General features: G+C 42.3%; 1 protein-coding gene across 4 annotated transcripts; it reads left to right on the top strand.

Moving 5' to 3' along the window:
- Positions 1 to 8739: 8739 nt before the first annotated feature.
- Positions 8740 to 31452, top strand: HERPUD2 (HERPUD family member 2). 4 transcript variants are annotated; one of them, XM_075418667.1, is made up of 8 exons: positions 8741 to 9283; positions 15991 to 16068; positions 19328 to 19441; positions 21524 to 21681; positions 27388 to 27510; positions 27824 to 28147; positions 29394 to 29508; positions 29845 to 31452. In XM_075418667.1, the coding sequence occupies exons 1-8, from the start codon at positions 9137 to 9139 to the stop codon at positions 30004 to 30006; spliced, it is 1221 nt and encodes a 406-aa protein (XP_075274782.1). In that variant the 5' UTR covers positions 8741 to 9136; the 3' UTR covers positions 30007 to 31452. The 4 variants fall into 4 exon arrangements, with proteins under 4 accessions (XP_075274785.1, XP_075274782.1, XP_075274784.1 ...); XM_075418670.1 differs by lacking the exon at positions 19328 to 19441 and having other exon boundaries at positions 8740 to 9283; XM_075418669.1 differs by lacking the exon at positions 15991 to 16068.
- Positions 31453 to 60948: the final 29496 nt, after the last annotated feature.

Raw genomic sequence — 60948 nt, 5'->3', positions numbered from 1 at the left:
TTAACAGCTCATTCGTAACTTGCTGACTCTCCTATTACTCATTGCTTTGACATCTGGTTAGGTAGCTGCGTGTATAAGCACTCTGAAGCATGTGCTCTGTATTTTCCCAAGCATAAGATGGCATCACATCTTGCAGGTGACATGCGAGGGCTCCATTCCCACGTCTTTGCTGCTGTGTTGGGCTAAGAGAAAATCGTAATCACAACACATTTCCACCAAAGAATGACACAAGACTCGCTGAGGTCTGTGGCTCTCCCATTCCCTTTTTGACACCTTACGCTGGTGTTTGCTGGACACTGATCACTTTGTAGAAGTCCGAGAAACCCTCTGGACACCAAAAAAACGTTGATGACGCAACCTTGCAAAATAAAGGGATGGGAATCTTTGACCCCGGAATTATTCAGCATGTTTTTAAGAGCTGTTTGTAGATTCTGTGATGATGCAGGTGTTTGAAAACGGAGCCTGACACGCAATACCCTGCGTGTTACGTGACTTGAGAGCTCACGTGTCCTAAGACCGTGGAATCTTGCAGGAAGTCCATGTCTTGCCACAGACCCTCATTAAAATGAACTAATGAATAACATTTCAAGTTCATACAACTATAATGAAAGATGTAAAAATGGAAATGGAATGAAAGTGGATGAAATACTGCTTTTAAAGACAGTTTATATTACAATAACACCTAGATCCTACATGGATGTCAAGAAGCTCCCTTTTACCAAAAGGCTTTTGTAATCCTTAAGGGAAAATTAAGTGTTAGTTAATAATCACATAAGGCTCAGCAGGAACAGTGTCTGTGTCAGCAAACTGCAAAAAATACCTGTCATACTTGGTGCACAAGTAGCTGGCTGAGCAGTCCAAAAGGCACTCACAAAAACATGGTCAGGGAGCAGACTATGTGTAAATACGAAAACAGAATTCCACTGTTCTGAAATGACTGGAGGGATCATGACTGACCAGAGCAACCAAGTCTGCACAAGAAGCCTCACGACAGCTTATAGAATATGGTTTTCCCAAATGGTGAATGAAGTCCTGTGATCCTCCCTGGGTTTAGGAGGAGCCGTGAAACCTGCCGCGCTGCTGTGAAAGCTCTAAATGCTCTGTAGGTAGAAGGCTGATCATGTACAGGTGTACGGTTCCTACCCTTGCTGGAACTGGAGCACCCAGATTTACACGCCTATGACTCCTCTTTGAAGTGTCACTATGGGGAAATTGGGCTTTTCGTCCTCTTGCAACCACTTCAGCATGGCTCAAAATAAATTTTAACTATGTTTAATCCCTCCTGCTTACATAACATATAGGCTGAAATCACCCTTTGCAATATGTAGAACAACCAAAAGCCAAGGCATCAAGAACTACAGGCAAAATACCATTCCTAGCTTATTTTATTGTATCTTGATATTGCAAATGAGATGTTACTAGAGATCCTCCGAACACGGTGTAAAGCTCCATGCATGTGAGCAATAAGCATTTGAGACTTTAAACTAAGACTCAAGACTCTCTTTATGATATTCAAGAACTTGTAAAAACAGTCTTTAAATGAGTGTCATATTTAATGGACAGAGAAAAATATGCTATTATAAAATCTTATAGCTGCAAGGATATCATTTCAGGCTGAGAAGGCTATATTTTCCAGAGTACAGATGTCAGGCTTATACCTAAAAAGACAAACAAGCATAGAGAAGCATTTGGAAACAAAATATTTGCAAGTATTTGGAAGCAAAACCTAAACCAGATTGTTTCCACTCAAAAATAAATGAGAGTGTCATCACAGCAGACATAAGACAACGGCTCAGACAGGAGAAATTATAAATATACAGAATATATGTATTTCCAGAAAAACTGGATCTTTTTTTCTGTAAATACTTCTGCACATGAGTGGATGCATTGAGTTTCCTGGGGCTGCTCATGTGTAAAGTTGCTAGAGCCTGTAAGTCTCCAGTCATGTGCACTGACATCTGCAAAACTGTAGGACTGAAACTTCAAAACCATTAAATTCTTCTGAAGAGCAATAGTTTTCTATGGATTGGATAATACTTAGCAAGCATTTGGTCATTTCTGTTATAAATAATAATAAGCTGTATATGTAAAGCTATAAAGCAGAGGCTGAGAAAAGATTAAACATTTCATAATCATTAGACTGGTAGTTTTAAAAGCTTTTCCTCTTTCCCCTCATGAAGGCACATTCTCGGCTTTGCATGCTCTCCCAACAATTTGTGAATTATTTCTGTGGCTATTTTCAACCTGTGTAGCATTGACACACAGGGCGTATAGTAGGGGGGAGGGAGAGAGAAATGCTGAGGGCAGCGCTGGGAGGGATGCTGCCAGGAGGCAATGGCTACACCAGAGCTGCAAGCAGAGAGGAGCCGCCTTGCTAATTCCATGCATTTTCATCACTGCACTTCCCCTACCCTATTCCCACCCAGATACTTCTGCCATAACCCCAATCCTAACTCCACTCTTTGTGCCTCAGCTGCCACTGGAAGAAGGCAGCAGTGCTGGGCCATGCCGTGCCCGGAGCATCGCGAAGAAGGCTTGGAACTAGCAGTGCTGCTCTGCGCTGCCCTTGCCATTTCCTCATGCCGTGTCTTGGGAGCTGAGGAGGAACTTAGAGACAAACAGTATTGTAGTGGTTAGTGGAAGAGGAATCCTTTTGGTAATAAAAAGCTGGGTATTACATATCTTAATTCTTTCCATGCATGTCCTTTCTTGCCCTCACCCCCTAAATTTTGTTCAAACAGAAAAACAGGAATTTGGCCTCACGTCTGGGATTTCTGGATAGCTAGCAACCTGCCTGGATGTGCAACAGTGCAGATCAAATGATGGCTGTCCTGATAACTGGCCAGCGTGCATACACAGATCAACTGCCCTTCAAGTGAATATAAATCTGAGGTATCTGGAGCATGTCACGCTTACTGCGCAGGTGCTAGTTATCTGAGTATGTGCCGGGAGATGCCTGCATCTGTGTTGTCCTGAGCTGATATTAGAGATGCTGGTACAAACTTTACGCAAGATAAGATAAAATGCTTTTAAAATATCTGGCAGAGCCCTTGTAATGTAAATCAGCAACCTATCAGGTTTCAGAAGAACTTTTGCTTTGAGCATGAAAAATTCTAGCTACCTTCAAGTCGCTTGTTTTCTTTCCCAAGTTTTTAATCCTGAACATAGTCATAGAAAAATTTGGACTATAGGAAGGAGTGATCTTTCCAATGACAATAAATTTTACATTGCCACTGAGCTAGCTGAGTCCATCACTGCTTCCTGGAGGTGGCAGGGATGATACCCTTATAGGCAATGCCTCAGTTTAGTTTGTATGTTCTAGAGAATGAAACAGGCACCGTTTCAGACTGCACTTTGGGCAGTTCTTAGGTGGGGGAGAAGTTACTCCACTCCCCCTGTAAGCTGTGCCCTTCCCTAACCGAATTCTTCCTGACGCTGCCCCCAACACTGGGGCTTGGCAGTATCTCGAGATAGTAAGTTCCATGGGCTAATAATACTCTGTTGTAAAAAGAGCTAAGAAAAAGGGTCGTGTTGGTTTTAACTTTGTTTCCTCTTAGTTTAATATCGCTTTGTTCTCAAATTATGAGAGATCCCTTAGGATTTATTATTTCTGCACTTATAGGCCCCAGAACTCTGGGGCACCACGCACTGTGCCAGGATGTAATGCCTAAATAAGCCCTTATTCTGCAGACAGTTATGCACTTACCTCATTTTGTACATGTCTGCAAAGCACAACGAGCTAGTTACTCCGTCTACAGCAAGGCACTGCGAAGAATGGTCTCTGCCCTGAAGGGCTTCTAACCTCAAAAGAAAGTCAAGCAAGTAGCAGAAAACAAGGAAACATTTAGAGCGGGGAATAATATTTCAGGTCTCAGTGTCACTTTATCATATATTACCCTATCAGTGTCTGTGTAGGAACTGGCTGCAGTTTCTTTCATGTGAGCAGACTGCTAGGTCTCTTAATGTTAATGGGGCATCACATGAATAAAAAATGCTGCGGATGAAAGCAAAGGCTGGATCACAGCACTGATCTCCTCAGTAGCCTCTCGTGGGGAATAAGGCCAAAGGCTTTTTGAAAGTTAAAAATCAATTACCTTAGTAGATTTTCTTTTATACACTGATCTGCAAAAATATCTTCCTTTGTAGCAATGCTGATTTGTCTCCAGTTTTTCTTGGTAGTGACTTAGAGTTATATGAAATTTAAAAAGACAACGAATTTGGTAACTGGAAATAGTATTTTTTACAAAGACAAACGCTCTTCTAAAAAAAAAATCATGATGATACCTGTTTTTTCTAGATTTCCCATGGTTATTTTAGAAATTTGTTTTAAAGTAAATATTTGAAATTGTGTTTCATCAGCATTCCTCAACAAAAAAAGTTAAAGACATTTTAACAATGGGTTTGATAATTCTCCTAATGTCTAAAATGGATGAGAAATTATTGAAAAAATAGGTCCAGTTTGAACCCATGCTTAGGAAGAACAGCACACACAAAAATTCCCAAATAAAACTTCAAGCTACGTCTATAAGCAAAAAAGCCATTCTATACAACCATCGTCCATGTCTGTGATCAAATCAGAGATCTGATCTGAGACCATAAAACGCAGCGGTCTAGTTCTTCCATACGGCGGTTTTACAGGATAAAGAAGGGTCCGTTTAAGTTCTGTCCCAGCAAGCTACCGCTCACCCAAAACCTTTCCATCCCTGCAGCTGTTTAACCAGCATATTTACTGTTTTATTTTCCTTGAAACAATAAGATACGATGACATCCTCTTACCTGTATATCTCTTTTGAATCACCTCACATGTAAGAGGGCAAATATATGGATAACTGCTACTCCTCTTCAGTCTTGAAGCTATCATCAGAGCAAAAATATTTGCAGATGAATCACATTTCCATTTACCCATTTCAAGAAGTTATTTGTCACCAGCTGGACTACCACAGCTAGTAACATTGCACCCAATACAATGTGTTTTCAGGATTTGTCAGTAAAACCATCTTCACGGCCCCATAAGAAACCAGATAATTGGTCTTGCAGGATTTTGATCCAGAAGTTAAACGTTGAAACTGCAGAGCCCAGCTGAAGCCAGTGGAAGTCCAATTCCATATCGCAGTCCGTCCACCAGCCACCTATGGCAGACTAGTGGGGGCCTTCAACTGTCACGTTCTTTACAGGCGATTTGCAAGCGAAAGTGAGTAGTTCTGTATTTGTCTCTCAGCCTGCTCCCTTTGAGTGCTCTGGTGGCTAGAAAGGTGAAAGCTGCTTAGCTTTCTCGCTTGTAAGGTCTCTCTTTTTCTTAATATTCCCGTTGTTCTTGAAACCTTCAGTACTGTAACATCCGAGACTGCTGCCCCTTGTGAAGTTTGACAGAAATTGGCTGCTGGCTCAAAGGTTAGAGGGAGGATCAACTGGTACATACAGAAAACATTAGCATAGAAGTACTGACAAACAACTGAGAAGCCCATTATTATATTTAAATATACATGCATTTCAGCTTGTTTGCTTACAGAAATATCAGGACTGACAGATTGTATACCTCTTGTAGTCAAACCTGCTTGTCAGTGTTGCTAATACAGCAACAAAAAGACTTCCAGAGCCATTTTTGCTCATGGAAATCCATTACGGAAATTCCTATAGTACTGTTGGGAACTAGCAAAATTTTCTAGTACCAAAGAGATGATATGCACTTCCAGAGCGAGAAAACCCATGTGAACGTGACCTTTCCCTTAGTTTTCTTCAGGAGTAAACCTCTCCGGCTTCATGTATACAGCTGAAAGGAGCACAAACAGAACAAACCCACTCTTTCCTCCTTGTACATCAAGTTTTCCAGATCACGCAATGAAATGTAAATTCTGTGAATTAGAACAGAAAATCCTGGCAGGGTCTGAAATACCGATTTTCTCCAACCCGTTTGTTCTGAAGGAGGAATGTGGGAATCCTTGTCATCTTTTCATGGTAAGGCAGAGTTTTTTAAAAGTCTTGGAGAAAACTGATGTTTCTGAGCATACAGATTCTCAAGTTCTTTCTGGTTGTCATCCCACATACAGGTCAGTAATTTCACATGACCCCTACTATTAGTATAAATAGCAGAAGCAGCTGAATTTGTTAGTTACAACCCAGCTTGTGACTGCTATGATTTTGCTTGGTGTTACAGCGCCTAGGCTGAGCCCTGCCGGTTCGTGCAGAGGAATGAAAGAAAAAGGTGATACAGAGTTTTTAAATGACAAACTCACTATCCTACCAGAAAATAAATAAATACACAAATACATAAAATTTTAAAAATAATCAAGAAATAGAGAAGACATTTTGCTGGCAGTAACTTGAGATTTTGAGCTATTCCAGCTTGATAAACGGGTATCAGCACAGATTAATCATACAATGTATCTTCTGTGCCTGACTTTGTTAAAAGCCTAGAAAGGTAGGATCTTACATGCCCTGATAGTCTAATGGCTGTGTAAGCAGCCTCAACTCTCAAATCAGGTACCTGTTTTAGCTACTTCAAGAGTCAGAGGATGATCCCTCAGTCTTTCATTACATATTAATGGATGAATTGTTTTATTGAAAAAAATGAATAAAGTTTTGGCATTCTTCAAGATGATTTGCCGTAATTTTTCCTCTGAACTACAGAAATGTCACAGACAACACAAGAATGGCAAAAAGATTTGTCAAGGTACGTCGAGTCAGACAAGTACTAAGAACAATGACACCATTTCTCACATGTGAAAATATCAAATGGCCTCTCGGTGTGACACTTTATAATACTTCACAATATATATTCATAAAATGTTTTCTGGAACATAAATGAATGTCACACTACTTTTACCAGGTTTTGAGTTTTAGTCACAAAACGAGATCGCCGCGAGTGCAACCCTGACCTGCGAGGGCCTGTGCACCGTACAGGGACCTGCTCGCAGAGCTGGCACAACACACGGCTCCTAAAACGACCTCACAGAAGAGATCTTCTTGTTCTCCAGCTGTGACTCAGGAGACTTCTTGGTCATCCCAAGTCTGAAGTGGGTGTATTATAGAAATACTATGTGTATGCAGATGGTCAAATTGTCAAACCAGAAAACTGTAACCACCCTGAAGGCAAAGTTTAAAACTTAGCATTTGCCTTGATTTTTGTTTAATAATCCTTGTGAGTGCATGTCTAGCTGATCCATTTCGTTGCATCACCCTATGTACAAATATTTGACTACTGCTTGGAAATTCTATTCCATTCTTGGAAATTCTTGGCAATTCGAAGTTGCATGCCCTGGTAATGACAGCATGTTCAGAATTTCAAGTGCAAATAATTGTTCTTATATAACAAGGGAGGGAGCTGGGAAACCGATATGCGTATGTCAAACATTACGTTTTAAGGTGTTGTCAAGTACCAGTTGTCCACATTTACAATTTGATAAGGACAATAAGTGTGGTAGAAACACAGAGGTCCCACGCTCCACCTCGAACATGAGGTATGCGAAAGAACGGTTGTAGAGGAAAACAATTAGAAGTCAATAGACACAACAATTACGAGCATTTTCTCTGCTTTTGCTAAGTCTCACATTCGCTTTTGTATGCATTCAGGTTTTACTTCACAGGAATAACTAGGTCCTAGGTGCTAATGATATTCCTTCAGGCTCTTCTTTTTATCTTTCCCTTCAGACCCTGGAGTTCCTCAGGTTCCTCTCTTTATCAGCAAATTTTTTGTACCTCACCCCTTGTTCATACTGCAGAGCTTAGTGAAAGGTCTGATTCTTCGGCATTAAAGCGACACTATCTACCTGAAAAATCAAGCCTGTCTGGACCTCTTGTGCCGTCTGTACTTACATACTGCATTTGAAGACTAAAGCAAACAGAAGGAAAGCATTGTTTCTTTTTTTTTTTTCAAGAGACAATTTAAAGCATTTTTATAACCAATTTATTGTTTTTATCAAGTCAACGAGGCCAACTTTTACAGCAGAAATCTTTAGTGCAAGTATCATGAACTGAACTTTCCCCTTATTCACTGTCATTTTATCTGTCAAACTCAAAGGTTATCCTTTTAAAGCATTTTCTTCTCAAAAACTGAAAATCGCATAAGATGATCAGAAGTTTACAATGCTAACCTGGGACTTCAGAAACTTGGTTTGTGATTTCAGACAGGTCTCTTGTGCGATGTATGGCAAATCTCCTCCTGTGCCTCCATTCTGGCTACAAAACAGTGTTTCCTGACCTTACAAGGATAAATACACTAAGGTGTTTGCACACCACAAGTGACAAAGTTTTAATTCCACTGTTACTAAGTATTCCACTGTTACTAAGTAACCTACTTAGTAACAGTGGAATTAAAACTCAGTCAAGGTTAAATAAGTGTTACTTAAGCAACTATTTAACTTCAATCGAGACCGTCTTGTGAACCTGACACAAGTTGCCGGACAGCCCCCTTCCTGCACCACGGGCCCCCGTCTAGGGCCACAAACCTGAGGCCTGGCGAGACCGAGGGCCTGCGTGTCCTCCAGCCCGCTCCTCGCTTCCGCCCCCCCCCCCCCCCCCCCCAAAGCATCATTTCAAAACGCCCCGCATCGGCCCTGCCAACACAGTTTTTCCCCCTCCCTTTCTTCGCCACACCGGAGGAGCTCTCCCGCTCCCTGAGGAAGCACCAGCCCAGCCTCACGCACCGCCCGCCGCCATCTTGCCTCACGCCCGCCTTTTCCCCCGCCCAGGAGCCCGAACGCAGCGCGCCCGGGGCTGGGCGGAGGGAGGCGGGCCGCCGCTGCGCTTCCGGTCTCCATTTTCCGCGAACGACAGCGGGCCGGAGGCCGAGGCGGTGCCGCCGGCGGAGGGGCCCAGCCCGGGCGGGCGCGCTGCCGGTACCGGGCTCTCCCGTTCCTTCTCCGCGGGCGGGGTGGGAGGGCGCGGTCCCGTCGCTGTGCTTACCGGCGGGCTGGCTGTGTGTGACGTGCTGAAACCCTCGGTTGGCGGGCAGACCCCGGCCGGTGCCGCCGCCCTGCCCGCGGTGTGAGCGCCAGCGCGGGGATGGACTCCCCCGGCCGCCCCGGGACGTTCGCCCCCGGCCGCTGAACCCGCCCGGAGCGCCCGGCTTCGTCTCCCCGGGGAGAGAGGAGGGGGGGTGTGTGTGTGTGTGTGAGGGCCGGCCGCCCCTGCCAGCAGCATGGACCAGAGCGTCGCGGATCACCCGGTGACCCTCATCATCAAGGCCCCCAACCAGAAGTACACCGACCAGACCATTACCTGCTTCCTGGAGTGGACCGTGGGCAAGCTGAAATCTCACCTCTCCAGAGTCTACCCCAGCAAGCCGGTGAGTTGTCGGCCAGCCCTCTTTCCGCGTCTTGTCGGTGAGGCGGGCGCTGCGGTGGCTTCTGGGCAGCCGGTCCGGACTGCCCTGGGAGGCAGACACGGCAGGGCCCGGCTGCCGAGCAGCTGCCCGGGTAAAGGCAGTGTCTGGCGCTCGGCTCTCAGGAAAGTTAGCAACGTAAATAGCTGCACTTTTAGACGGTTTAAGAAGATCGCAGGATGGCATCCTGAAAGGTGGTGCTGCTGAAGACACGCTTATTAATGCTCCAGTTAAGCTTTCTAGGAGCTGGAATTCAGATAGCTCAATTTAAGACTAATTTCTGTAAATATAAGAGCTCTGTCTAAAGTCGTTGCTGTACTTAAGAGCAATACAGCTAAAGTTACTACGATCTAGTGAATTCACCGAGGTACAGAGCAAATAGATGTTTGTTCACAATATTACTTGCAACATGCAATTGAACGACCTCCACAATTATTTCCTTCTGTTTTCCTTTTTTGAAAACCCATTTTTTTTCTTTTTTAGGATGTGCTGAAAACTCTGCTATCAGATGTTCTGCAATCTTGTATGGCAGTTGTGACAGGATAATATGGTTTATTTCTAAATTCTTTGAAGTTCTAAATTTGGCAATTAAAAAGAGGCTATGAAAAACCATACAGATAATAATATAAAGATAATACTGTACCTGTTAAAGTGGCAGACATACAAAACACTCTATTTGAAAACCTGTATAAAGGGAGTGACTTTGCCTCCACATTGCAGCAGCATGTGGGGCCTAGACATTGCTGTAGAAAACATTAGACAAAGGTTGTGTTTATCTTGTAAATGATTAGTATTAGCCTAGTTCAATAGAAGAATTATTGGTATTGTTGATTTCTGGTTTTTTTTTGGGGGGAGGAAGGCAAAACTGTGTCTCAAAGGGGATTTCTGCCTTTTGAAGAAAGCGGAAGAAAAGCACTGAACAACTTGGGCTGTGTCACTGGTACATTGAGATCTGTTAAGCAGTATTGGAGAGTTTGTGGATTTAGTTATTCCTGTAATTCTCCGCTTAGAGAGCCTGTCTGCTGTGAAAGAAACAAGTATGTGACTTCAGTTCATTGATGCTTCTTCCTCCTCACTAGAATCTCCTCCTGTGACGTACTTGTGTTTAAACACTAGTTTTCTGACTCATCCTATGATCTTGCTAAATTTGGCTTCTAGGAAGAATTCTTAATGAACTAGGGTTTTTTATATTGCGCTGTAGGTTTTAACCAATGGTATATTCCATTTCAGTTTCGTCTAAGATCACTCTTCTGTTGAAAAGTGGTTCCTCAGCATGCATTTCCTTATTAAATGACTAGTTGAGAATCCCCAGAATTGTTCTGGGTTAAAGAACAGGAAGTTTCCTTACTGAAAATTATCCCAGTAATTCCAATTTAATTTGGATTTACTGTACTTGAAATTAAACTAGTAACTGAACACAGTATTTTTGGTAGAACCTTTCAAATTAAAGTAATAACATAGGAAGGGAGAAAGGTGTTTAATAGGATGTCTCTTATGTATAGCAACATTGAAAAGTGTATTTTTGGCTTAATGTGTTTTTGACATGAAGTGTTACTGCTTTTTTCAAATTCATTTAAATCTTGTGCTTTTAGGAGCTCTCCCCACCTTTTTTTTTTTTTTTTTTATCTTTTAAACCAGATCAGTGTCAAAAACTTACTGATCAAATTTCCACATTCCCTGAATGTTGTAGGACCTAGAAATAACTTCTATTACAATGCTATTTTAAGAGTGCCAGAGTACATCAGAACACAGATGCTCTGTACAGGTATTACAGTGTTCTTGAAGTTAAGGGTGTAAAATAGAAATCGATTGCTATCACTGCTATACATAGCCTTTCAAGTTTTCACATGTGACTTACACCTCATCCTCCTATACACATCTGTAAACTAGTCAGTAAACTGATGGTAGCTGTAAATGTAATTAAATTTACAACTTATTAACAGTATATCTTCAGAAAATGAGACGCTTAGAACAGGCTAGCAAGAAGTTAGGCCTTGAGACAGTGGTGTTTGATTTTTCCAGATTAATTTGTTGAAATGACCTAGCTTAGTATGTACAAATTCCAAGAGTATGCAGACTTAAATTGGTTTAGTTGTTGTTACTGTATACTATACAATGGTATGGGTCTATACTAAGGTTCACATTTGTTGATATTTTTTTTTTCCCCTGACTGGACTAAGTTTTCATAGCTAGAGTACTGCAGTTACAGTGTCCCTAAATGGAATGTTTATTTAAGAAGAGCAAACTTGGAAAATCAACCTGTATGTCTCAATCTGGCAGATCTTACATTCAGTGCATTAACCGCTGCATCAATTACACCCATAAACTTTAATTTAAAACTGCTGTTTCTCATTTTCTGTAGTACCTGTCATCTAGCATATACTTTGCCCACAGTTCTAACCAGGTGTGGTTGTTTGGATTTTTATTTCCTGTGGAAGAATGGGAGAGGGGCTGAGTGACCAGAATAGTGGATGTCTCGTAGCTGAAACAGGATAGCTCGGAGCTTGTCTGTGTTTCTAAAGGAAGTTGCTGCATTAGCTTAGGTTTAGTGGTTTCGGTAACGTGCTGGACGTAGCTAACTTGGGCTAAGCATTGCAGAAGGAGTCTTGCGTGAAAAATGGAAAAAAAACCCAAAACCCACTAGCTGATGAATTCTTAGTTTCAAATACATACCTTTTGCATTGTCTTCTGAAAACTGTATTCCACCTCACTCTAAACTTTAGGTTCTGGAATAGTTTTACCTGATGCTATGTGCTTGCTTCTGGGAATGGGGCCTCTCTAATCATATGATTTTTTTAAAGTCTCTTTTTCCATCACGGTTCAGTGTTTAAGCTAGCAGTGAGCATGCTGTTCATTGACGCAGGGGGTGTGGTAGTGGACCTCCTCTGGCAGAGGATGAGTTGAATGCCTTTTCTGTTTCCTTTGGCGTATATGTGAATTACTGTGTTTTCATATTTCTTGCCTCTTCTTCCATCTGCATTAAAAAAACCAAAAAAAACCACCAAACAACAAACCCACATTTCAGAATTCCAGGATGGCTTTCACCCTGAGAATTGCAAGTGATAATCCTGTACTGCGTGGTTGGGAACTTAAGTTACACAGAGAGGAGTATGGGGTTTAAGACCTCATCTTCATAGAATCAGAGAATCTTAGAATGGTTTGGATTGGAAGGGACCTTAAAGATCATCTAGTTCCAACCCCCCTGCCATGAGCAGGGACATCTTCCACCAGACCAGGTTGCTCAGAGCTCCATCCACCCTGGCCTTGAACACTTCCAGGGAGGGGGCAGCCACAGCTTCTCTGGGCAACCTGTTCAAGTGCCTCACCACCCTCATGGTGAAGAATTTCTTCCTAATATCTAATCTAAATCTGACCTCTTCTAGTTTACAGCCATTCCCCCTTCTCCTATCACTACGCACCCTTGTGAAAAGTCCCTCTCCATCCTTCCTGTAGGCCCCTTCAGGTACTGGAAGGCTGCTCTAAGGTCACCCCGGAGCCTTCTCTTCTCCAAGCTGAACAGCCCCAACTCCTTCAGCCTGTCCTCATAGGAGAGGTGTTCCAGCCCTCGGATCATCTTCGTGGCCCTCCTCTGGACCCGCTCCAACACATCATGTCTTTCTTCTGTTGGGGGCTCCAGAGCTGGACGCAGGACTCCAGGTGGGGTCTCACAAGAGCGGAGTAAAGGGGCAGAATCACCTCCCTCGACCTGCTGGCCACGCTGCTCTTGATGCAGCCCAGGATACAGTTGGCCTTCTGGGCTGCAAGCGCACATTGCCATCTCATGTTGAGCTTCTCATTCACCAGTACCCCCAAGTCCTTCTCCTCAGGGCTGCTCTCGACCCACTCTCTGCCCAGCCTGTACTTGCGTTTGGGATTGCCCCGACCAACATGCAGGACCTTGCACTTGGCCTTGTTGAGTCTCTAGCTTATTATGATTAATAATATTCAACAGATGTGTAAGCCTTTCTTTTGTGGTTTTGTAAGGGGCTGAAATGCATTACTGAAGGCTGTGTAATAGTCAGCTTTGAGGGGCCATTTTAATCTAGCAGTTCCTTCTCTGTAAAGTATTCATATTTAAAAAAAAAAGTGTACTCCTTGTATTTTGTTTGAGAAGGTACTTAGTTAGATGGGGTTGGGGGGAAGTTCAAATACAAGGTACTGAAGAGAAGAATCTGATTTTGACTGTGTAGAAAGCTGTATTATGAATGGGACAGGAAAAACAGCACTCCATTGCTGTGTTGGATGATGGTACAAAGATCTAGAGTTTGGGTTTTTTTTTTTTGTTGTGTTTTACTTGTTTTGTTTCAACTGCTTATCTGGTCTAATTTCCAGGTTACCTATCTCAGGACCCAGAAACAAGGTTTCTGAGACTTTTCTTCTGTGTCCCTTCATCATTCCAAAGCGACAAGTTTCAAATTTGCAGGAAATCAAGGTTTTCTGTAATCTTGATGCATGATGCAGATTCTGTTTTTTCTAAGAAGGCCTTTCCCAAATACAAGATGCAGCTAAGCTTGTATTCTGTTAGCAGCCTGTTCCTGCTTGAAAGGAGCAACCAAAATGGTATAGTTCAGAAGAACTTAGTCTGACATAAGACAGCTATTTTTTGTTGTTGTTTTAAATGTGAGTAGAAGTAGTACAGCATTGATGTTCAATGTGTTGCGGTATTTTAGCCATTAGAGATGCAAATAACTAGTTCCCTGTGTTGTTGGACTTACAAAAATAGTGTATTATGTCACTAATGAAATATAGAAAAATGCAGAAGAATATAGAAAATGATTCTTCAACAGAAGTGATAAATAGTTCTGTGCTGTATGTGGTAGGTTATGCACTCATTTTTTAAAGATGTGTTTAATCATGAATAGCTGGCATGAATTTGGGGAAAAAAGTTCAAGCAACAGCTTCTCAGATTTAATGTGTACTTTTATAATTATTTGCTTAGAGTATCTATAATTTTTTTATAATGATTAGATTTTTTTCAGGGACAAAAGTTCTGCTAAGTTATTGGGAATCTGTAAAAGGCAATTGGAAGGAAAAAAAAAAAATCCCAAGACCTCTGTGAAAGCTTTCTCTAACTGCACAGATGTGTATCTAGGGTGTTTGTGTCAGTATTAGCATGAATAAGATTGCAGAGTGGGCAACAAAGGGATGGGAGAGAAAGAGGAGAGATGGTGTAAGACTAACTGTTTGGATCATGGGGAAATTCTTTAACAGGCCTCTGTAGCAGGGCCTGTTGTGACAGGACAAGGGGCAGTGGTCTTAAACTAAAAGAGGATAGATTTAGACTGGATGTAAGGAAGAAATTTTTTACAGTGAGGGTGGTGAAACACTGCAAGAGGTTGCCCAGAGAGGTGGTAGATGCCCCATCCCTGGAAACATTCCAGGTCAGGTTGGACAGGGCTCTGGGCAACCTGATCTAGGTGAAGATGCCCCTGCTCACCATGGGGGGGTTGGACTAGCTGACCTTTCAAGGTGCCTTCCAACCCAAACCATTCCATGAAATTCTTAAAATATTTCATGCTGATAATGCATGTCTGTTCCACTGTTGTTAGGCTAGATTTCTTCATTTTGGCATTTGGTTGTATTAGTGCTTTCTTTCAAGTGATAATCATTGTTGTATTAATTTAGGATGCAAGCAGTAGGTAAACTGATGTAACAGTTGAATTCTCTGTAAAATGCTTTCATCATGCGTGAATATTTAGGAGCGTTTTTCAGGAAAAAGCGCTGTTTATTTGCATAGTTATAGCATATTAGTGACCTGCTAATATTAAGACTATTGAAAACTCAGTTTCTGACAGCATAAACTGAATTGAGTGGTGTCGGGGTTTTTGTTTGTTTTCTTTAACCAAGTAAGCTGTGTATTGCTTTAGTGTACTGGAGGTCTTAGTGTAGATAGGTACCCCAAATAATTTCCTTTTAAAAGGAAATTCATCATTTTGTCTTCTGTGTAGAGTAGTTAAAAGTTATTACCTTATGACTAGGATATCCTTTGTTTTTTTTTAAATAATCTTTGTTTGCATTACACTTTCACAGTTCAAGATACCTTAGGAAGAACAGGCATAAAAGCTTACCAAAATTTGAAGGCTACCTTAAAAAAAAAAACCACCCTTTGGCTGCTTCATGCTTTTTAATGCTTTCCTCCTTGTTTTGTCTCGTGATTTTTTTTTTTTTTATTATTATTATTTTTTATTGAGGGGGCAGAGAAAGTGGGGATGCGAGCTGGGAAATTTCATGTCAAAAAAAGATTGACATTTGTGCCCTTCTGGATATTTTAGTTATCATTCCATCATTCTATTTTGTTTTGTTTTGTTTTTTCCTTTGCTCCAGCTACTCTTCCATTTACTTTTTCAGCAAGTGGCTGGGAATGGGAGCAAGCTAAAAAGCAAATCTTCTTTAAAAGAAAGGGATTTTTTAAAATATGTGATAGTGTTTTTGAGCAGCATTTGCCAGTTAAGTGTTGTTAGTTGTTATGGCACTCTTGCTGAGTGCATAATGACAGAATTCTTTTTCAGAATTAGTTTGAGAGTTGGACTTGTGAAGCCTCTGGAATGTTTTTAAGGCTATCTGTTGGTGGTTGGAGTTATACGGGGTTTTCTCATCTGCAAATGTTATCTCCAGCTGTATATCTGTACAGCAGGAAAAAGCTAAATTCCTTTCTTTGTCCCATCTCCTAGTCTACAAAGGATCAGAGACTGGTGTATTCTGGCAGACTGCTTCCTGATCATCTGCAGCTGAAAGATGTTCTCAGAAAAGTAAGCTTTATATCAACACCATATGATATTTGATCAAAACCCCTTTTTGGGAAATGGAAATTTAGATATGTATTGTTTAGCTTCAAATTTTCATTGTTGTATTGAGAGATGTAACCATATAATGTTGATATTTTCAGATATCCCTTGTATGTAGGATTGTGATACGTGTGGCTTGAGGCATGTTTCCAATTAGTGGGAGAGCAAGTAGGCTGTGTAAGTCCCAAACAAGTGATATGTAGTGTAGAGCGACTTCTTTGGATAGTTCACACTATGACCTAAATGGAATTATTTAAGATTTGTGTTTGTTTGGGACATTATTTCATTATTTGTATGTACTTAAATCCAAGAACTTATATTAAAAATGGCACTTGTGTAAGCAGATTAAAAATAATATATTTACATGCAAAACGAGAATTGTAAATTTTTGAGTAGTTTTGCTCGGAAAGCTTTTTATTGTCTTGGTTTTATTTGTCAGCTGTTCCTGATGATGTTTGAAAGTTCATGTGGGTTTTTTTTTCTTTTTATTCTGCTGGTTCATCTTGGGGAAAAAATTGTTTTACTAACCTAACTTTGGATTATCCAATCACTATTTAAATTAAATCCAAATCCTGAATATGCTTGAGATCTGATGTAGGTAATCTTGAAATACATGCACTTCGTTCTCAAAATACTTCAAATAGTTTGTATTGGTGCTACCAAGTAATAGGGACTTCCTTAAGTTAGTAAAGTTTTTAAAAATGTGTAGAATAAGATGATATTTAGAGCAGATGATCAAGAACTTTGTTTCAGTGGTAACAGAAAACATAATGCATGATGCTAAGTAGTCTTTAAACTTCTTGTAAACAGATCAGGATCCATCAACAGAAATATTTAGAAAATAGGTCATTAAACAATGATACAGTTTTTAATCCTTTGAAATAGGTAAACTCTGTAATACAGTACCTGGGTGTTGGTAATGATACTTATTTTGTAGTGTGTTAAAGAAGAAAACAATGTATGGACTGTAAGAGTGGGTTACACTTCAGTATGGAGGAAAGTCTCTGAAGGACAGTAATGCTTCAGTGAAAGTGGGAAACTGAACTTCTGTACTAAGTGCAGAGGAGTCTTGAGTATTGCTTGAGCAGGCTAACACTGTTTTAACTTTATAATCTTCATTCTGAAATATTTAATTGTTCACCAAAAAAATGATTTTTACTAAAATGAAATTTACTATGTATAGGTTTACTAGAAAACTGGAGCTGGACTATTGCCAACAGTATGTGTCCTCTAACACTTAAAAGTTCATGAAAATGGTTATGCAACTTACCTCAAAACTTAGTTTTTCTTGTGAAGGACGAAATGAAATCAGAATCCCTTAAATTCACTTGGCCTGCTTACAGCAGGCTAGTTTTAGGAAACACAATTTCAGACCTTGCTTATGTGCTGGAGGAGAAACTTTGCCCAAGTAATGTCTTGCTTCACTCTACAGGGGCTGTATTTGACTTCAGAGGTGTTTTAGTAGCTAAAGGCCGTGGGTTTAGTTAAATAAACTTAGTGAATTCAGAAACATACTCATCAGTCTTAATCGCACAGTTAATTATTTGAGTTGGAGGAAGAGAAGTTTTTTGTGCTTAAGCTTTTAAGAGCTTTTGGAAGAAAAGGTATGATTACTGTTAATCTCATTCTCTGGCGTATTCTTCCTACTTGGTCAGCTATAAATTCCTAATATTATCTGAGGATTTACTAAATTTCTCAATTTAGCTTTGTGATACTTGCTCTTTGATACTGAGCAGTGTCATTTTGCTGATATAAGATACCTTGAGGATGGAAGTTGTGGCACTCTTCAAGCATAGTGATGTCCGACGTTATGTATAAATAGAAATACATTACAATAAACTGCCACTCTGAATAAAGCTGTACACTGTAAGCTTACAAGTAGTATGTCTAACTTCCTTTGCCCTTCTGAGTGGCAGAAGTTCTTACCTAGAAAGAAGGTAACTAATTAGGTTAAAGGCTTTTGACATGGTGAGAATGCTGATCACCTGCATTCAGTGCTCTCTGATCATTGCTTACTATCACCAAACAGTAAGAAATTACATTTAACGTAATAGTGAGGCTATGCTTGGGATTAGAAGCTGACACATGTGGAGGAGTTTAAATGAATGTGGGATGTAGATAGCCTATGCTAGCAGTAATGCACAATGGTGTATAATGCAGTTATCCAGTTTTCTTTATTCCTAAAGATTAAAGCTTAAAAATGAGTGACTATGCATTTTAACATTTTTTTTAAATAGTTTAAGAAACCCCTTTAAACCTGGTATTTCTAAATGTCATCTCATTAAAAACAGCAACTTGACAGCACCACACTGATTCCAGAAGAGGACAGAGAGGTGTTTTTGTTGCTTTTCTTGTTTAAAATTTGTTTACTTTGGAAGCTGTAGTGTGCAATTTAAATACACAGTCATAGCTGTTCTAGTTGCTGTGGCGTGTGAGCTTTGGCCATGCTGATATAATGGGGTGGTTTTGTTTGGCACAGTGAAATAGCTTCAGATTTAAGTTGTTACAGCATCTGTGTTGCGGAGGGGAGCATATTCGTGAAGAACTGGCGTGAGCTGATTATTTGCATGCTGACATGGCTTGAAGTGGCGCCACTCATTCGCTTCTTCACTTTCAGATATTTGGGAATACTCAAGTCCCATCCAGTGCTTTGAATAGCATTCCCTGGGTGTCAGAGGCTCTTCAGCTGGGCGTCTGCAGGTTAGGCTTAGGCTGGAGTGAGGTGGAGGCAATGGCTGGTACATTTGTCTTACCTTGGTCTGCGTGTGGAATTCCAGCGCCTATATTTTTCATTTACCCTGATGTCTTTAATGAATAACACCCTTCATTAGATTTCAATGCGCGTAAGCATTCTTAACTTTCGGGAAACCGAGTCCTGTAAAGAGTTTGAGATTTTTCTGAAATAAAAGTTAGAGCTTAGGATATGTTTCCTCATGTGTCTGTGCGATCTTCCGTTGGTTCTGCTTGATTGCACTGCTAGGAAAAGCTGGGGGTAAGTGAATGTTGAATACATTATTGTGGGCAGCTGCTAAGAAAATGTTAGTTGTGAAACAGTAGACTTCTCTGGTGCTAGGCTCAAGTTTTGCATTTTGGTCTCTCAATTTTGTATTATGTTTCTTTACTGATTGCAAATGCAACTTTGAAAGTTGATTTTTAAAGACATTTTTTGCTTGTAAATTTCTCAAATATTGTTGCTTTAGCTCTTCAATTTCTTTAATTTTAGCAAGATGAATATCATATGGTTCATCTGGTATGTACTTCCCGGACACCCCCAAGTTCTCCAAAACCCAGCACCAGTAGAGAAGGTCACGGAGCCTCAACCTCCAGCAGTAGCTCAGTGAGTTTTTTTTTTTTCATACACAGGACATGAATTTCTTTTACACTAAGGAAGCTTTCTAGGAATTTCTCTTTTAATTTTTAAAATTTGACTGTAAAATAGTGTGGTGAAAGTAGAGCATGCCACATGAATTTGTACAATTAGACTTGATTATTTAAGGGTGTCACTTTATTTAATCAAAGGTGATCTTCTTTCAAATTGTAAGACAGTTATTAGATGATAAAGCACTACTCGCTTTCTAAGCTATTCTTTATTTGTAATACTTTACCAAAAAGTACGTTTTGCTTTCTCTCCATATCTCTGTACCTTTGGCAGAAATTGACCGGTGTATTCAGATTTTTAAAAAAACAAACAACTTAAGTTCTGATTTATTGTGTGAAAATTTGTACTGCTGAAGAGAGACCAGTCAAATTAGTGCCCTTGTGAGACAGACAGGTGGAGCTTGGCCAGTGTTCGTTCTGCTTGACAGGAATTGGCTGGTACTTATATAGTAGCTTCAAAGTAGTCATAGTGTCTGTAAAACAGAAGTAGAAAGTGTTCTTAACGTTTTATTAGTTAAGCTGTTCACAGAACACTTTTGTTTAGGGTGTTTGGAGTCTTCCTCTCCTCACACCGTCCAAAAATGATGATGTTCTTTGATTGTTCTTTGGCTGTTTTAACAGAAGGGCAGTTAATGTTTCTGTTGACGATTTCGTCATCATTACTGTAATGCTCTTGGCTTTTTTCAGAGTGGCAGTATTGCTAAGCAACCCTTGAGGGTTAGGTAGAAAGCAATGTATACAATACCATTGTAGGTCCTTCCCATCTGTGGTGTGTTGATTATCAGCATATGGGAAATATCTGTCCAGTAGTAAGTGGTCTGTCTTCATTCTTCTGTTCCTAGGGTACTGCTTCTGACTGCTGTAGTGTTAAGCAACACTAGAAAGTGGACAGTGATTACATAGTCTTTTCAAAGGCTGTATCTATATTTCTGTTTGCAAGCAGAACACGGGGGGCCTCCTTTGTGATTGTTTTACTGCTATGTAGATTAGTAGTAAATGTCATATTTAAATGACTGTATTAATGACTGCTTAAAGCAGTCGGTATGCACGGTGTTAAGTTCATAATACCTTGAAGGAAACAACCTAAACCAAAAGCTTCAATGGCCTTTGTTCTTCCATTAGTGTTTTATTTTTGTTTTCCCCCTACTGTCTAGTGGTAAATTTTTCTTGTTTTCCTTTGTAGGGCAAATGTGATATGGATGTCTTCAGTAATTGTAGCTCCTCACTTCCTGAGTTGTCAAAGTTGAAGAGGATTTTCTAATGAGTAAACATTACAGTAATGCTTAGCAACAGGATTTGGGGATTTATTAAAATTAAAATAGTGCATCTCAGTGGCCAAATTGCACTCTTGTTATAGTGACAAATAATCTAGGTGAGCCAGCTGTTGTCCTGCTTCCCAGGTTAAGTATTGATCTTGGAAAGCATTCAAGGTCTGACACAATAGTTTTAGGTGTGTTTCTGGGACCCTAAGTAGTTCCTAGCTACTTCCCTATTCCCACCCCCTGCCCCGTCCCAGCAGCGAGCACAGTAATTTGGATGGGGCAGCTGGCACAGGGAAGGGAATGATAAGCAGAAGAGTACAAGGGGAAACCGAAGACAGGATAGAGGAATGGTATGTTAAGCCACTGCAGGCACCGTTGTCTCCGAATGTAAAGTTGTATCCTGAGGTTGTAGTCACTTTTGTTAATGGTAGCCACTAAAATTTTTGTTACTGCTAAATATCCTTTGGATTAAGCTTTAGTTTGTTTCAGCTTTTTGAAACTGATTCACAGTGACTTGTGATTTTCTCTGGGACCTATGAAGTGTTCAGTCTTTCTGAAAATTTCACTTTTTATATGTGCACTTGGGTACAACTTTGAATTTCTGTTTTTACTAAAGGCTTGCCAGAACCAATAAAACCCCAGAAGACTTGTCTGGTGCTTATAATTCTCAATAAAACTTGTGACAAAGCGTTAAAGCAAATAGCTTTTTCTGAGATAAAGTAGTAAATCTTGTAACCGTGGCAAAAAGATCTCCAACCTCAATTGTATTTGTTTTTAAGAATTTGGACCGTCCTGGATCAACTGCTGCCTCACCCACAAATCAAGAAGCTTCATCTACATCTTTGAACACTAGTGCAGATGGAATGAGGCATCGTAATCTTCCACAAGCACAAAGCAATCCCATACCAAGCCACCAGTTCCCATATTTAATGCAAGGGTAAGTGAGATTGAAGCAATCCCCAGCTCTCTGATACTCTTTAAAGTACTTCAAATGTTCGGTTACGAGTCTGTAAAATGATTTGGCTAGTTCATCTTGAAGCATCAGTCACACTTAGAAAAATTTGTTGTAGGAACATTGATGTTTTTAGCCAGAAATCAGTTGAAGAGTAAGAGTTCTTGGTGCTCCCCTTCACGCTGTTTGTTTTTTTTTTTTCTTCGTGCTTTCTGCCCTCAACTTTCTGTTGATAAGTGCAGCTGTAATATTTACCTAGGGGATGTAGTTAGTAACATAACTGATAATATTATTGCTTGTGGTTGTTTTTTCTAGTCCTTTATTGTAATCATCAACACTAAATTCATATCAGAATATGATGGTTCTTAGTTTTTGACACATAAGAGATGTAACTCTTCACTTTGTACTGGATTCAAATGTAGAAATGGTATGCAGGTGTTCTGAGTACATGTAAGTGCTTGTATATCCACATTTTTCATACATACCAGTGAAATGTAAACAATGTAAATTTCTAGATCAGATCTGTTATTATTTAACTTTCCTTTTTTTTTTTTTTAATTAAAAAGCAGCTTTAGGAATTTTTAACCCACATGACCTTTGCAGCTTCTTAAACTCTTTTTTTATTGTCTTCCAGTGGGGAAAATGGGAGGGTAGTGTATTCTGAGATGATAGCGGTCGTTTTGTCAGGGAATGCTTTAAAGATTTCTTTGACACAACATTCTCCCAGTACTGTATAGATTCTAGAGATTTTCTGTGGAGAATATTTAAACAAAAAAACTATGAACCTGCGAACAGTAACAGTTGTTTCCATCACAGCAAAGAAAACAGATGTCAAGAACTGTTGAAAATTTATTCAGTTTCAGTTCAATTTACTTGCTCTCTTGTTAAGAGTTGACCTAGACTTCACTAGTCTTACTAGTTTTCATCCTGAATTTCTTCAAGTGCTTTTTATTATTTATCTGAAACGTACTATCTATTGGGAAGAAATTGCCTTTACAGTAGGTGGAGGACTTGCATCATTCTGACCACGTGCATCTCTGCAGAAACGGTTATACTTGCCTTTATAACAAAGCTAGGTGACACAAGGTTGCCTGTCAAGACTGCTCTTTGGTGTAATGTAAATTAATTCTGGAAGCTATTTATTGTGTGGTATGTTAGTTGCTAATGTGTAAGAAATTTTAATGTTTTTTCTAATTAGCTTTTCACGTAAGCATACCCTGAGAGTGAGTGTTTTGTCAGTATACATGGTGAACTGCATAGCCTATGGACTTCAAAAAGGCAACAGAACCATTGTTCAGTCTTTTAGCTGAAATAATTCAAAGTACAGTGGGAAGCATCAGTTTGGAAGACAATACTGTGTTTGGAAAAAAGTGTTACTTAAAGAATAATACTGTCTGTATTAGCAAGTAATGTGGATTGAGAGGAGTGGACCTGTAGACTGAAAGAGGTGCTGAGAACGTGACCAACACTGCACATAGTTCGGGGTTTTCTGTCTTATTTGGACTGTCTAAAGTTTGGTCACCTGGAATAGGTGCCTATTTCTGGGTAAAGAGCATTAGCAGTGCACCTAAATCACATCTTTCAACTTGGGATAATCCAAAAGGAATCCAGATGGTGATCCAAGAGCATTCTGTGGTGCAAACAAAACTGTAGTAAGAGGAAGTGACTGGAGATTTGCTTCAAAATTGCAGTCCTGACCTAAAAAGAAATGCCAAAAGAAATGAACCCTAAATAATCTTTGGCCTTTTTTTGTAGAAGAAATTTAATGGAACACTATCAGAACTTAAGGTAGATCTTTGCTGCAAGCTGCTGGGCATTGGCCGTGCTCCAGTCCAAACAGTCTGTGCCAGTGCCTGCTGTAGTTTGCTGTCATCTTAAACTCTTTTTAATGCTTTCAGAAATCTTCTCGGATGAATCTGGTTTTGCTTCAGGGCAATGCTTCTTGTATTCCAGCAATAAGAAATGCCTTCTGGTTTTTAGCTGCTCTCTTAGACGTCATTTGGGGCAATGAAATCTAGCTTTAATGTAATTTATACACAGACTGAGACTTGTTAGGAACAAGGAAGATTCATAGCTGAAATTTGTGTTGCCTTGTGGATTTTTCTTACTGTTTCATGACCAAATGTTTATTCTAGCTGTGTGATGAGCTGTAGGCCCTGCTGGTGGGGAATGGTCTCCAGATGTTTGAAAATGTATGTGAGAGTCAGTTCTCTTCAGCATTTTGCAGCAGTTTCATTAGTACAGTAGTTTGTAAATAAGTGATGCGAATGTCAGACGGTGATCAAATGATACTTGAATGGTTTTTCAGTTTCTGGCACAAAGGTTCAGTGTGTGAGCTGAATACTGTATGGGAAAACAGCCAACTTGGATTGTTAAAATATTACAGAGAAAGCAATTTAAAACTTTGTGTTGCTTTTGAGCTTTTGTAAATGCCGTTTTCTAAAAATCTGGATTTAGGGTGGGACTTGTTTATCTATCAACCAAGTCATCCTTTTGCTGTGAAGAGCAAGCACAGCATCGTCTGCTGCTGTGGACCAAGTTGTGGATCAGGGCCCCACTGTGCTAGGCAGGTACAAACAGAACAGATGGACTCAGTCCTGAAATGGCTTGCGTTTCAGATTGGAGAGTAGTTGGAAGCAGTAAACAGACAAGAAACATCAAGGCAGTGAGATTAGTTGTCAAGTGTGGGCAGCCCATCTAATGAAATGTTTTCGTGTTGTGTACATAGTAGTGTTTGAAAGCGAACAACAAAACGACATACTGACAGCGTGCAGTATGTTCTAGGACATGAATACATTGCTTCATCAGTAGCCTTTGCCCGCTGTGTTTTTTTTTTAAAGTAGAAAAGAACATAGTGGAGGGTATTGAAATATCAATTCAAGTTGATATCCCAGGCTCATATGAGACTAACACTAAATTAGATGTCTTTGTGGGTCAAGGTCATTAAACAAATGCAGTTATTGTCAGTCATGTAGATGACAGAGATTGAGCTTTAAGTCTGAATAAAAAGTCTTATTTTTCCATTAGTGGTGAGCAGTATCTTCATGATGACAGTAGCTGAGTAGTCTGACCTTACCCTCAAGTTGAATCCCATTTAGCTCATTTTAGGTGTCTTCCATAGATGAAAGGCAGTAATTCTGAGCTTTCTAGCCATTTAAGGAGTAGTATGCCTCTTCCTTCTCTGAATATTCTGAAGCTACCTCTACCATTTGAACCTTAATTAAACTGTTTTGTGACTTACCTAACTGTTCTTCTACTGTCTGGTTTGTGTTGTTCTCCAATCTTGGAATACCTGTGCGTATCCAGTTTGCTTCTGTGCTCTTGTGCTGTTGCTGCCATTCTTTCTGCTTCCTTCTTCTCCGTCTGGAAAAAGATGAGGAGAAAGCATGTGCTACTTTCCTTTGTCTTTTAACAGCAATCCAGCTTGCTTTGCAAAGAAGAGCCTCTTCTTTTGGAGAGGTTCTTCTCACTGAAATACATCACACTGTGGTGAGATTTGTTCCTGAATTTCAAAAGCTAACTTAATACCCTGGCATCTGTAATAGCTGTATAATTTACATCATCTGCCTCATTGTGATTTTTGATGAGCAAGTAACATACTCCTGAGGTAGTTGATGTTCTAAGGCAGGAGCCAGTTCTCGAATATTAATGTTTACTTTTTCTCATTAATGGAGTCGGATCTTGAAAAGTTAAGTCTTGCTTCTCAGAAAGTCCCATCCCCTAGAAAAGCTGTTGGGGGAAAAAAGGAAAAAAACCCACCAAAATATTTGAATGGGAAAGGAAAGAACATGACATAACTGAAATCTTCTGTGGTTTGTCTTTTACTGGTTTCTTAATCTACTACTAAGCTTTAAGACATCAAGAAAGCAACTTTTGTTTTAGAGAGTTTGAAAGTAAATAGATGCTCAAATCCTGTAATATTTCTAAAAGACGTGTCTGTGAGGGAGAGATGTTAGCCTTAGGCATCTCAACTTTTCTTGAGCTCAACTTGGCAACTTTAAAGAACCACAACCTTAAAATCTGTAACTGAGGAGAAAAAAATTGGTGAATTCCTGCAGAACTCACTCAGGCAAGTTAAGTAGCACTGTTTATTGGTGACTGAGCTGGAGGAATAGGTGTGGTTAAACAGTGAGTGGTCCTGCCTGTTCACATCCCCATGTGATATTCTACCTGCCTGAAGTTGAGACATTGCTCGGTGATTTGTCACAACATAGTACTTAATGACACCCAAGTAAAATATTTGAGTCATCTTTACATTTTGAGGGGGTCAAATGCTTTATGAATTTTGGAGGAGTCTTATTTCTCAAAGTGTTTGCCAGTTCAGGGGACAGAAACACACGTTCTTAAACATGTTCTTGCAGCCGTAAAGATAAAAGTATGATTGATGTTTTTCAATAGCAGCTTGACAGCTTTGCTGTTCCAGCATGTTAATTATGCATAAATAAGTAGCATCAGCAGGGCTGCCAGTTCACCCTTGCAATTTTTAAAAGAAGCCTAGAGTATTGCCTATGACTATCTCACTTTTTATATGGTATCAGGAAAGTAGCTTTTGCTTTCTTTATTTTCTTCCCCCCCCCCCCCCCCCCCCCCCCTTGAACTATTGTCAAAAGAGGTTATGACTAAACACAAACATAACAAACCAGTTTAAGCAGAGGTCATGGAGTTGCATGGCAGGCTCTTGTCCAGAATTACAGTGAAATACTTATTCATGTGTAAGATGGAAAAAAGATTTTAATGTCTTCCTCCCCCCTTTCTTTCTGGGCATGTCTTGTATAGCTGAATGCCTGGTAGACTAATGAAATCTCTTGGTGATATTTTTGCAGGGAGTGCCTTAAGTAGGGAACAGGTGTAGTCTGCAGTGCAATTACAGCAGTCTCAGCTTTTGCTATCTGCAGCCTGAATAAACTTTTCTTCATGCTTTATACTCTCATGCTGTCCTGAAAGATGTCCTGGTTTACTACAGTTCACTACATCAAAATCTTTGGGGAAATAGTTGGAAATCTTGCCAAAACATGCTCTAGGAGGTAAGAGAGGCTAAGAAGTTTAAAAGCAGACAAAACCAAACCTAAAACTTATGTTTAGGACCTTTATCTCTCTTGCATGTGAACCGGAGTTAAAACCCATAGGGATGAGAATCGCTTATGCTCAAAATATGGGGGCGGGGGGGAAAGTAAATCACTTAGTGTTCCTACAGCTTCTGACAAACACAACTGTCTGAAAGATTAGTTTGTTGTCTTTGCTCAGGTTCATTTCGTCATGTCTTTGATCGCAGTAGTGTTTCAGGTATCAAAGAAAGTTACAGAAGCTAGTAAGCTTTCCCTTTACAGCTCCTGCAGCACCTTTAAGGGTGAACTTAAAAGGAATTGCGTGGAAGAATTTCTGTAGTTATATACACAGTTATGAAAAACTTTCAATATGGTTTTGTCCCAGAGATGCAGCTAGTGGCAGACGTCTTAAGTACAAAAATATAAATCCTTTTTCTATAGAAATAACTTTGCTTATTAATTTCTTCTATGAAAATATAGTGCTTTTTTGGAATGGGTTGGATGATCTCATTAGATGTTGTTTCAGTGCATGATTGTAGGGGAACAAATGAGACGAAGAAGGCTACTTTAACTGTTTGTTAATATTAGTGTATTTTATAAATATGGCAATTTAGAACTGAGTATTTTTCTTTAAATCCTTTTATAGCAATATAGGCAACCAATTTCCAGGCCAAGGTGTTCCTGCTGGGTTTTCTGTGTATCCTGCATTCAGTCCCTTACAGATGATCTGGTGGCAACAAATGTATGCACGTCAGTACTACATGCAATAGTAAGTCTGCATTATCTTAGGTAGTACTGAGTTACGCTAATGAAAGGAGGGTATTAAAACTGGGTTTGTTTGCAGGATCAAAATGTCTGTGTTTATTTTGTCTAGCAGTGCTGTTTTACACGAAGTTTTGTCCAGCAAATGACAAATTCTAGTTTTGGGTTGGAATTACATTAATGTATTAATAAGTAAAATTTTAAGGGAAAATGCAGTTTGTTTTGACATGTATTACATCTGAAACTTTCTTTTTATTAGTGAAGAAAAGAAGACAATAGTTTTGGAAATTTTGGTGCATATTTTTGTGTTTAAATTTTAGCCAAGCTGCTGTTTCTGCCCAAGTGACTTCCAGCACGGAGCCAGTGAGATCTGCAGTTGCCCAGGCTATAAATTCAGAACGTGCTCCTGCAAATGAGCCCGCAGCAGCGCCAAATGTAGCCGTCCAGGAGAACAGGCCTGTAAACCCGAATGTTCAGATGAATGCACAGGGTGGCCCAGTAGTGAATGAAGAGGACTTCAACCGCGACTGGCTGGACTGGATGTACACATTCTCTAGAGCAGCAATTCTTCTGAGCATTGTATACTTCTATTCTTCCTTCAGTCGATTTGTCATGGTAATGGGAGCCATGCTGCTGGTTTATTTGTAAGTACAACAATTGAGTACAGCTGCAGATCTGATAGGTCGAGCATGGTGCTAGTGTATAATCCATTTAAACTGTGAAAAATGATCCAAATACAAAAGTTTAGGCACAGCTCCTTTATACTACAGTGGGGGAAGGGGAACAAACCAAAACCCAAAACAAAAAACAATTTCAAACAAGCAAAGAAGCTGATATGAAAAAAGAAATAATTCTCAAAAAATTTTTTACAGTGAGTTGGACACCACTTGTACCTGAAACACAGTGTTTTTAGATGTTGGCAATATTAACAGATCAGCGTTGTAGAAATGTAAAATTTCGTAATGGAAATTTAGAAAATAGTGGTGAGGGGAAGGAAGTTCGTGTAGGTCAAGCATATGCTTGCATGAACTTAAAGCACTTACTGCTTCGATATGAAAGGAAAATTGCAGAGCTAAGCTCATTTATATTTCAAAAATAATGTATGGGGCTTGTGCAGTAAACTGTGTTAGAGTTAGGGTAGTGCTACTGCAATGGTGGGTACTAGATCTGGTAGAATTGCAGGGGTGTAAAAAATTTATTTACACTGTATCTTGAAGACCTAACCACTGTCTCTAGTTTTATTAAGAAATACCAGTACTGTTGTCATCACTTCCCTTTAGATATGAAAACAGTGATGTAAATAGAAGTGTAAAACAGCATTAATGCTTGATATTTTGGACTGATGTCATTCATTGAGCATTTCCTTACACGCTAGTCTGTCCTCACAAGGACTGTTGTATTTCTCATGCAGATATGATAGTTGAAATTGGAGTATAGACACTTGAAAACATAGGAGAGGCTTATTGAATTTACACCAGTAATGAGGTTCAAGCTTTAGCTGAAACGTAAATTCTTCTTTCCCACAAAAACTTTAAACTATGAAAATAAAGGCTGCCTTTGAAAATTAATGTAACTAAAATACATTAAAAATGAGAAGACCCAAAAAAAGTATTCCACGTATTTAATCACCTGATCGTGGTAAATTACTCATCTTCTGGAACAAAGCTGTGAACAGCACTTCTGAAACTTGGAGAACAGCTCTTAGCAAGACCCTTCTTAACCCAGACATCAAAGAATAGCCATTCAATCTAGAAGTAGGTCTTGCAGAAAAATACAGCTTCATTCATTTGAAAGTTCTTGAAGAATTTACTGCAGTAGTTAGCTGTAGCAGAAAAATGTTTTTATTCCTTTCTAAAGAGAGGTTTTCAGCTGTTCCATTTTCTTGTATAGACACCAAGCTGGATGGTTCCCCTTCAGGCCAGAGGGAGGCCAACAACAGGCAGCCAATAACGTGGAAGTGAACCGTGATGGGCAACATGCAAATAATCCTGATCTTGAAGAGATGGTGAGTCAGAGCAGACGTGTCGTTTGAGACTCCTATGTATTATACTGTAGAGTATGCTATAATCACTGGTCAGAAAGTCAACTTTTATGAAACATCAATTTAACCGGAAGACTTTCAGCATTTTCCTCCGTGTTGTGCCTGCTGCTTGAATTCTGTATTTTTCCGGTCTGACAGTTACCGATTGTCTCTACTTCCGTCACAGACGGTCTTCATGCTAGTTATTCCTCAGGTGGTTGTTCTGAAAGAAGTTACTTAATGTAGGAAGATGCTGCTGGTTACCTTATGTCAGAGCTCTGGAAAGAAGCAGTTGAATTGCTTCAATTTCTGTTTTTAAAGGAACGACTTATGGATGATGGGATTGATGAAGACAGTGGAGAAGATGCAGGTGAAGATGCCAATACAGAGCAGCAGCCTGGATTCATGGCTTCTGCTCGGTCCTTTATCACAACCTTCTTCACATCACTCATCCCTGAAGGGCCTCCACAGGTTGGCAATTAAAGTGGAGAAGGAACTGTGTCAGGCAGCCTTAGTAGCCATGCGTAGAAGTGGAGCAGATTCTAGAGAGTGTTTTAAATACAGTGCAATTTCTGAAAATTTATAATGTTATCTTTTTGCTCATGGTGTACAAAAATGTGTATTTTTTTTCTTTTGGCTGTCTCATGCATTGAATATTTTAAGCACAAGTGGACTACTAAATGCTTTCTTTAAGATTCTTCTTTTTCTGAAGAATAAAATGTAAAGATATTGGTCTTCCATGTTTTATTTTAATTTCAAATGTACATTATACTGAGGCAAAAAGCTTGTACGTAATCTGCACCATTACCTCTTTAAAGAGCTGTTAAAAATAGGAATGTTCACAGAATCACAGAATCACAGAATAGTAGGGGTTGGAAGGGACCTCTGTGGGTCATCTAGTCCAACCCCCCTGCCAAAGCAGGGTCACCTACAGCAGGCCGCACAGGACCTTGTCCAGGCGGGTCTTGAATATCTCCGGAGAAGGAGACTCCACAACCTCCCTGGGCAGCCTGTTCCAGTGCTCTGTCACCCTCAGAGGGAAGAAGTTCCTCCTCATGTTCAGACGGAACTTCCTGTGCCTCAGTTTGTGCCCATTGCCCCTTGTCCTGTCGCTGGGCACCACTGAAAAGAGCTTGGCCCCATCCTCCTGACACCCACCCTTCAGATATTTGTAGGCATTTATAAGGTCCCCTCGCAGCCTTCTCTTCTTCAGGCTGAACAAGCCCAGTTCCCTCAACCTCTCCTCGTAGGGGAGATGCTCCAGTCCCCTCACCATCCTCGTAGCCCTCCGCTGGACTCTCTCCAGTAGCTCTTCATCTTTCTTGAACTGGGGAGCCCAGAACTGGACACAGTACTCCAGGTGAGGCCTTAGTAGGGCAGTGTAGAGGGGAAGGAGAACCTCCCTCGTCCTGCTGGCCACACTCTTCTTGATGACAGAACTTTCCAAATGCTAACTATTCATCTGAGTAACTGATCCGTCTTGTGTTAGTTTTATGCAGGGTATGAATTTTCACTTGGGATTGGGAGTTTATATCATTCCTGAAAGAATGCTGTGAACACAAGGATTACTTGTTAATGGTGTGTTGTCTTCATGCCACAAAATACTAAGCCTCTTCTCATACATTTCAAAAGCTAAATTGCTTTTTCTTGAGGCTTTACTGGAGTTCATTAAAGTTGAAGATGTTTGACAGCTCTTCAAAGACAATTGACAGTGATGGCATAAACCTTATATGTTTGATACAGTACTTTTTAAGAAAAATATAACTGTACTGGGGAAAAACATGTACATTAGGTTTTTTTAATAAAAACTGTTACGGTAACTCTTTTGGATGTTTATATGCATATTTGAATGCAAACAACTAAATAGTGCATAATTAAGGATGAGGATATGATTGGTTTGAGTGGAATAAAGTTATCATGGTGGCATTACTGATGCTGACTAAAGTGGTGTGTTTGTAGCAGCGCATACACAATTACGGGTATGATTGCAACAGCGGGACATCTGTATTCTTAACCTAATCAAAGCTGAGAAAAGGAAAATTGTACATGAGATAATAGCACAGTGCTACTGTCGGTTTGGTTTTAGTTGCTTTCCTTAGGTTTTCATCATAGCCAAGCTTAGTCTTTGTTCCTAATTTTGAAGTTGTCATGTGGTACCGAACTTAAAAATGGCTGCGAAGGTTCTATTATACTACAACCACAAGAAAGCTTGTCTGATTTTGCTTGGTACAGGACAAAGCTCTTAAATAGGTCTGAACAAGTGAGAAGGAAGAGTTCATTTTTTGCTTGCTCATGTCAAACTGCTGAAGCTGTGCAGTGAAGTTCTAAAGCTTAAAAAATTCTCTTTGGGTTTATACTCTGAAACATTTCTCGGGATTTCTAGGTGTTAGTAAGAGTTAACTCTCAATTAGAAGAAATTAATTTAAGTAATGATTAATTTAAACAGCTTAAATACAATGCTTTTTACAAATTCATTTACATAATTCATTTACAAATCTGTCAAGAGGAGAAATAGGAATGTCTTACAAGCATTAATTATTTGTTGTATAGGCAGCAATGATGAACAAACCGTGTTTGATGTTTTAGTCCTATGTTACTATGGAGAGCTGCTCTCAGTTTAGGTTCTTTACTACATAAACATAAAATGTGTAGACTTTTTTACCCTTTTGATTTGTTGGATGGATCTAACTTGAGTAACATTTAAGAACTATTAAAAAAACTTTTATCTTTTAAAGGAATGGCACAGAGTGGCAGTCTTGGATGTCATAAGACTTATTTCTGGAATGCATTGAAGAGGTTTCGTCTATTTGACGTGTGTTCCCTCTCCTACTTTTCCCAAAAGTTCATTTTTCTTTTTGTCCTGCGGTCAGTGTATCTGAGATGTGCAGTTATTACCTACTGGTATCCACCTACTAACAGCTGTTAGTTTCTTCTTGTTGTCATTGTTCAGGTTTCTTTCGTTTCCCATGCTATAGGAAGCAACTGGAAGCACCTCTCTGCCATTAGAAGACTAGATTAAGAAAGCTGCCTTTAAGCCGTTAGCCCTGATTTGGTTAAAAAGCATAGAATTGTCACTGCTTGTTCATATTCAGAGAAGGGGAAATTTGCTTATAGGTTACACAAGCTTGAGACAGTGACATGGGAGGTCCTGGCAGTTATTTAGATATTGAAGGAGATGTTAGGAGAGTTTTAATCAGATCGTGGAGCTGTAGCAATGAGAGGAAGAACCCAGACTTTCATGAGAGTATTTTAAGGTCATTAAACCTCTGAGCTTCCAGAAACTTGCCCAGATCCCAGCAAGGAAAAGCAGAAAGATGGTTACTGAGGAAAGTGAGTGAGGAATAAGAATGAGATGTGAAGCATTACCTAGAAGCAGTGAATGCATTGGAGGCAGAGGAAGGTGGTTGGGAGGAGCAGAGATAAGGTATGATCATGAATAAAAATGAAGCAAGCATTGAAGAGCAGATTGAGGTGGGAGGTGCTGGGGTTTTTTTGCTTTTTGGAACAGGAAAGAGCTTGATAAAAATTAGTCAGATCAGGGTCCTGAGCAATTCAGGTATATAATTGAACAGAATGCGTAACAGGTGATGATAGGATAGAAATGAAAGCCCTACGAAAACTGTTGCTTTTTCTTAGTGTGTCCTTGTTGTAGGAACTGTTCTGTAGCATGAAACAAAACACAATTGTGTAGTATGTGGCTGTAGGCAAAGCTAAGATGCTGAATTGTAGCGAATTTGCAACATGAGGTGGAACAAAAGGCGTGAGGATTAAGGCAGCACAGGATGTGCCCGGTATCAATGGTTCTGTAACAGACCCGTGCATCACTCACTTCTGCAACTTTGAATACAGGAAAAAGTGATTGAAATTCATTCTTCCTTTTACCTTACAGGAAGGTGTGAAATGGCAGATACCCTATATTTTATGCCAGCGTGTGCAGCAGCTTCACAGCGTGTTAAGGTGGAGGCAGTCGCACCAGAAACAGAGCTAGGATCGAAGCGTGTTCCATTCGTAGCACTGCTTGCTCTGGAGAGACTGAGATCAGCGGTACTGATGGAGCAGGTGTGTGAAGAGCAGCACATAGCTGCTCTTCTGCATGATTTCTTGATATTGTGCTTACTCTAAAGTACTTTGCAACTGATGTGTGTCCCTACATACATCTGCATTGACCTCTTGTCAGCCATTTAGGTTGTGTTTAGCATTGGGACTGTTGTTTTAACAAGCAGTGATAAACTCAAACTGGAGAATCTTGGGTGCGAAATAGTGGTCGAAAGGATCCTTTTTCTCCTGTTAACTTTTGAGCTTGCAAGCGCTTCCTCGGGCTGTTGTTTGGTTTGGAGACCTTGACAGGCAGCGCTGGCTTTCCACTTGCTCCCTGTTGCCCTTGAATTCAGGTAACTCATAGAGAAATTACTGCGTAGCGCTTCAGCAAGAGGCTGCTTCTGTCTCAGACATACTCTGCCTACCTTCTTACTATTGCTGTGACAAAAGGAAAATACCATTGCCTGTGAGTTTTGTAATGGTAGCAGGCGATGCAGAATCACTTCCATCATATGGTGTGAGTAATTAGGTTTCTGCTGCTTGTTTCCTCTACAACCTAAACATTTTCTAGCGTAAGCCCCCTTTTTTTTTTTTTTTTTTAGCAGCCTTTGCTGCAAGGAAGCAGTTCAGAGTTTGCCCCAGCATAGTGTTTGTGAACTCTGACCTGTCTTCTGGATGAGTTCAGGTGGACAAACAAATCCAACTGCAGCCCAGTGGGATGCACCCCTGTCAGTTATGTGGCTGGCCTGCCTTTGCTCTGGTGCAAGCTGGCTGCCAGAGTATCCAGGGTGATGCGGTGTGACTTGTGCTGGGAAAGCTTTGACGCTGCCGGTGTTCAAATTAATGAAATTAATGCCCGCCTGGCGCTGCGCGTGGGTGATGTGCTGTGCTCTCAGGTTACAGCGTGAGTACAGGCGGGATGATGCAAACCGGGGATGAGTTACGTTATCACTCATGGCCCTTGGTTGCTTCAGAGCTGCTGCTCATCTGAGTAACAAGATAGTACAAGGTAATAAATGTATTTCATCATGATTCCCGCCCCAAAAAAGGGGATTCAGCTGTTCTGCGTGGCAGTGGCTCTACGTGAGTGCTAGGTCTAGAGTGTCTGTTCAGCTGCTGCCACGTGCGAGGCAGCTTCTCGCTCTCAGCCGGATTTACTCACTCACAGCTGTCTGTGCAAAGTGTTGCTTCTGAAAGAACGCGGGGTGACTGCTGTGAGTGCTCAGCAGTTTAGGCTGATTTGCAAGGCCATCTACCCAGCAGCGCTGGTTGGAGAGGAGGCAAGCACGTACCGGAGCTGAAGGAGCTATCTGCGAAAAGGCTGGGGCTGGCGAACCTCCCTTGGAATTAGAGGCGAGCACAGTGTCCGGTGGGAGAATGCACAAGCTGCATAAGCAGTATTTCCACTTCTTTAACACATTAATTTGTGCTCATTGTAGAGCTTTATACTTTGTTTAAAGAAATGTTGCTGTATGACAATAAATACACTCCCCCCCCCCGAGTGTGCATCTGTGGTACTGCTGAGATTTCCCTGCTTGAATTTCTGTCGGGGCCTGGGATGGTGAAGCTGAAGACGTGGTCTTTCTGTTGATCTCTCAGCTTTTAATCATTTAATGCTTTGTCCTTATGACAGCATAGTTGTTATGTGCCACTTCTGTAATAAAGCAGGTCCTAAAATTTTTCAAGGCTGTGGGAGGAGTAGGAGGCAAAGAAGGATTATAGTCGTAGAATTTAATTCAGACTTCTCCTGAAACACCAGGTGGTGTTAACTCACATAGTTTTAGCTGTCCTAGGAATAAACTGCGAAGTTTTGGGTCATTCTTGGAGTAGGGAGCTTGTACCAGGGCAGCTGCAATTGTAAGCTTGAGTCCCACAATGGTGGGGGGGGCGTGGGGTGGTGCATAAATAGGATGAGACTTAGAGGAAGGCCGTTGACGATTTTCTGTATCTTTGCAGAAATCCCAGGAGGGAGAATCGAGGTGTGAGGAGCTTGTGGGACAGAAGGATGCTGAATCACAGAATCACAGAATGTTTGGGGTTGGAAGGGACCTCTGTGGGTCATCTAGTCCAACCCCCCTGCCGAAGCAGGGTCACCTACAGCAGGCTGCACACGACCTTGTCCAGGCAGGTCTTGAATATCTCCAGAGAAGAAGACTCCACAGCCTCCCTGGGCAGCCTGTGCCAGGGCTCCGTCACCCTCAGAGGGAAGAAGTTCTTCTTCATGTTCAGACGGAACTTCCTGTGCTTCAGTTTGTGCCCATTGCCCCTTGTCCTGGTGCTGGGCACCACTGTAAAGAGTCTGTCCTCCTGACACCCACCCTTGAGATATTTATAGGCATTTATAAGGTCCCCTCTCAGCCTTCTCTTCTCCAGGCTGGACAAGCCCAGCTCCCTCAGCCTTTCCTCATAGGAGAGATGCTCCAGTCCCCTCACTATCCTCGTAGCCCTGCGCTGGCCTCTCTCCAGTAGCTCCTCATCCTTCTTGAACTGGGGAGCCCAGAACTGGACACAGTACTCCAGATGAGGCCTCACCAGGGCGGAGTAGAGGGGAAGGAGAACCTCCCTGGACCTGCTGGCCACATTCCTCCTGAGTTGTGGGCGTGTTCATTTTTCAAATCTGGTTTTCGTGTGCTCGTGCGTTTTCTTTGCCCCTTTATAAAGACCCTGCTGGCCTTAACCACTGGTTGGAAGGCAGAGCCGAGAGCGGGTGTCCGTGTTGGAGCGGGTGCCTTTGGGGGGCTTTCTTACAGCGTTTCGGTGGTGTGAGGTTAAGCTGTGGTGGCGGAGTAACCGCAGCGGTGTGAAAATACACCGCTGGAAGAAGCAAGGAGCGGTTAGCCTGGCCGGTGGGCACCTGACGCCGTAGCTGGTTAACGGGGGGTAATTGGCGAAGCGCGGAGAGGGCTCCGGCGGGGAGGGGCGGCGCTGCTCCGCCGGTCCGCCAGGTGGCGTCGCCGCCCGGGCTGCGGGCGGGCGCCGCGGGTCGCGCGGCTGGTGCCCCGGGTTGGCGGCGCGGCTCGGGCGGGCGGCGTGCCCGGCTTCGCTTCTCGTACGGCGAAAGCTGCTGTGGGCTCGTCCTCCGGCGGCAGCGAGCTGCTGGGGTTAGGAGATGGACCGAGCTGGGGGCGTGTGTTCGAAAAAGAGCTTGCTTTCTGCTTTTACCAAGTGGAAGCAGCAGGCGCTGGCGCTGGCCGGCGTGAGGCAGCCGGCTCTGTCAGGGAAGGCTGGGGAGCTTTCCCTGAAATAAAGCATCCCTGCCCCAAACCCTCTGCTGCGGTCCCCTCGTGAGCGGGAAGGCCGGTGGCTCCTCCGCCACGGAAAGGTGCGGGTCCCGCTGGAGAGGAGCGGGTGCAGCGTGGTGAGGGAGCTGTGAAACTGGCTGTCTTAAATTAGTCTTCCTACCTATTAATTATGATGCAAATAGACGGCGTGGGTCTTCCTGGCAAGTAGCTACGATGTGTGATTCTTCAGAGCGAGTATTTTTTCTTAATTGCCGAAGCAAACGATTGGCTTAAGCCATCCGAAGAAGTTTTTGCGGCCGCCGCTGGTGGAGGACGACTGATACCTTCTCCGTGCTGTTTTGCCAGCTGCGTTTCTTTGGAGAGAGCTGGAGTTGCTGTGGCCTCTGACAGAGGGCTTTGGAGGTCCCTTACCAAGTGAGGTGACGGCACCTGCTGAGGTCCGGTGCCATAACACGTCGTACCAGTGGCATCACGCAGTGCCACAGCACGGCGCCAGGCAGGGGCTGGACCGCAGGGAGGCTGCCGCCATTTTTACGGCGCGTTCGAGGGCTGAATCGGCTCTGTGGCCTGACTCCCAGCGTGGGCACATGGGCAGACGGCTTGGTGCAGTGGAGGGGGCGGCACAGCGTGGCATGGCGTGACGTGACGTGACGTGACAGCCCCGCTCGGCAGCAGCAGCATCCTCAGACGATGTTGCTGCCAAAGACTCTGTCTCATGAGACCATAGCTATTGTTCCAAGGTCCCATGCAGGAACTAGGAATGCACATGTTGAAGGCACCAAACTGCTCTGGAGAGCATCTTGGTTTGAATTTCGAGGGAAATGCGTGTCACAAGCAGAGCCCTAGAACTGCTGGCCCTCTTCTTCACCAGGTGCATGTGCAGCATATGAAGCCAGTTGATCGGCTGGGCAGGTTTGGGCCTGCTTGCACTGCATGAAGATCTGACCCCAAGGTTGTCTGAGCTATTACAGACATGCATAATTTTGCATGTATGTGAAATACATAGTATCGTATATCCTTCAGTTTCTCTCTGCTTTCGACTGTGTGTCTAGAGTAGGTCTTTTTTCTGTCCTCTTATGGGTGACTGTAAGCACTCAAGAGGCTTCTGACAGGAAACAGATCCCAGTTTCCTTCCGTTCTTCTTGGTAGTGGCTTCACCTCCCTTTTTGTGACTGCAGTTTAAGGACCTTCCATATGTAAAATGTGAGGCATAGATTATAGTGACAACTATACAGTTAAAGTTTGTTTTTCTTGTTCTGGCATTGCTTTGTTTCTGTGAGACTGGCATAGCATGAAGATGGGCAGGGGGGAGAAGCAGATGGTGAAGCTCAGAATACGTTGTGAGGAGGAGCTGCTTGTTGGGAAGGTCCCTTCCTCTTTGCTGTGTGTTTTGAGATGTCTGATGTCTGTTAAAAGAAGCAGGTAGAACTTTAATAGTAATTGAAGGGAAACAACATCAGATTTTTTGTCAAACAAATTGAAGAACTTACAAGAAATTGTAGGCTACTATACAATAGGGATTGTTTTTGGCAAATAAGAAATAATCAATGGCTGTCTTTCCATTCCGTTACACGTACCCAGGATGATTTCTCTTTGGCTAGTGCAGTGCTCCATACTGCTTTTGGAGCCTCTCTGTTAATGTGGACAAAGATCCTGGCCTCTCTTCTGCGTTTAGAGCTGCTGCTGAAAAGCTTTGTTTGGGAGCTGGCTTTTGTGATGTGTGAAAGCACTGAGTGATCGCTTGGACAAATCTTTGCTTCTCCCTCTGCCCTGCTCTCCTCTCCCGGCAGTTCCATGTCAGCTCAAGAACTAGGCTTGCCCATGATTTTAAATTCCATCAATCAGGGCTATTGCGAAGAATTTGGCAATGTGAAATGCCACTGATGGAGAGGGAGGTTGTGAAAGTGCTTCCCGTAAGGTATCAGGTTCAACTCTGTTTCTGCATTTTTCGGGAAGGGTCTTTCACTTCAGGCGTTATATTTGCCTATCAGTGAGGGTCTGCAGTGTACCAACAGTACAAAGAACAGCAAGATCACAAATGCAAATAAGTTTTTTGTTTTGTTTTTAATTGGGTATTTGAGAGCACAAGTAGCATAACTAAAACAGGTTGCGGAGAGCTTTGTTGTTGACTCCATAGAAGTCCCACGAGATTTGACTTTGTCCTCAAGCTGAGAGCCTGTTGCCTTGGTACCCACATCGCAGATGATACCGCTTAATATCCTCTGGTCCTTGTGATTTTAAAAGACAAAGAAATTGTGTCAAGGAAGATTAAGGGTGAATTATCTTGATTTTCTAAGTTTAACAGAAAACTGTAGAGTTTATTGCACTGCCCTTCTGTCTATGTAGTATTTTCTATTTTTAAGAGGAAAAATTGTAATTGCAAACATGGATAATGATCATCTCAAAAATCAATTTGATTTTTATTTTAATGGCTACACTAATGTTTTTGCCCATTGCAATTTAATAGCTATAGTGACCTTCCTTGTCAGGATAACAGACTGACTCACTCTGTATAGTCACATAGACACGCCGGCACTCACTCACATTCAATTACGTGTGTAGCTAAGGAGCCACTGTTCAGTTCAGTATAGCCTACTCAGAATCTGCTGCAAAATGTTGGGGTTTTTTTTGTGTAGAAAAGGAATTGTGGGTCCTAGACCGTGAGGGAGACTATTCTGCCTTAAACTGTGGTAAGCAAACTGTCAGTGGCTGCTGGGTTTCAGTGAAGATACGGAGCTGACTTCTGCAAAAGGCAAACCAGTAGAGAGCAGGGGAGCCCACAGCAGCCAGAGCTGTGAAGTTGGGATGAGGATGCTGCACTTTTTTATTTTTTTAAGCAAAACAACAGAACAAAAGATGGCTCCTGAGATCACGGTGGAGGTGATCTGAAGAAGGAAGGTGGCTAGATGCCAAACCTGTGGGAGGAGTCCTGACGACTGCAGAGATGGAGAAGCAAATCAAGCTAGCGTTGGCCTGCTGGTGGCCTGAGGGTGTACATACACACCGTGGTAGCTGGTTGGAAGAGTGACCAGTGAGTAACAGAACTGGACCTGTGAGTGCAGGACCTGAGAGGCTTGGTGGTGTCTGTGTGCAAGGAGAAGAAAATGATATACAGGGGGGTCAGCAGTAGATAAAGGAGTACCAGTGCTGACAGATTCAAGTCTCCAAGTATTCATTTTGGTGAGATGAGAGTCAGGGAAGTGACCCAGATTATTAAAAAAATCTATCTCACTTCAGGAGCAGGGCATATGTGTATGCAGAGTAATGTATACTTCTACAAACATTTCACTTTTTAAAAATACAGTTGTAGTGTCTAGGCCAGCAGGGTATGAATAAAAACATGTCATTAACATTGCAATAGTGTCATATGAATTACTGGTAAAGGATCTCACTGGGATTGCAAATATGTTTAGGGAATTGTCCTGGGTTTGGCCAGGACAGGGTTAATTTTCACCGGACTCCAGGAAGGGGCACAGCCGGGGGGTGGGGGCTGACCCCACCTGGCCAAACAGAGCCGGGTATTCCATACCATGTGACGTCACGCTGGGTTCCGGTGGGGGGGGGGGCGGTGCGGCGGGAAGGCTCTCGCGGCTTGGGCGGGCGCAGCGCCGGTCCGGTTTCGGGAGAGCGGCTGTCTGTACGGTTCGTGGTTGTGTTTTCTCCTTATTTGTATCGTTGTTGTTCCTGTTTTCCCTCTGTTTGCTGTTCTGTTAAACTGCCCTTATCCCGACCCACCAGTTTCTGCCTCTTTCTTTCCATTCTCCTCCGCACGCCGGCGGGGGGAGGGGCGGCCGCGTGGCGCTTTTGTTGCCGGCGGCAGCCGAAACCAAAACAGGAATAGAGATCATAAAAGAAAATCAGGTGTTCAAAGAGGTGCACTGTTCAGGAAAGATTAATAAAGATAAAGATACTGAGAATTGTGTTCATGGTATAACAGATGTCAAAGAAGGAAAAAGGTATAACACTGGTTAAATAGACCCACTTTGGATTAAATATTTATGGAAGGATGGTAAAAAGAAAAAAGCAATCTGCTAGTCTAGTGTTGGGAGTCTTGTTTGCAGATACCCAGGCTGAGATTTAGAAATGGGTCAGTTTCTGTAATTAAATTTGATCTGGAAAATCTAGGTTGGGAAAACAGTAGTTGGAATTAGAAGGATCCAAGTAGTCTTGTGTTCAGTAGCTGTTGGATTTCTTCACCAGTCATTGGCCTAATAGGAGTCAGTGGTACTGCAGACTCTTTCATGGCCAGCAGCAAGGAAGGTAGCAAATAATAGATTATCAAAACCAAACCATTCTACTTGCATTGACTGAATGCCAGTAGATTTCCTTTACATCAAAAGGCAATTAAAGAAAATTAAGATGCTTTATTTCAGGAGAGCAAACTTTGAGAGCAGTAACGAGCAGAGCAAGGGTGACTAATGAGCTCAAGGACTCGGCTTTAGAGGACTCAGAGCTGCTGACATCAAAAGTCCAGAACCTCTCTTGACTTTGAATGAAGACAAAAGCTTTATAGGGAAGTGCTGCAGAGACAACTGGAACATGAAACATCGCGTCTGGCAGAGCAGATTTTATGGTCCTTTGAGAGAATTTATTAGCTTAGATGGAAAAGATAGGGATGAATACGAAAGCTAGATAAAGAAGAGATAACAGGAAGCTCTGCTGACAGGGGGATTACAGGGCTGGAGACATGCTTTTAAACGTAGCCTTGAGGGGGAAAAATTCATACTGAATAGTTCAATTTAATGATCTTGCATAAAAACTAGCAGTGTTTTTAAGGACAAATCAGCACGGGCAGTCAGACGATAATGGGGTATCATCCCGTTCCCTTGGGCTCTTCCAGTGGTAAGTTGTGTGTCGTGGTTATGGTCCTCCTAGCCAGAGCACGTCTGTGGCCAGTCTCGGGAGTGCCCATGGCATTTGGTACTGACATGAAGTTAGGAGGCATCAGCAACATGGAGAGGGTGGTGATGCACTCAGTGAGGACTGGGCTAATTAAAATGGGATGAAATGCAGCAATGCAAAGAGTTAGGTGAAGACATTGGTGACCAATAACAAGAATTACTTTTGCAAACCAGGAGCAGAGCACTTGGAAACAGCAAAGTAAGTATGCTGGGCATGCTGGATGATTAGAGGTTCACAAGGAGTGATAGGTGCAAAGTAACCAGGAAAAAAAGTGTCTACAATCCTGACACCGTAAGGTACCTCAGATGAGGTACTGGAAGAAGGGAAGGAATTACTAACTCCACGGTTCAAGAGGTGTTAATGTGCAATGCTGAGTACAGTTCCAGTCTCCCATTTTCACCACAGATAATCTCCAAAGTGGAGTGGCATGGAGGGAAGGGACACTTGGATGATCAGGAGAATTTAAATCATCTAAGATGATGAAAGCTAAGAAATGATGACTGTTGTCTGTGAACACATCAAGGGGATAAACTCTGCCAGGAAGAATAACTTTAGTGTAAAGGACGAAACTGGCCTGAAGAAGAACAGATACGAGGTCCAATAAGTAAATTTGGGTTAGAAGATGATTCCTAACCGTGCAAGTGGTATCTTCCAAAGAAGAGTGATTGGGATGAAGACCACGGGTAGGAGTAAGATGCTGCTTGAGGAATCCCGTGACAGGGCAGAGGTCCCTTTCAGTTCTCCAGTGCCCTGTTAGCAGCACGTGCTTGCAGGGTTTGCAGTTTGGGAGGAAGCATCCAAAGTGGCACGGCAGTATCGTATCCCATGGAAATCACAGGGCACATGTAAGAGGTGAAGTGTAATTATCAGACTTGGAATCTGACCTCAGCACCAAAAGTGATGCTTGCCTCTGTGAAAAATCAGATCAGATTCCTGAAGACACTGTGTGATCTGGATTTTATTTTTGTGCATCTTCCAAAAGACTAATAGTAGTTGCTTTGGGGACTTCAGGGAGCTCTCATTCTTTATGCTATTGTCACTGTCAAAAGAAGAAAATCCACCAGATGGGCCTGGACTGTCAGAGGCTCAAGAAAAAAATGTATTAGAAGCCAGCAGTTTAAATTGGGTCGTGTCTGGACAGAAGTTTTATTTCTTATGGCAAAGCCTGTTATTAAGGATAATGTGAATGACTCCTATAATATCTTAAAATAGTTTTTGTTTTCTGGATACATGCAGCTCGGAGCGTCTTAGAAGTTTTGCCTACCAGAATGGTTGCAGACAAATAAATTCCTATGTGCAATGGATTTGACCCTCTATCCTTAACTTGCCTGTTATCCTTATTAATCTGAATATAAAGCTGGGTTAAAAAAAAATTGATGCCTGGTTATTAATATCAGTATGGTAATACTCTTTAACCTCCCATAACTTGAAACACTGAGGATGGCTTTAACAATGATTTTGCACAAAACTTGAACCCTAAGCTGTTGAAGACTAGAGGTTTTATCAGAGGCTAAGCCTTTCAAAAGGAGTTCTTGGACTCTGACAACAGGATTGCCCAGTGAACTGCCCACCCCGCTTGGCTGCCCATGAGCTGTAGACAGGGCGCTCTCACTCCTGCTACTACCTGCCTGGTTGTACAGGAGCTCTCTTCCCCGGGCTTTGGCATGTCGTTTTGGAGGCTACCGAGGTGATGGAGTCCTGGCTCTCAGGCACAAATAAGAAAAGACATAGATAAGGAAAGACAAAGAAACGTAAGAGACAAGAAGCATGTAAAAATGCCATAATGAACTCGTGTGTCTTGAGAAAACCTCTAATCTAATGAGAATAGATTTTGTTTGAGGGATTGTACTAGTACAATTAATTATTCATGGCAGCGACATGGTTAGGATTTCATTTTATTTAAAGGCCTCTAAGTGACTTGGAAAATTGGGTTAAGCTGAAGAGGAGTTTCAGGAGAGAGACAGGGGAAAGCTTTTCCTTTTATTGGCTTTGTCTAATATTTTCTAGATAGCTATTAGAAGTACAAACACAAATTGCACTCAAGCTCTAACATTCCTGCATTAAACGTGGGGATAAATTTGAACCATATAAACACAAGATCTGCCAAATGGGAATCTAGATGGCTTTTTGCGGGAGAAGTTAGATACCATTTAAATGACCTGCTGTCACTTACTGGGGACTTGCCATGTTTCAGCACTATATGTTAACACCAGGCTGTGATCGGTGACTCCTCGCCTGCTTTTCCAGTCTGGGGCTCCGAATGTCTCGCATAGCAGAGTGAGGAGCCACATGGCCTTTCTGGTTGTCCTGCAGTAGCCTAAATGTGGGCCTAAGCGGAGATTCATGGGGCCATTGCCCTAAAACCAGAAAGGCTTTGGCTGAGGTACAAAGTTTAGTAAGTCTTCCCCTTGCTGCAGTAGAAAGCAAAGGCAGAAAAGGTCCTAAAGAGCAGCAGTGGCCAGACCTCTCCTTCCTGTACAGTAGCTAAAGCTCTTTGCACTTGATAACACCACCAAATGTATTGCCCATATTGAGAGACAGAAGTGCTTGCCTGGATGGTTTCCCCCTTCCCGGCCAAGGACAAGCTGGATGCCAGTCCGTGTGGGGTGCGTTGTGTGCCCAGAGACAGCCCCGTAACATGGCCTGAGACCACGCGCCCTGCGAGGCGCAGCTCGTGGGAACAAGGCAGGGATTACCCCTGGTAAATCCATACCTGATTCTCAGATGGGTCATGCAGTCTCACAGCTCCTCACGCTGGTACGCTGTTAAGAAGTTTGGGTTTTTTTTTTTCCTTTAACGCGTGGATGCTTAGCCTGGGAACTATCCAGGCATCTGAGTGTTTAAAAAGTCTGGTTTTCTTTTTTTTTTTTTTTTTTGTAATGTTTATTTGTTCCTTCCCTTGTAATTCTCCTTGTTAACTCATGGACATCATTCAGGGACAGATTTAAATTGAAGCAGACAGATTCCAGTTCTGCTCTGTCCCTCGAACAGTGGAGATTTGTTTAAAGGCGCTGTCGGCAGCACTCTTGGTATGACTGGAATGCTCAGGGCTTTATTTTTCATTTCGCATCACGTGTGAAGTAACCTGGCTATAGCTTGAAATGTTCACATGGCCACGGTAGTACCATCTCTGGCTCAGCTGGCTGAGGGTTGTGTGAATTATTTGCAGCAGCTTTACTGGGGACACTCACGAACAATGGGCTGGCCGCTGGGAGGAACGTGGGGGATGAACCTCATATGGACCGAGGCTCGGGGCCTTGGGAAATCACATTGGGCAATGGCTCTTAAAAATGAAAAAGCACGTCTCCCAGTACTGGTCTGGATCCAGTTTCAGGGTCGGCCTGAAATCCAGAAACAATTGCTCCCTTGCTTTGATGTCTGGAAGGATTTGTTTCACAACATTTATATCTAGCTGACACTGGGAGGCAAAAATCCTATTGAAATTTGTTAATTGAGAAGAAGTTTCAGGGAGACAATTACCACTTGTCCTACGATCCTCCAGCATTGTCTTACATGAAAACCCACAACAGCTCCAAGCTCTGGCTCACCTGAAAACTAAGCTGGGCCACAGCAAGGTTTTGGCTGGCATGAGTGGTGTCTCCTGGGTCAGTCCTGAATCAGAAAAAAAAAGCATCAGCGGTTGCTGGTTTGCTAAGGCTGTGGCTTGCCAGCGGCATCTCCCGTGGGATGTCTGGGGCATCTCGTTGGAGCTGCAGCCCACTGAGGCTGGGAAGTCACAGCCCTGCAGCCCTCCCCGGCTCTCCTGCACCTGGGAGGGCTAGAGGCATGGCAGGTCAATCTTCCTGAAGTGCCTCTGATTGCCACTGCAATGTAAAGCCGGGGAGAGTGCTCAGCACCTTGCAAGTGGAGGCTTTATAGAATAACGTGGCCTCCTAAAGTATGGGCAGGCAAACATGTTCTACTGGCAGTGAACTGATCTCCAGTGGAGAGCTTGAGGTGTCTCAGCTCTAGGACTTCAGGTGGTGTTCCCTTGGACACTGTTATGCTGTGTTTTACGGTGTATATCATGTAAGGGTGGACATGTCTGCTCCTTCTGGTCGTGCACTGAAGACTGCTTCTTTTCCTCCGGCTGGAACTGGGGAGGACTAGAAGTGTCTTCTCCCGGTGTCTCGTCTTGATAGGTCTGAATAGGTGATTGTTTCAGGCTGCGAAACCTCTCCCTCGATTCCCTGGGACCCTGCTCTTGCTGCTCACCAAGAGGAAAAATTTTGTACTTTAAACACTGGGGCTCGCAACCTCCCCAAACTTCCAGTAGACGAAACGTGGCTGCGGCCTGAGTGTTTATTTAGACTTCAAGAAGAAAGGACCACAGAAGGAAAAAATCTATCCAAATAATAAGACCTTTTCTCCTGATGACTCTTTGATGACGTTATTTTGATGGCTAGACACTTGACTTTACAGTATGTAAATATTCACTTGTTTTCCCATGTGAGGAGAAAATTCAAGTCAAATAAATTCAGGTCACTTTGTTACTCCCATTTCTCTCCTTTTAGAAGTTCCCTATTATTTTTGCAACTAAGTAATATATGTTTGAATAACCATTCATTTTTCCCATGACTGACCTTGGATAAACACAATAATTTTAAAAATAGAGGTGAAAAGTGACTTTGCAGTACAGTGATCCTAGCACAGAGCAGTTTTTTTTATCATTCATTATCCGCCATGGTGAATGGAAAGCTTAATCCTGTACGAGAAAGTTGACTGGTCGACCCTTAACTCACAAAAAGGGTTTTAGTTTGGTACTGGTTCGCACAAACTTCAGTTACTCTTCCTGGGACCGTGGTGGCACTATTCAAACTGTTGAAGTGCAGCAATGCTTTTGTAATCATCTGTTATTAAACCTCAGTCATCAAGATCCTTGCTAAGCAACGCTTCTGACAATATCCTTTAGCTCCAGCCCAGTTCTTATCCAAGTGAATTTCAAAACTTCTCTTCATTTTATTGGAGCAGTGCGTTAGCAGATGGACACCAACCTTGTTGAATCAGGGCAGTGCAAGTACGTGTTGCTTTACAAACAAAGATCCAAACTCTACCACCAGACTTGCAAAGGTTTGTGTTTCTGGGCTCCAACATCTGCTTCAGAGAAACTTGCACGCTTTGGTCCTGTTGACTTCAGCGAGAACGAATACCTTCATTGGTGTAGATTTAACTGTTTTCCTCATTTGAGATGGATTTTGTTATGTCCTCACCTTTGAGTATTTAAGCAGTCAACCCCTTCTTTCGGAAAGAGGAGTCTGTTCTCTCTGTTCTTTGTAAGGTGAAACAGTAGCTCCTTCCATAGGGCAGTAAGGAGGAACATCATGCAGTCCTAGGGCTGGAACTTGTGCTTGCTTTGGTTCCTTTAAGGGTCCCAGACCAAAAAAACCTGCACTACAGGATTTTTGTCTTTTTTCACCCTAGCAAGCCAGGGAAGAGCCCTTACAAGGATGACACCATGTGTTTTTTCTCAGAAGAAGAAACATACTATTCAGAAAAACTAATGGCATCTACTAATCTCTGTTATCTCAGGATGAGGTGACTTAAAACAGCATCAGCTGGGGGTGATCTGGTTCTGCACTACAGCTGATATGAATTAGCACCGTCCCAGCAGGAGCCTATAGAAAGTCTGGGAGCCTTATGCAGCTGGCAGGAGAGGGTTTAATGCTGTTGAGTTTGCAGAGGGTTGTTGGGTTAGCTTGGTTGGAGTTAGTGTGATGAGTGGCTAGGAAGATCCTTCTCCCTGAGGACTGTGTTGATAAATGCATATTTTGAGAGCGTTGAATCTCCTTGAACAAGCAGTGAAGTGTTGTAGGCTATGAGAGGGCTGTGTAGGAAAGGATAAGTGGAGAGAACTAGATGCCATCTTTTCATGGATACTGTTCCTTTGATTTGGGTAGACTGGTGTGACTGTGAGGCAAGTCCTGAGACTGAAAGGTAAGTGGAAAACTGATTGGCCATCGTGGAGACTGGTAGGAGAAAGGGGAGTGAAAATTTCACTGCAAAGGAGGAAGGTAAAAATAATGTGAAACTAAACAACTTTGAAGATGAACAAGGAAATACAAAGCTAAAAGAAAAATCAGCAATCCTAAGCCTGAAGTCACTTGCTAAAGCTTCTTGAAGGCACCTGGCTGTTTAGCTCCCATCCCATCTCAATGCCTTGAGCAGCTAGAAAATACTTCAGGCATTCAGACTTGATGCAGAGCCAATATGGAAAGGGACAGCTGACAAAGCTGTGCTGGACTCAATTCAGTTTGGTTCAGCTGAGCTGGCTGCTAAAAACTGCCTTTAGCGAGCTCTGTTTTGGCTGCCTCCTCTCCTGGGAGCTGTGTTGCCTGTGCTGGACTTGTTGTTTGGTTCCCTCCCTCCTTCTCCTTGGCTTTTGCAGACTTGGACCTTCCCCCAGAACTGGCTGGTGTTAGTTTGACATCACACCCCAGTGGTGATAAGCATGTGTCTGCTTTTTTTTTTTGAGCTGGAGGTTGTTTAAATACATCAGTGAAACACTGTGCACTGGGGAACAGGAATAATAAACTTCTGAAAACTCTAGGCTCCTGGCTGGTGCCAGGAGAGTGAGTGATGAAGGCTTTGCCTGCAAATCCCAGTACTAACAGAGCCCCTTAATTTGGTCCAGTGAGTCTCTGTATGTGGGTTCTGGGTACAGTGGCATAATTTTACAGATGTGAAATGATTTGTCCTGTTTCTCCAATTGCATATCCCAGGGTACTGGGAGCAGAAACTTTGGCTATTTGAAGGGGAAGATGAAAAAAAAGTGGTTAGTTTTAACAAAACTACAAGTTCCATTATTTCTTTTCTAGCCCTTAATTTTTTTTTTCTGCTTGCTTAGCTTAATTAACACATGGGAAGGGCTATGCAGTTTGGCACCTGATTCTCAAAAAGTTTGAATGTAGACCTCTTCAGTCTATGTTTCTCATAGGTGTTTTGATGCTTTACTATACAGATGGGTGCCTGTGTTGCTTCCTGATATTGGATGTTGTTCTTTTAGTTTAGCACGTAGAACTGGCTAGACTTCTGTATGTTTCATACTCTTAGCAGCTAAATGTTTAGTCCTCAGAAATAATTCTCCTTCTTGGAGCCAATTCTTTTCCCAGTTGGATCTCCAACCTGGACTTCAAAGCTCCATAGAAATTGGAAGTTGAGACCCATCTATATTATTCTTCTACTGTAACAGCTGCTGTATTTGAAGTACGCTATAGCTGCACTTGAACTGTAAGCTGCCTACCCAGGTACCAGCAGAACTTAGGTCGGAGCTCAGCAAAGACTGAATGCTGAAATCCTGCTACTCACGTGGATTTTGTATTAGAGTACCTCTGTACCTAGCTGCGGTTATGGTAGTGACTGCAGAGCAGGCATAACACAGACATTCTGGAGTATCCCATTAGGCACCTAATGCTCTCGAAGTTTTGGGTTTACATCATCTGAGTGCTTTTCATGTTACAGCTGTGGTGCTTTGAAATCCCCAGAAAGCCTTACAATGTTGTTGTAAATCTTCAAACTCATCGTGTTTTGCTTCTAAAGTGAAAAGACTGTGTGAAGAGGAGTTGAGTGCTGCAGGGTGGGGTGTTTTGCATTTCTGTTAATTTTTTCCCCAGTAATCGGGGCATGTGCAAAAATATGTATGCTGCTCTGTATCTGCATGCTGCTCTGGCTTTGTGTGAGTGATCATACTGTGAGCGAGCAGATCTGGCTGTCTGTTGCTGCATGGCCCTAAGGGCCAGTGTGTCTCTGCATAGCAAAGCTGTGGAGGTACCACATGTTCCACCTGGATGATCTTGTCTGGGCACTGAAGAAGGGGGTCTTAGTTTTGTCTTTGAAGAAATAGTATTAAACCAGATGTCTGTAAATATGGCTCATATCTGGCCAAAATTGGGTGACTGTTTTGTGAATTTCTGCATGTGTGTATGCGCACACCACTGTTTGTTCTGTAGTAGAACTGCTGCCTAGATGGATTTGAGTTATGTACCAAGACAAAGGTAAATAAATGCATATACACTTCATCAGATCTGAATTGCTCTGTTAAAATATGGGCCACATCTTGAAACACCACCAAATTGCTGCTCTTCTTTTAACTTTGCTAACAAACCCCATTACAATATACTGAGAAAAGTTGTATGTTATTCCCCTAGTTGAATATATACTTCTGGCTGAATTCCTTTACGTGGTTTATACCCTAAACAGCTAAATGTTTAGTCCTTAAAACTAATCCTCCCTCTTGGAGCCAAATGCTTTCCTTTCAACACCGTTTCCTTCATACCAGGGCGAGGGTGAGATTCCCAGCCCCAGCCTTGGGCTGATCTGCAGCTCTAGACTGAAACTAAATACAATGTCCTGGGACCAAGTCCCATCATCTGCAGAAGTTGGGCAAGAGGAAATGTTTCTTGTGTTAGCTCAGCTTGTGGCCACACTGGGAGAATTTGTTTTCACACCAAACAGTTGGCTATTTTCTCTGCTGGGGGGAAAGGAGAATCAAGGACCGATCTCCAAGAGAAAAGGTTTTAACCTCAGCAATAGCCCTTTCCAGAGCCATGCTGTTATTTTGCAATGGTGGTGTGTATACAGAACTTGCCTCCCTGAAACACAAGCAGAAGTGTTTTGCTAATAGTGCACTTCTGTGCACGGCATTAGGGTTGAGGAGATGTGCTTTTGTTTCTTCTTTTTGTCTTTAAACTGACCCTGCTTCGGCAGGAGGGTTGGACTAGATGACCGCCAGAGGTCCCTTCCAACCCCTACCATTCTGTGATTCGGTGATCAGACAAGTGGAACGGGGATTGCACTGCACAACTCTCACCTTGCTCTTATTCCCAGAACGTTAATTTTGATGGCCCTGGTGACAGGGTTTGGGTAACTTAGGAAGCCTTGGGCTGTTTGCAGAGTGTTGCTCAGCATGTACTTTTGTTTCAGGTTCGCTTCCAAGTCCAAAGAACAAGATATTTAAAATGCTGGTTTGAAAACACCACTCACCCTCTTGACTTTTTTATTTTATTATTTTTTTTAACCTATTTCCCCTGTGGAGTTCAGTGGTATCTTGCCAGGAACAGCCTCAGTTTGGTTTGGTTTTTGACCTCCCGTTGTGCAGGGAACTGAGAGCTCTCTTGGGGTCCCGGAGCTCAGCCTGGCACAAGTCGAAGCACTCAGCCTGTCTCCGTGTGCGGTAACAACTGTCACTCCGGGCTTGTAAATCACCACCCATCAGGAGCAGAAGGTGAATGCTCTTGTTGTTGTTGTGGCAAATATTGTGAGTGAGGTTTTCACATCTCGCTCTTGAGTGATGAGAGAGGACATTAGAGATGCTTGGTTTACTTCTATGTGTACATGGATTATGCATGCCTGTGAATTTGCTGAGCGTGTTCTTTAGCCTTTATTCCCTAAACAAGATTGCACCTATGCCAGCTAAAGGCAATAATTTGTTCATCTTTATTCTGTTCATTTGGAGCAGCAACAATTTCTGATTACTCATGTTCAGGGAAAAGCCTTTAGGTGTGGAAATATATCTTATTCAGATGAACAGGATGCTTGCTAATAATTGGTTCTGTGTGAATAAAAGCAATAGGATGATTGGAAAACATGACAAAATATTTTCATTGCAATATATGATGCCTTCCTGAAACCCCTGCGGTTTTTTTCACTGGTTTTCGTAAAACATTTCTATTGCATTTAGCCATTGTGTTAGAAGAGATACCTGTATAGTGAGCAGAGATTTTTATTTTTTTGGACTATGTCAGAATTATCCTTTACTTGCTAGAATGGAGATCCCAGAGGAGTTTCTGTGTCTCATCCTGGGAAATAACTTGCAGTAGCTATTTTCCACTGTTTAGTAACAATTTTGAACTATCTTATTGATGACTGATGGGCAGCAAAACCACTTCCAAACTCTAGATGGTACTCTTAAAGAAGAAAATGATCTGGCATTGCCTTATGAAAGTTACTCTAACTCGAACATGATTCATGAGGTCTGGAATACAGAACCACACCTCAGTGCCAAAGTCCTGGAGTTCAACATAAAGACTTGTAAGGAAAAAGACTTATAAGAAATGTTAGTCAAGAGTAACCAGGAGACATATATATGAAAGCTGGCAAATAACTCCTGCCATTCCGCTGCTTTCTAGCGGTGAGCAAAAGTGCCTGTGAATGACAAAGCATTGAATACAGGTTTTGCAGTCACATCTAACTCTGTTTCTCCCTTTTAGGGATGTATTATTTGTTGCTAGTTGGTATGTATTATATTTCTTTTCTAAAGTCTGCTTGAGAAGACCACAAACTACTGCTGAAAGAAAAGGAAGGCTGAGTTAGTTGTGAGCATTAATTGCTTGCTGTTTGATATCCTTGAGCTTATTGCCTAATGGCATATATGTGGATTTTAGAGGACAAGTGGGATTGTGGAGGTTGAAGGGAATAAAATGGAGACCTCCCTGGAAATAAGATTTAACTTTGTTCTGGCTGAGGAGGGAAAAAACGACCACAGAAGAACTTTTGCTCTTTAATCACTGTCTTAGCCTATCCCTGTCCACCAATTTCTTTCCTTGCAATGACATCACCTGAAGCAAGCATTTTCTGAGTAAATTCATGTAATGCCAATGGTAGACACAATACAGCAGAGCCCAGTGACACTGGCATGTGGCTCGTCCTTTGGCCACGGCCATAGGTGGCTGAACACCTCCTGTCAGTTTGCCTGTGCCCCATCAAAGTCAGTGGATTGACTGTGAGATGCTTCCCTTCAGCACCTGTGGGTTTGTTCTCATTAGGTCTTCTAGAAAGCTTGTTGATCTAACCAGGTGGCTTGTTAGGATTTGAGAGAACTGACCCTTCTTGGTGCCAATTTCTCCTGAGGTGACTAGATGCACAAATGCAGCTATGATAAAGATGACTGGAAATGGAAAGGGAATGGCACTTCTTTGCAAATTTATCTGGGGAAAGCACTGCATCAAAAAATCAAAATATCACTCTAGTGAATATATGCCAGGTGATTCTACTAGACTTTTACCAGCAGTGGATTTTGTTAGGGCTTTGTGATAGCAAGTAGTAATACTCTAGTATAGAAGTAGCACAGCAAATTAGGCAACTATTGCAAGTATGCAGGAGTGTTTACTGGTGCAGTTGGAGAGTAACTTTTGACTATCTCAGTGAAAATAAACTTACAGGTGTGTTGATTGCACCAAGCAGTGGGTATTTGCAGAGCAGTTAGCAGCCCCCTGCTGTTAAAGCAGAACAAGCTGTTGAGATGCTTGGGAATTGTCACTTGTGCTGTGAGATGGGAAGTGTGGTGCTGCAGAACAGAGTAAAGATGATCGAATCACAGAATAGTAGGGGTTGGAAGGGACCTCTGTGGGTCATCTAGTCCAACCCCCCTGCCGAAGCAGGGTCACCTACAGTAGGCTGCACAGGATCTTGTCCAGGCGGGTATCCTGGCATAAAGTCTGCCTTCCAGCTGCTTCTGGATAGCAGGAAAAGATATTTGGACTAACGAGAGCAGGAATTTTGTCCCAGCGCACTCTGCCAAGCTCATGCAGGCAGGATAGCTTGTGGCTCTGCTCTCCTGGGTGCTGGGTGAAGGCAGGTACCATGGCAGACCATGAGCTGTTCTAGGCAGTGGCTAGCTGATGCCCTTTCTCATGATATGGGCAGAGACTTTCCAAGATGAACCTCCTACGATAAGCAGAAACAGCTGTGTGTTTAACCCCTGGGGAAGTTGGCTATTGCTAGCTCCTCTTTAGCTTTGAGGTTTATGCCATAACCAGGTAAAATTCATAAAGTCAAGCAACTGAATTAGCTTCAAATAACCTGTAGTGAATGCAATGCTCAAAGGCATATTCAGTTGAAACAACCCACGTCTAATGTGACTCTTCCTTCTGAACGTATGAATCCAGGAGGTGCAGATGGTTTTGATGTGTAACTGTAAATGAATACCTGGTGGACATATGTTTAAAAATGGAAGTTTGGGTTAATCTGAAGTTAAGCTTTTAGAGAGATCAGTGAAATGGAGTCAAACTATGCATCCTGCTGTGGCTTCTCAAAATGACTTGAATATTTGGTGTGGCTGAGTGCCAGGAACAACAACCATTAAATACAACTCCTTATAACTTGTTCTAGCTAATTTAGTTAAGCCTGACTATCTTTTCCTCACTCTTTCCTCTTCCCCTTGCTGTAGGGAGAGGCTATACTACTAGCTAGTGAAACAGGTCATAAGTGCTAGCCATTAAATAGTCCAGCTGTTGAGGCTGAAACTTCTAGATTTGAAGCATCAGAATTCTAGATTTGGGCTGTCTGATTTTTTTTTTTTTTTTTGTGGAGCTCCTCTATGGGAATTAATGCACTCCCTAGCCAGCTATAGTGTGGGGATGTTTTAGGCTTGAGCCTTGCAGGGGCACACCATAGCAGTTCCCTGAGAGACCATCTGCTTCTGTAAGAATACAACAGGCTTTTTCGGGATGTGTAGGAAAAGTCTATGTTTAAGCTAGTGTTTAACACTGGAGTAGCCCTGCCTTGAGTTTTCAGGGCATTGAAGTACCTACTGCTTCCTGCAGGCTCAATAGCTTTGAAGTCTAGCCTACAGTATCTTGAACTCCGCCCTAGGTAAGAAAGCCAAGGATAGCACCAAAATGTTCATTTTCTGTGTATTTCTGAACTTAACCAAATAAACTTCAACCTAGATAGACTGTCGGTGCAGTAGCTTACAGCAAAATGTAATAAAATTAATAACTGTAGGCTTTAGTGTAGTCTCACACAATTGTATTACCGCTCAATTACTTTTTTGACCTCTTTGGAGCCATGATTCCCTTAAAATGCACATGGTCTGCAGTTCTGACTGTCATCTCGGCATCTTCTGCGTCAAGCAAATCAATAACTTGAGTATCACATCGTGCTTCTGGCTCCAGTCTGTGGGAGCACAGCAATGTGAAAGGTGGTATGTGCCTTGGACAAAAGGTTCATCTACTCAATGGCTACAGGTGCTTGCTCAGTTTCTCAGATCCTAGAGAATTCAAAACGGCTATTTTCCTGAAATCATTAAGCAAACAAGACAATTGTTTTCTGTCAGTGGCTGAGCTTTTTCAAGTCAATAGGCTGTTTTTCCTGGTAAATGAAGGCTGCTGATCTAATCCTCTCATCTCCTTCAATAGCATATTCAGTCAACGCTGCTAACAGGTACCTTCACGGACTTTAAACAAGTATGATGGGGTATTCTCTGGCTCTGATTTAGGAAACTGCTTCAGCATCTCCCTAGCTTTTTTCATTTATGAAAATGTTTTGCATGGATTGGTGCTTGGAAGAGAAAGACATTGAGGCAGCAACTGGTGTTAGAGAGTCTAGAAAGGGCATCAGGGAGGTTGACTTTTGTCTAAAACTACTCTGGAATGTGTTACAGGATTTTTGTTAGCCTAAAGAGGGTGTAGGACTGTTAATCTTGTCCTTGTATGATACTGATTGGAATATGGTCTTATATTTTGTGCAATTGAGCAAAGGGCCATAAAGAGGAAAATGCAGGTAACTTCTACAGACTAAATAATCCCGGGCATCCTTCTTTAACATCCTGAGGGTTAAAGGTTCAAACAAGAGATTATAGGTCTGTGGGATCAGACTTAAGTGCTGAATAGCCACAAATCATGCTGAGTTTATTGTACTGTGGAAGCAGAAGGAAAAAGAACAGCTCAGCAGCTCACTTGATCAGACCTGAAAAAAAACCCCCACACAATTGTATTAAGGGGTAGAAGCCACATAATGAAATCTGGAAAACAGAATTGCCATGTAGCCTGAGAGCAGTTGTATCTCACAAGTGGTGTGTTTAATGAAAACTTGTTTCCAAATGCGAAATCTCATGATGTTCTAGACATTTCTAAAACCGTAATGAAGGGAAAACTCTTTTAATTAAGAAAGGAGTAGTTATTTTGGGCAAGACATCGTTGGAATATGTAATGCATTTTGTATTAATGTGTATGTGTAATATTCCTTTTTGACTTCCAGTAGAGAATTTGAGTGCTTTGAAGACCTGCATTAAACCTCATTACTGTCTCTGAACCTGTCCAGCTAAGAGTCAATACCCATAATTGGAAACGACAAGTCTTGAACATGTTGATATGTGGAGATGCCTGCACCGATGCGGAACGTACTACTTGTCAGGCAAACTGCCTGGCAGGAGGTTTCAGGTTCACAGTCTGACAGGTGTCTCGGTCCAATCCAGTCACCTGTCTTTCTTTGAAATAAGGCCCTGGGTGATGTCTATCAGAGAGCTCCTGATAGAAAGAGCCCTCCCTGGAAGGGGCAAGACCACAGGTAATGCATGTCTCTGTATCTGTTGGCGTGGCTTCCTGTAACGCAGCCACCGAGCAGAAAGCGTAGGGTTAATAGGAAGAAACACTGTCTTACTGAACTAAGGCTTTCTAGTTCATTTAACTGCTTATCTAAAATGTCTCAGGACCCTCTAGTTCATAAAGTTACTATTACCTTTGCATTTTTTTTTATTATCTTTCATTTACGGATGCAAGGGATCAACTGGTATGCCAGTTTTCAGTGGTATCTAGTCTCTCCTTTCATACCCCTGGATATGAAAGGAGAGACTAGACGGAAGAAATGAGGGACCTGGACTTCTGGGTTAGTGTTGTAACTGAGATTCTGAAGGCAAGGGTAAGGCATGAGAGCTGTGAAGCTTTAGCACTTAATCTCTTCCAGCTCTAGCACTTTCCCTAATGAATAATAGAAAAGGCAAGATTTGGGGTGTACAGATGCTTTAGGTCTCTTAAGATGGCATGTCCCAAAACTTAATCGCTTTTCCTCAGCTGTGAGAGTTGATCTCTTACAATATAGTGAAGAAATAATAAAAGATTTAAAAATAAAACAGCAGGGATGATTGCAGTGAAGGAGAAATATTAAATGTAGTTTAGAGCTGGGGGGAACTTTTTGTTTTGCAGATTATTTTCTGGCTTTCAGCCTGATCCAGGAAACCACTTCTATCAAGAGAATGAAAGATTAAAGGCAGAAATTTAATTCCTTAAGAAAAAAGATTTACTACCCATGAGGTCCATCAGCATCCAAAATAAGGTCTGTTCCGTAGCATACACTACATCTCAACCACGCTGAAAACGATCGTAGAGAAAAAGAAATCTTTGCAACTCCAAGAGCAGGCTTCTAGTTCCACCACAAGAAAGTGATTTCTCAATACCACTGGAATGTGGTTTCTAGTACAGAGTTTCTGCTTACAATATTCTCTTGTCATCTGGTGAATTTAAAGAATGAAATTAAAGGAGGAAATATTTTGTTATTATAGATCAAATAAATTAAGCCCTAGTTAGATGAATAGCTTGTTGAGTTATCCATAAGGCACTTTATATTTCTTCATGTCTCATTCATACAGAGCAGTATAAATGTTGTTCTTCTGGCTATTAGTTTGTGATGCAACACATAGTATGTTTTTGTAGGACAGTGCCAAGAAGATAGCTCTTCAAGAGCGAAACAGGACAGCCTGTCCAAACAGGCTTTGGAAATGCCAATGGAGTGTTTTCTGAGCTGTGCTCTTATTACTGTGATTGTTATGAAAAAGGGGAAAAAAAAAAAGGTGTGGTTTTAGGCTTTGCAAAAAAAAAAAAAAAACACCAAACAACCCTGTGCAGTAACTACTTGTGTTAGGACTTCGAATTCTGAGTGAGCGCATGACCCTGCTGTGCATTACCTGCCTAGCAGGATAAAGGTTTTCCTTCCCCTGACAGGCAGCAACAGAGGTAATGGAGTAAAAATCCTGAACCTTTTCTGTGGTTTACTAATTTTTCACCTTACCAGAGTGTCTAGAGCCTCTAGCAGAAACTATGATCTCTCAAGAGCTTTTTGGAGGAGTAGGGGGCACAGATGGAAGGTGGGAAGGAAAACTGCAGGATAGAGCAGCAGCATGGGCATCTGTGGTGCTCGGTAACTGTAAGGTCAATTTAGCACTAAAAAGAGAGGCTCTGGGCTCCCAGTCCAAAGCCATGTATGCTCAGCCATGCAGTGCCTGTCTTCCCCCGTGCACTGAGAGGGAAGGCAGGGACTGGGGTTTGGAAGGGAGCTGGATCCAGGATGCCTCCATTGGGAAAGACTGTGCAGGAGTGGAGCCTCTGGAAGACGAAGGAAAAGGGGGAGAGTCTGCACTCGGAGATACGCCTGCTCCTGTGCCCGTGGTTCAATGCTGGCAGAGAAATGGATCAAAAGCAGCACTGGGGTGAACTGCTAGACAGCTTTAATCAGTGGAGAACATTGTCCTAAGGGAGTCTCTGTATTTCAGAGTGTAGTCTGCTTCTCTTTTGCTTGTCGCGGTAAGATCATCAACATCCTCTTGGTCACAACCTTTGCTAGAAATGGGCAATTTGGGGGAAAAACCTGAAGCTGGTGCCGAGCCAAGGTATCTGGTTTAATTCCACATGTCCAAACACCAGTAATACCTTTTAAAGCTATCTACAGGCATGTTAAATATAAAAATATACTAAATGATATACATGGGAAAGTGGCTGCCAAGAAATAATGACTGTAATTATTTTCACTGGCTTTTTATTTTTTTATGCTGGTCCACATCTGTGAGCCTGGAAACAAGTCAGACTCAGGCAATGTGTTGGAATTTGAATTTCAGATTAACCACCTTCTTGTCAGCCCTCTGGCAAGGTACTTGCCCCAGTCTTTGATATATATTGTGGTTCTGCTATGGACCGCACAAGTCAGGAGTTGTGGCAGAAGTTGCTTTACTGAAATTAACTTGGGAACAAGATCTTCCCTGGGTGGGAAGATAGAGGGCTGTGATCCAATTTAAAAGTGAAGCATAAAAAAAAAATAATCAACAACTACCTGCTGAATCTTCTACTTCAGTATTCATTAGCACGAGTGGTTGCTCCCCTCCTTTTCCCAGGTCAGCCAGATGAGCCTGTCTGCTTAACAGACTGGTGTCTGGTGGCTGACAAACTCTACTCATCTCACCAGTACAGTGTTTCAGAAAGGCTTAAATCTGAAAAAAGCATAAACATCTGGGTTGCATTCCTGAAGTATCCTTAGATATCCCGAGTTGAGAAGAGCAGAGCAGTGTGTTGGATAAGCTGGCGTCTGAAGGTTTAAAGACTTCTGGTTAGGGCTTTGTAAGATAGAACTTGGCATTTTGTGGTAATTTCCATAGAACATATTTACTTCTGGCCTGTATTTTCCTTCCTTCCTTTGAAGTTTGTTTTCTTTTTTTTATATTGTTGTGATTTAACTAGAGGACTGGTCTTATTTTTGCATATACCAAGTTCTTCTTTGACTTTATGCCTACAAATAGGTATCAGGCATTTAACTTAAAGGGTCAAGCACTACTGAGGTGATGGTTTTCCTGAGGCCTGTTAGCTCCTTTATCAAGAATTCAGTGGTATCTGAAGCAGATTTCTTCCTTCTAGGGCTGTGACGAGGACCAGTACGTCTGCAAGGCTTTATCACCTGTACCTTTTAAATAGCTTCGGTTTTTACATGGCAGAGCTGTAGCAGAGGTCCCTTGCTGTGTACAGCATGTGTGTGAAGACACTGATTTCAGCAGGATCCACAGTAAAATGTCAAGTGTTTGTGAGGGTGATGTGACATTGTAAAAACAATAGCAAAGAGCATGTCAAAGTGTCTCTCTGTGCAAGGCACATACAGAGCTCTCTGGGGCGTGCAAAATGTGTGCTCAGCATGATGCAGGGGTCAGGGCAATGTGGGCTCCTTGTTGGAGCATATCAATCCTTGCTGCTTTGCAGCCTCTCTGTGCTGGGAGACGTGTGACTTGGTGGTGCGTGCAAGGAAAGCGTCTTCCCAACCCTTCCTCCTTGCCTAAAGCCATGCATTCCCCAGTACTTAGGTAAGCGTAGCTTTGGTCTTCATGTTGTTTGAAGCGAAAGTGTTCCTGTGCGAGTTCTTGGCTCTCAAAAGCAGTTGGCATCCTCTAGCAAAGTTTCACTGGATTTGTAGACGCTGTGAGGTTAGTGCTCTGAGTGTGTAGTAATACACATTTCCTGGCATAAAGAGTAAGATAATTGAATTAACAGGGGGAAAACATTAGCGTAGAGCAGGTCATGAGGCAGGATGGCGGTTGAGCCAAGTCTACCAATGTTTACTCCTGTGACGTGGTCACTGTGACTGATGACAGAGTTGCAAGGATAGACAGCTGATATAAATGACAGGCTGAGGATAAAGCTCCTCTGCTGTATGCTGCTCTGCAATGGGGTTCTTTTAAATTGCCTGCCTCTGTCAAACAAAAGATGAAATAAGTGCATAGCGTTTGCTCTGGAAAGACTCCCCCCATCTATCCAGTACTTGCTCAGCATATTTTTATTAAGAGAAAAATACTTTCAAGTTAGTCAGCTAAAAGATCCCTATTTGTTTATTCCATTTGACTGAACCATGGAGGTCTAGGGGGGAAAGTTCAACGTGGTGTTTGGGAAACCGGATGCATGGTCTTTGCTTCTGCTAACAGGAGGCTGGTACTCGATCTCCCTATCGGGCCACCGGTGTCAAAAATAAGACTAAAAAGTGGCTATCAGAAGTGTCATGAAATGGCCTGCTGAAAAGTCTCCTAATTTCCCCAGAATTAAAATATGTAGCTGACAGCTGTCCTTAAGCCTCGATGCACTGGACGATGGGGCATTGGCTAAACTCTCCCTGCATTGACGTATCTTTAACAGTCACCAGTGTGCCAGGCGTTGCCAGCCTGGCTCAAAGCAGCCCTGAGAGATGATAGCTGTGCTGCAGGTGGTGCTCTGTGGGATGAATTCCTGCTGCTGAGGGAAAGCCTTGAGGCACAAAGGGAGAAATGCAGAGATGCCATCGGAGTCCTTTCACACCTTGACGAGTACTGAAACAGAAACGTAGCCTGTGCCTCCCAAAGAAGAAAGTTTGTTCTCCTCAGCAAGCGGATCCTATTTTCTGTTACTCCAGGAAATGATGAGCAGGGCACTGATCAGGGCACTGATCCTTTCTGGGGCAGAGCAGAGACATCCTGTAGCAGAACTTACCTTCTGCAGCCCTGAATCGGCAGGGCATGAACACCTCTGTGCTCTGCTCTTGAAACCACTCTGGGAGGTCAGCAAGCCACAGGCCCCTCTATCCTTTCAGCAGGACTGTTTGCCGTATCAAAACTACTACGGACACTTTAGGTTGAATAAACTGCTCTTCAAGACCTCTGTTCCCACTAAGGGGTAGTGGGGCTTGCTTGTGGGGTACCTGCTTTGGGACAGGGACTGCTATGAACCCCCTTGGACTTGGGGAGATGGCA

This window comes from Opisthocomus hoazin, chromosome 4 (genome assembly GCF_030867145.1).
Source record: "Opisthocomus hoazin isolate bOpiHoa1 chromosome 4, bOpiHoa1.hap1, whole genome shotgun sequence".
NCBI classification, from domain to species: Eukaryota; Metazoa; Chordata; class Aves; order Opisthocomiformes; family Opisthocomidae; genus Opisthocomus; species Opisthocomus hoazin.
This window is presented reverse-complemented; position numbering and strand designations above follow the sequence as displayed.

Bases quoted from the DNA above. Each gene is read 5' to 3' on its own strand.
- HERPUD2 (XM_075418667.1), top strand. From the start codon at position 9,137: ATGGACCAGAGCGTCGCGGATCACCCGGTGACCCTCATCATCAAGGCC. The intron at 28,148-29,393 runs GTAAGTACAACA...TTTCTTGTATAG, and splicing joins GCCATGCTGCTGGTTTATTT to ACACCAAGCTGGATGGTTCC. The intron at 29,509-29,844 runs GTGAGTCAGAGC...CTGTTTTTAAAG, and splicing joins ATCCTGATCTTGAAGAGATG to GAACGACTTATGGATGATGG.